We start from the raw sequence: 61,708 nt of genomic DNA, 5'->3' as shown, positions 1-61,708 counted from the left end.
ACCATGCCTTACCAGCCCCACCCACTACAGCCCTCACCACCAGCTCCGCCACCTCCGACGTCTTGTGGCACCGCCGCCTTGGTCACCTCGGCCACGACGCCCTCAGTCGCCTTCGCACCATTCTACCGATGATGAAGCACACATCCCCCGGCCTCTGTCATGCTTGCCAGCTTGGCCGCCACACTCGCCTCCCTTTTACCACTTCTTTTACTAGAGCTTCCTCAAACTTTGAGTTATTGCATTGTGATTTGTGGACATCTCCGGTTGTTAGCGCCTCTGGCTTTAAATATTACCTTGTTATTCTAGATGATTGCTCTCACTTTGTCTGGACATTTCCTTTACGCCTCAAGTCAGAGACCTTTCCCACTTTGTCCCATTTTTTTACGTTTGTTCAAACTCAATTTTCTACTAGCATCCGCAGCATTTAGTGTGATAATGGACGCGAGTTCGACAACTCCAGCTCCCGCATCTTCTTCTTTACCCACGGCGTCACCCTACGGATGTCCTGCCCCCACACCTCCCCTCAGAACGGCAAGGCCGAACGAATCCTCCGCTCCATCAACAACATAGTCCATTCCCTCCTGTTCCAAGCCAGCCTCCCAAATACTTTTTGGGTCGAAGCCCTTCATACAGCAACCCACCTCATCAACCGACACCCCACCAAGACCCTCAAACACCACACACCTTACTTTGCCTTGTATGGTAGCCATCCCTCCTATGACCACCTGCGTGTCTTTGGTTGTAAGTGTTACCCCAATCTTTCTGCCACCGCACCACACAAGCTCTCCCCACGCTCCACCATGTGTGTCTTCCTTGGCTATCCCATACACCACAAAGGGTATCGGTGTTACGATCCGGTCACTAACCGCGTGATTATTTCACGTCATGTTGTGTTTGATGAGCATTCCTTTCCATTTGCTGACATTTCGTCTAATAACAGTGCTTCTGATCTGGAATTTTTGGAGGATTTTACTGCTCCTGTGCAGCTACCAATCGGCCGGCGACCCCCTGGCATGTCTCCTGTGCAACGGCCGGTTGCTCCCATTGGGTCGGCCCCCCAACCGTCTCCTGACGCATCCACCTCCACTGGGCCGGCCTCCCCACCGCGGTCAAGCTTCCCCACCGGGCCGCCTCCCACGCCACCATCGGCCCACTCGACTGGGCCGACGCACTGGACCGCGCCAACCTCCGCGACTTCGACCGGGCCGACGTCCCCTTCACCAGCCCGCTCGCCTGTACAAGTCCAGCCGACGTCCCCGACAGTGCACCTGCCACTCCTGCCGCCAGTCCCCACAAGGCCCCACTCCGCCAGGCAACGTGCTGCGCCGCCTCCCCAGCATCGTCCTGGTCAAGACTCCGTCGTCAACGATCATGTCATGACCACACGAGGCAAACTCGGTGTGCGCAAGCCAATTCAACGGCTCAACCTTCATGCGGCTGCCCTTTCGCCAGTACCTCGCACCTACCGTGCGGCCCTCGCCGATCCAAATTGGCGGGCTTCAATGGAAGACGAGTACTCAACCCTCCTCGCCAACCGCACCTGGGATCTTGTTCCTCGTCCAAGAGGCGCCAACATCGTCACTGGCAAGTGGCTCTTCAAGCACAAGTTCCAGGCCGACGGCTCCCTCGACCGGTACAAGGCCCGCTGGGTGCTTCGCGGCTTTACCCAGCGTCCCGGCATCGACTTCGACGAAACTTTCAGCCCCGTCGTCAAGCCGGCTACCGTCCACACTGTTCTCAGCCTCGCTGTCTCCCGCGACTGGCCCATTCATCAGTTGGACGTCAAGAACGCATTTCTCCATGGCACACTTCAAGAGACAGTCTATTGCACTCAGCCTCCTGGCTTTGTCGACCCTGCACATCCTGACACGGTCTGTCATCTCAACAAGTCCCTGTATGGCCTCAAGCAAGCCCCGCGAGCATGGTACAGTCGGTTCGCCACCTTCTTGCTCTCCATTGGTTTCGTCGAGGCCAAATCTGACACTTCCCTGTTCGTCTATCATCGGGGCATGGACACAGCCTATCTCCTGCTATATGTGGATGACATTGTCCTCACAGCTTCCTCAGCTCAGCTGCTTTAGTAGACCATCTCATTTCTGCAGTCAGAGTTTGCCATGAAGGATCTTGGTACCCTACATCACTTCCTCGGCGTCACTGTTGTCCATCAGCCCTCGGGACTTCTCCTTCACCAGCGGCAGTACAGTATAGAGATCCTTGAGCATGCTGGCATGGCGGATTGCAAACCGTGCAGCACTCTGGTTGATGCTTCTACCAAACTGTCAGCAACAGCAGGAGATCCAGTCTCAGATCCAACGGACTTCCGCAGCCTTGCCGGAGCACTTCAGTATCTCACTTTCACTCGACCTGACATATCATATGCTGTTCAGCAGGTGTGCCTCCATATGCATAACCCTCGCGAGCCTCATCTTACTGCCCTCAAGAGGATATTGCGCTATGTCCGCGGGACTCTCGACTTCGGCATACACATCCAGCGAGCTCCCTGCACTGACCTGGTTGTATACTCTGACGCTGATTGGGCAGGCTGTCCTGACACTCGGAAATCTACCTCTGGATATGCTGTTTTCCTCGGTGAGAGCCTAGTGTCTTGGTCTTCCAAATGGCAGAACACTGTCTCTCGTTCCAGTGCAGAGGCCGAATATAGGGCTATTGCAAATGCTGTTGCCGAAGCTAGCTGGATACGGCAACTTCTTCTCGAGCTTCACACACCACTTCCCAAAGCTACACTGGTGTACTATAACAATGTCAGTGCTGTTTATCTCTCTTCAAACCCGGTGCAACATCAGCATACCAAACATGTGGAGATTTGATGCGAACCCGCTAGGGTTTGTGGCCCGATCTTTCGATGAGAGGTAAGGGATAACTCGATTGGATGAAGACGACGTTCACGGCCCGACTACAACCGTCCAAAGACGCTGTGCCTTAGCAACCGATACACCGTCTCCAATGGTCGCCGCGAACTTGTGGTGCGCGTCAACCCGGCCACGAGGGCACTCGTCCTGCAAGCAATCGAAGAACAAGCAAGAACAAGTAGGACAAGCACTGAAATTGCTAGATAAAGATGAAAGTTTCGCTATCAAACACAATATGGTGGGGTTCCGATTACAGGCAGACGGGCAGTTTAGCCAACACGCGCGCTGCGAGCCGGTAGCAAGTAGCTATCTCTATCATCAAAACCCGCCTGTTCTTGGCGGCGACTAGAGGTATAAGAAGAGGGGAAGAACGACCATAGGGTCGTGCTCCAACCCTAGGACGCGCCCCTAATGGGCCCAACTTGGATACACAGCCCATTGGGCCAAAAGAGGTGACGCAGCACAATGGACAGAAAACAGTCGGGAGTAAAATGACAATTGCGGCCGCTCCAGAACAGATATGGACATGTGGCTGGATCCATTTGAAAGTAGACTTGATAAGCTTTCCATAAAGTACTTGCACGCCCAAATCGGAGTTCGCATGAAGTCGTGGCGGCCATCAGAAGTTGGCGCTGCCCTGCAGTCCGAATCCACCCCGCGCGAATCCTCTTCCCTTTGGATCCTCTCCATCGTTCCTGAGTAAAACACGAGTGCACGCGTCTCCGGGGTATAAAGACGAGGAATATGAACTCAAGAAAGAACTCACCTGATAATTTAGTTGACGTGCACGAGCACGGGTAATAGGACCATCATGCTGTACATGGGGGGACGTGGATGTATCGACGGTGTTGATGTCCTCATCATCCTCCCCTTCTTGCATTTGAGTCGTCCTCGACTCAAGCTCATCTTCTTCTCCCAAATACGGCTTCAAATCTGCAACATTAAATGTGGGACTAACCCCGAAATCTGCAGGCAAATCAAGCTTATATGCATTCTCATTAATCTTTGCTAACACTTTAAATGGTCCATCAGCTCTAGGCATCAATTTAGACTTTCTCAAATCAGGAAATCGTTCTTTTCGCAAATGCAACCAAACCAAATCTCCAGGTTCAAAATTCAATTCCCTTCTACCTTTGTCACCAGCAAACTTATACTTAGCATTCATGCGCTCTATGTTTTCTTTAGTTGTCTCATGCAGTTTTAACATCAACTCAGCACGTTGCTTAGCATCAAAATTCAGTTTTTCAGAAGATGGTAAAGGCATCAAATCAATTGGAGCACGAGGCAACAAACCATACACAATCTGAAATGGGCACATTTTTGTAGTAGAATGCAAGGAACGATTATAAGCAAATTCAATATGAGGCAAGCATTCTTCCCACATCTTGATATTTTTCTTCAAAACAGCCCTAAGCATAGTAGACAAGGTTCTATTCACCACTTCAGTTTGTCCATCCGTTTGGGGATGACAAGTAGTAGAGAACAAAAGTTTAGTCCCCAATTTAGCCCACAAAGTTCTCCAAAAATGGCTAAGAAATTTTGTGTCACGATCAGAAACAATTGTGTTTGGCACACCATGCAAGCGAACAATTTCTCGAAAGAACAAATCAGCGATATGAGAAGCATCATCAGTTTTATGACATGGTATGAAATGTGCCATTTTAGAAAATCTATCCACAACCACAAAAATGCTATCACGCCCCCTCTTGGTCCTAGGCAATCCTAACACAAAATCCATTGAAATATCTTCCCAAGGAATAGTAGGAACAGGAAGAGGCATATACAAACCATGTGGATGTAAGCGTGACTTAGCCTTTTGACATGTAGCGCAGCGAGCAACGAACCTGCCAACATCTCTTCGCATCTGTGGCCAAAAGAAATGACTAGCAAGGATGTCATGTGTCTTCTTGGCACCAAAATGGCCCATCAAACCGCCTCCATGCGCTTCCTGCAACAACAACAAGCGAACGGAGCTAGCTGGAATGCATAGCTTGTTAGCTCTGAAAACAAACCCATCATTGATGACGAATTTGTTCCATGTTCTTCCATCCTTACAATGCAGCAACACATCATTAAAATCAGCATCATGCGCATATTGGTCTTTGATTGTTTCCAGGCCAAAAATCTTGTAGTCAAGTTGTGTCAACAAAGTGTATCTCCGAGACAAAGCATCAGCAATGATGTTCTCCTTCCCTTTCTTGTGTTTGATAATATAAGGAAAAGATTCAATAAATTCAACCCACTTAGCATGTCTACGGTTCAGTTTCCCTTGACTACGAATATGCTTCAAAGACTCATGATCAGAATGTATGACAAATTCCTTGGGCCACAAATAATGCTGCCATGTTTCTAAAGTTCGCACAAGAGCATACAATTCCTTATCATAAGTAGAATAATTCAGAACAGGCCCACTCAACTTTTCACTAAAATATGCAACAGGTTTTCCTTCTTGTAGCAAAACACCACCCAATCCAATCCCACTAGCATCACATTCAAGTTCAAAAGTCTTATTAAAATCGGGAAGTTGGAGAAGAGGTGCATGGGTCAACTTATCTTTCAACATGTGGAAGGCGTTCTCTTGTGATGTGCCCCAAGTGAAAGGCACTCCCTTCTTTGTAAGCGCATTCAATGGTGCAGCAATGGTGCTGAAATCCTGCACGAAGCGACGATAGAACCCCGCGAGTCCTAGAAAGCTCCGCACTTGTGAGACCGTTTTAGGAGTCGGCCAACTCTGAATTGCCTCAACCTTGGCTTGATCAACCTCAATCCCCTGCGGAGTTACAACATAGCCAAGAAAAGAAACTCGATCTGTGCAAAAGGTGCACTTCTCAAGGTTACCAAATAAACGTGCATCACGAAGAGCATTAAAAACAGCACGTAAATGATGAAAATGTTCACCCATAGACTTGCTGTAAATCAAGATATCATCAAAGTAGACCACCACAAATTTTCCAATGAAAGGACGCAAAACCTCATTCATCAACCTCATGAAAGTGCTGGGTGCATTAGTTAAACCAAAAGGCATCACTAACCACTCATACAACCAAACTTCGTTTTAAATGCTGTTTTCCATTCATCACCCAACTTCATACGAATCTGGTGGTAACCACTACGCAAATCAACTTTGGAGAACACAATAGAGCCACTCAATTCATCAAGCATATCATCTAACCTAGGAATAGGATGACGATATCGAATGGTAATGTTATTAATAGCTCTACAATCAACACACATACGCCATGAACCATCTTTCTTTGGTACCAAAATTACCGGAACCGCACATGGACTAAGAGACTCGCGTACATACCCTTTATCAAGTAACTCATGAACTTGACGCTGAATCTCCTTGGTTTCCTCAGGGTTGGTTCGGTATGGCGCACGGTTCGGTAGGGAAGCACCTGGGATCAAGTCGATTTGATGCTCAATGCCGCGCACCGGTGGCAGCCCCGGTGGCACTTCCTTGGGAAACACATCAGAGTACTCCTGCAAAATGTTAGCAACAGCAGGGGGCAAAGAATGCTGCATATCGTGAAGTGAAAGCAAAGCATCTTTGCATACCAAAGCATAGGCAACTGAAGGTGATGCAATCAACTCATTAATATCAGATTTAGTAGCAAGTAAGCATTTGGGTTTCAAATTGATTGTCTCAGGTTTCTTGCCATCAGATTGGGCTTTTTTATCACTCTCACATTTGGATTTGGCAGCCTTAGCAACATCATCACGCAAAATATCTTCAGGAGACATGGGATGCAACACAATTTTCTTATCATGGTACAGAAAAGAGTACTGGTTTGACCTACCATGATGCATAGAATCCCTATCAAATTGCCATGGTCTACCTAGCAGAATATTACATGCTTGCATGGGCACAACATCACATTCAACAACATCATGGTAATTTCCAATTGCAAAATTAATGTGCACTAGTTTTGTTACCTTCGCCTTACCACTGTTGTTCAGCCATTGGATGTAGTATGGATGTGGGTGCGGTTTGGTGCTAAGTGCGAGCTTCTCCACCATCTCGCTGCTAGCCAAGTTGTTGCAGCTACCTCCATCAATGATCATGCGGCAACAACGCTCTTTGACGACACACTTTGTTTGGAACAACGTGTGTCGCTGATTTTGCTCCGCCTTCTCCATTTGTGCGCTAAGGACACGCTGCACAATGAGGCTCTCATAGTGATCCGCAAATGCAGCTCCAATGTGCTCTTCCGGTGGCTCATTATCTGCATGGTCAGCCGCAAGCAAAGCAAGTGTATCATCATCGAAATCACTAGCAGAGGAGTACTCACCATCGTTTTTGACTACCAAAACTCGCTTGCTAGGGCAGTCACGCTGCACATGCCCAAAGCCCTTGCAACGGTGGCACTGAACATCTCTCATTCGGCCTGAGGATGCCATTGAAGAAGCACTCGGTGCTGGTTGAGCAGCCTTTGTCGCTGACTTGTCACTAGATGGAGGAGGTGCTGCTCGACTGGTTGTGGGTGTGGAAGATGGAGAAGCAGTACGGCCGGCCGGAGGAGTGGTGCGTGTCTGCCATGATGAAGTTTTACCTGCAGAAAAATTAACCTTGGCACTAGCACGTCGTCCCTGCACTTCCCTTTCAGCCTTACAAGCAAGATGAAACAATCAGGTCATATTAGTGTAATCTTTATAGTCTACGATGTCATAGATCTCGCGGTTTAACCCACCCAAAAATCTAGCCATGGCAGCGTCCTCAGTTTCCTCTAAATTACAACGAAGCAAGCCCATTTGTAACTCCTGATAATATTCCTCTACACTTTTTGCACCCTGTCTCAATTGTTGCAACCTATTCAGCAAGTCACGTGCATAGTAAGAAGGAACAAATCTAGCCCGCATGACCCGTTTCAAAGCATCCCAAGTTTGTGGCATGTTATTAGGATTTTTCTTGCCATGTTCTATCCACCAAACCGAAGCAAAATCGGTGAACTCACTCGTAGCAGCTCTAACTCTAGTGTTCTCAGGAAACTCATGGCATGCAAATTTTTGGTCAACAGCAATCTCCCAAGAGAGGTACGCATCAGGATCATATTTTCCATCAAAAGGAGGAATCTTAAATTTAATTTTAGAAAAAGCATCATCATTGTTGCGTACCTCGCGTCGGCGGCGACCACCCATACCTCGTCGATTGTTGTGTAGCCGTCGATGATCTCGAGCATCTCGATCATCTTGTTCAGTGTCAGCAATATATTCATCCTCCAAATTATCCTCGACGTACTCTCCGTCAACGTCATCGTCATTACCCCCACCATTGCCTCCAGCATTGAGAGCATCAAAATGCCTCACAAGAGCAGAAAGGCTAGTGTCAATGCGGGCGACCGCTGTCTCCAGCCCTGTAAGCTTAGTGTTGGTGGAGATCTGCGTGGACTCCAATTGTCCAATCTTCTCATTTGTCACCTGCAAATCTGTATCAAGTCCTTCTGTGTGCTGCTTCACTTGCCTTGTAAAGTATTGGATGATGCCTTTGGTGCGTGGGGAATGAGATGCACCCTCCTCATCTTTATCCTCTGGACCTGCCATGGGTTAGAAATGAAGGACAACAAAACAATGGAGGATGTAATGTAAGCCCTACACAACTATTGGGATGTAGCTTTTGCAAGACGCTCACTCTCACTTCACTCGCAGCTTGTCTCACAAGCTCTTACCAGTTCTTACCTTGCCCACAGGAGGGGGACAGCAACCCACAAGTTAGCAACCGTGGAACGAGGTGTATCGGTGCTGTAGCAACAAGACCTGTCAAGCTGTAGTCGGGTTTGTGGTGGAGCTGGTGGTGGGCTGAAAGCAATGCTCAAGAGAAAACTAGAAACCACGTTAGCCAAAGCAAATTGAATAATCGCTCAAGGGTATAGTGTACAGTGCTGGTCCTAGGCTGGTCGAAGTAGAGACGCGAGCCTAACCACAAAGGACGCCACAAAACACAAACCCAAACAGCAACGAAAACAAGAAACGGTGGTGGAAGGTGGTGACAAAGGGGAATGGTGGGGTGTGCTCGCTGGATCCTCTTTTTTTTTTTTTGCTTGCTCTCTCAGTGCTGAGGAGAGAGACTCAACTTTTTTTTTTATTTTTTTTTTGATATTTTTTTCACAATCAGGAGCACACTGGAACCAACCACAGAAAATCTTATCTCAAACGGACAAAGTATGAAGCTTGTAGAATTTTTTTCAAAGTGCTATGCGAATAGGTCCCGAAGCTTCTCGCCACAAAAACAGAATTTTGCAAGAGGAATTTGGCGATTTTAAATTTGCCGAACCCGGCAAAGCCGGGGAGAAACGGATGTAACTTTTTTTGTAGATGTCCGTGGATATATTATAAGCCTAATTTCGAGTCCGTATGAAAAAGATATGATTGTTTTAAGGAAGGTCACTCGAATCAGGGTTCTATTTCCTTTCTAGTGGCGGCAGGATACAAGGCAACTCACAAAAGCTATCGGCAACAGATCAAACACAAATAGAAAGTGATTTGGTGGGTGACTGCGACGGTGGTGACGGTGGTGATGACGGCAAAATTGATGAAGGTGGCGATGTGCGGTGGTGGCAAGAACTCGAAACTCTAATCGCCTAACACTAAGACCAGCAAATTAACACAACCGATGCAATCGAAAACTCAACAAGCCTTAACTAAGAAGTACTAGTAAAAAGGCACAATGGTCTATAGGATCACGGGAAAACTAATCTACTATTTTTTTTGTTGGTCTTTTCTGGACTATAGGAAAAAAAAATTAATGACGAAGGGAAGGGTAAATTCTCTCACCGATGAACCACGCTCTGATACCACCTGATGCGAACCCGCTAGGGTTTGTGGCCCGATCTTTCGATGAGAGGTAAGGGATAACTCGATTGGATGAAGACGACGTTCACGGCCCGACTACAACCGTCCAAAGACGCTGTGCCTTAGCAACCGATACACCGTCTCCAATGGTCGCCGCGAACTTGTGGTGCGCGTCAACCTGGCCACGAGGGCACTCGTCCTGCAAGCAATCGAAGAACAAGCAAGAACAAGTAGGACAAGCACTGAAATTGCTAGATAAAGATGAAAGTTTCGCTATCAAACACAATATGGTGGGGTTCCGATTACAGGCAGACGGGCGGTTTAGCCAACACGCGCGCTGCGAGCCGGTAGCAAGTAGCTATCTCTATCATCAAAACCCGCCTGTTCTTGGCGGCGACTAGAGGTATAAGAAGAGGGGAAGAACGACCATAGGGTCGTGCTCCAACCCTAGGACGCGCCCCTAATGGGCCCAACTTGGATACACAGCCCATTGGGCCAAAAGAGGTGACGCAGCACAATGGACAGAAAACAGTCGGGAGTAAAATGACAATTGCGGCCGCTCCAGAACAGATATGGACATGTGGCTGGATCCATTTGAAAGTAGACTTGATAAGCTTTCCATAAAGTACTTGCACGCCCAAATCGGAGTTCGCATGAAGTCGTGGCGGCCATCAGAAGTTGGCGCTGCCCTGCAGTCCGAATCCACCCCGCGCGAATCCTCTTCCCTTTGGATCCTCTCCATCGTTCCTGAGTAAAACACGAGTGCACGCGTCTCCGGGGTATAAAGACAAGGAATATGAACTCAAGAAAAAACTCACCTGATAATTTAGTTGACGTGCACGAGCACGGGTAATAGGACCATCATGCTGTACATGGGGGGACGTGGATGTATCGACGGTGTTGATGTCCTCATCAAGATTGATCTACACTTTGTACGGGAAAAGGTTGCTCTCGGTGCTATTCGTGTTCTACACGTTCCTACGTCATGCCAGTACGCTGACATCTTCACCAAGGGATTGCCTACACCGGTCTTCATTGAATTTCGCTCCAGTCTCACCGTCCGTCCTCCGTACGACGCTGTGACTGCGCGGGGGGGGGGGGGTGTTAGCATGTAATATGTCATACATATCCTCTCACGGCGCTCCTCCCTATTCTCCCGATTCTGTTTCTATAAGTCGGTTGAGTGGATAGAGGAGGGTGCAGCCTATATATGTAATTGCTCCGTGATCAATCCAATCTATCACGTTGAGTCATATCCTGCCACAAATTTTGTGAACCGGGAGCATGGGTGCATGGTTTGCTGTGTGGGAGGGACCCGTGGTATTGAATGGCCGCATACTTTGGTGCAAAATCCTGTTGTGAACCGGCAAGAGTTGGTGATAAACCTTGTGGCGGCTTGTGGGCAATTCATCGAACAGCTTCTGTGCAAGCAGCTGGTTCGGCTGGGGAGGGAAAACAGGCTTTGGCTGAGAAGGTTGCTTGGTTGGCTGTAGTTCTGAGCTTAGGGAGGAAAAGCAGTCTTATGGTGGTTTGGCTGAGAGGGAGAGAGGGAGTGGGCTGGCAGTGGGCTTAGGCTGAGGAAGGTGCTCCCTGTAATAGAGTGTTTTAGTATTTTTCTGGGGTTTGCAACTTGCTAAGCAATTTGCAATTGGGAATCTGTACGAGGAGCTTGTAAATTGGACTGTATATGTGGACGATTGAAATTGGAAAATGATATTGAGTCTTCCTGCATTTTGTTTGGATGGGTACACTGTGTTATCGAATAGAAATTTGAGATTAATGCCCGATAAACGAATTCATCAGTCGTTGTAGGATTTCTTTGCGAGCGCTATGCACGAACGGACGACGGAAACGAAGGAGTGATTTTAGGGACGATGCATGGCATACAAATCCAATCGTCGTGGTAGGAATAGAATCGGATATATTTGAATTGACGCACGATACATAGACACCGATCAATTGTAGATGTTTGTAGATGTTTGAGGGAAATATCGATCCATTGTAGATGTTTCTAGATGTTTGAGGGAAATATTGAGTCTGAAACGACAGAGCGGTTTAAAATAACCGTAGGATAAGAGTCGAGAAAGATACGTTGCATTGCAATGTAAGGAAAGATTTTCGGGTTATATATTTGGGTATGTGATTTGTTTAGTACCGAAGCACTTAATAAATCAGGCCATGAAAATGAGGGAATGAAAGGACGTTGGACAGAGGGTGTCCCTTTAGGAGATAAAATTTAATCGAGATCTTTAGCACACAATCTAAACATACACAAATAAACAATAAATCCCAGCTTGCAATAAGGTTTAAAAAGGTTTTTTATTATTCTGAACTTTTAATTTTGTATTTTAGAATCAAAATTTTCAGGATGTTACAAAATCTACATAGAGGTGTCAGCAATTTAACAAACAAGATGACGTGTAATCTTAATGGATCTTTGGTCTTGCAACTTTGTCTGTGATCATGGTACAAGTAGGACCAAGTTGAATTCACCCTAACGTGATGGACGATGATCCTAGAGAGTAGGGAGCACTTCATCGTCTTCCCAACTCTTTAAAAAAAACCATGTTTGATGGGAGGATCACCCAGTCACAAACAAGTGATCAGCGATGATTGAGCCTCATCTACGAAAATGCTTACCATCAGTCGTCTAGCCAGGAAGGAAAAATCGGATGCCTCAATTCAAGGGAGCAACCATGTTGGTGTATGGCAAGGCTGTTAATTGGTCAGGTGCACTTACAAGCTAAGAGTGTGTGTGCATGTAAGGCATGACATTCCAAATTAAAATGTTTTTTCCTCTTAAACTATATATCCGAATTTCGTAGTAACTAGTATATGAAGTCGCGCATTTGCGCGACTCTAACCACCACCCCGTTACATATCATGATATGAAAAATATACGAGTAATATTTTGAGAGTGAAGTACTCGCTGTCAATATAGTTGCATGTTGAGGAAAGAATTTATTGTCAATATAGTTGTGAGCCCGTGTGATTGTAACCTCACTGTGCATCTATTTATCTTCTAGCTTAGATTATATTTGGAATGTCATAGGGAATGAAATTAACAGGAAATCTAGTTTAAATACAAACATATTTATTTTTACATGCTCAAAACAATATTATCAGGATAACAAAGTTTTACCGCAACTTAATGCAAACTAAGGAATATTAATACAAACATTTTAAATTAATTATATATCTGTGCATATTATTATGAAATCATCTTTGAAATTTAGCTCTTTTTCATGAATATTTTGTTGGATAAGTGTTATAATGTATAAAATTTACAATATTACGCCTCACAAAAATAATTATGAAGTGCCGTTCATAACTATAAAAAAGCATAGGGGTAGCATTAGAAGTTTCTTTGAAATTGTTTTAAAACTTGAGCCAAAGCCTTTCTTTATTTTCTTTCCGAATATCCACTGCTGGAAAAAGGCTCTTCACTACTGGTTTACAACCCCTTTAATCCCGCGTTGTAAACAGGTACGCCCAATCTAGGATTGTACATCTTTAGTCCATCCATAATCCACAATATTTAGTCCCGGTTTATAATACCAACCAGGACTACAATATTTAGTCCCGGTTAGAGTTACAAACCGGGATTAAAGTTTTTTTTTTCATTGTTAGTTTTTTTCTTTATTTTCCTGCTTGCGGCTATTGATTTCAGTGCCATCACCCCAAATCCCCACAGATCATGCACAATGAAATCATCCACAATACACGCCCATCCACAAATCTAAAACAATTTACAACAACACCTACAAATCATCATTCACAAAATCAAAAAAAAAATCCACAGATCCGATAGCCGCCGGCCGTGCGCGGCCTCCCGGACTCCTGTCTTCCGCCGGGCCGCCGCCCAGCAGGCGCCCAGCCGCCGCCTGCGCGGGCGCGGCTGTGGCCTTAGCTCGTGTGCCGCCCGCCTGCGTCGGAGGGGAGGGGGAGGGAGCTGCCCCCAGCAGGTGAGGAGAAGGTGGGGAGGGGGAGGAGAGGGGAGGGGGATGAGAGAAAATGGGGAGGGGAAGGGGGAGGAGAGAGGAGGGGAGGAGATAAGATCGAGACGGAGGCGCGCGGCTCGGGGCAGCCACGATTTTTATAATTTTGGTCCCGATTGTTATTACCAACCGAGACTAAATATGACACTAAAAATAATGGAATACTGACATGTCTGTGAACTGAGACTAAAAATGATATTGATATTTAGTCCCGATAGGTGTGGTCATCTAAGTCCCGTGGTAGTTTTAATCTGGGACAAAAAAAAATATGTTTAGTCCTGGTTAGAATAGAAACCGGGTCTAATGTAGTTTTTGGCCAACCCAGTCAAGATCGGTTCTCCAATAATGATCACGACAGAGGTGTCCTATGTGCCGTGTGTCTTGTGATTTGGGAAGATGATTGTGGCCTTGAAATATCCCGTACATTATGTGCAGACGTTCAGGTCAGCCTAGAAAATTTGAAATACAATGTTTGATTAGTCCGAAGCTATATATATAGTATGCAACTGAAGAATAGTGGGCATACCAACGATAAACACATCTAGGAGTATACTTTCCTGTCCACCTTCGATGCAGCTGAATATATTTACTAAAAGTTATATTTCGCTATTGCATTCCAGTACTTCTTGTCCAGAGCATGCTGAAAGCCTTTGGTTGCAATTTCAGATCCATTCGGCAATTTGCCCTGGAAATACTTAAATTGTCAGTGAGTGCACAATTATTATTTGCTACAAGCTGTTCCATTCTACAGTAAGAGGACAAATTAAATTAATCTCTAAACTGAACATACAGGTTACACCTTTCTGCACACAATCAAACTTCGGACTATATTAGTACCTTATAAACGGCGTTAAAATCACCTTGTCCCGCTTATATTTAGTTGTACAGTTATCTATGGCAAAACTCCTGGAAGGCTGGAAGTAAAGCATTAGGTGAGTTTTTTCAGTTCCAAATGGAAAAGATCTAGAAATTGAATAGATATTTGAAGATGATATGTACATCTCTTATGTTTTTCCACTTCTTTTTATAATTGTAATGCACAGGTAATGACTTCTCATGCACAGGTAATGCCCATATTGAACCATATTGTAGAAAAGAGCTTCTTATCAGTATTCATATCTCACTGAAACCTCACTATACAAAATGAACTCTAGGCTTTTTACTCTGTCAGGTTAATTTTGTAAGAAAGATTAGGGAGCATTAGTGCTTTGAGATCCTTGATATTATTTACAGCAGTATCAGTGATTAACTCTTCACAGAACAAAATGACAAAGATTCTTAAAAACTGCGATATACAAAATTGCAAGTTTGATCTGAAACTGTGGTGAATAATCCATTTTGCATTAACATTAGTGCAGTACATGTTATCATAGCTATGTAGTGGAATTTGGTACTTGTAGAAGATCTTAAACTGGCTGACAATTACAACATCAACAATGTATAGACTGGATAAAAAAATGGATTCAATTATGCAGTTCAGTATATTCAACTCTACAATTAAAATTCACTGAAAGTATCCCCTTATCTTTCTATATGAACAAAAATCAACTGCAAGGGTGAGAATAGAATGCAGGCTTGCGCGGGAGGGTGGCATTAATGAAGACAACTTGTTGCTCAGCATTGCTGTGCCTGTGCGAGTGCTGTGGGCGCAGGGGAGCTGCAAGCCAGCGGCATGGCTGGAGAGGAGGATCAGGAGGATGTATCGATGGATGGTGTCAATTTCATAGGGCTCGCAGCATCGCTGAACCTGATGAGCGATGCAGCGCGGCCTGGACGTACGGGGAGGCGGCGATGACGGGGGCATGGACGGTGGAAGGAGCCGAGCAGGCAGCTCGACGGTGAGGGAATGCGAGGCGGCGGCGGCGCGGCGATGGAAGAGGACGGCGAAGTAGGCCGTGCGAGGGGAGAGTCGTGGAACCGTGGTCCGTGGATGGGAGAGGAGGGGGGAAAACAAAAAATGTTCAGTTGTAGACATATATTGGGATGTGGAAGGATCTAGTTTTTATTGAAGTTTCATGAAGGATCTTCAGGGTGTTTTGCCATTTGAGCCATCCGACGGTTCATATTGGCTGGTGATAACATCGGACGAATCAAGTTTTCTTGATGACGTGGATACGTATTTTTTTGCGAGAAGAGTCTCCCCTTTCACTTATTTAGATTATATCGTTGGATTCGTTACAATTAAATCTTCATAACAAGATATCACATGACTATATTCCGATAATTTTTTTCACCTTTTAAACATTGCACACATTTTTAGTGAAATATGCAATGTTCCAACAAGTATCTATTGATGTTTCACTAATGTATTTGCAATTGTTATCTTTTTATATGTCTCAGCAATTACAATTCGAAGTTTCAGAATCAAATATTTGCAAATGTATTGTATTGTATGAATTTTTTAATGTTTCACTAGTTGAGACATAATATTTCATGTAATAAGAATTATTGCTTTTTATATGTTGCATCTCTCTGAAACATCTGCATAAGTGATGAAACAATTTATTTTTAAATGCTGCAACAAAAGTTTGATTTTTCTAGAACACACATATACTTTTATAAAAATATATTTGTATGAGATCTTGTTATAAAGATTTAAGTATGACAAATAAAATGGTATAATTAAATTATAGATTGCATATATATTTTTGAAGAAAATTTTGTTTAGTGTTTGATTAAAAATGGAGAGAGAAAGTAACGATGCATCAGTGCACCTTGGCAACCAGCCTTGCTCACCAGAGATTGACCCGCTCTGATCGTCGGTTCACCGGTCGAACCGTCGGGTAACACAACTAGCCTCGCTCCTCCCTACATGCATGCTACACACGTGGCCCTGCATGCGACAAATGCGTAGCAGCATTCAATTTGTAGCTTTCTCCCCACATCCATGCTGTGGGTGCCCACCCGTTACTGATGTACACAGTTGTAACGATTGAACTCTTTTGAACCATCAGTGATGTGAAAAAGAAAATCCCAGCCGTTTATCGACCTAGACGTGGCCGTCCTTCCACTCTCGGTCCTCACTCATTGTCAGTGCCTCCACCAGGCCATCGCTTGATGCGTCATGCCCACAGGCAACATTGTGGAAGAGACCAGGCGCTGTGAAGAGGACATGGCCAGATTTGTTGCTGTCATCATGCCGGCCCTGTGTCCCGTCATCAAAGTGTAGGATCGTGCAGCAAGATCTATACCAACTAGAGATAGGTGAATGGTTAAAATACTCAAAAACTAAAACTTTTAGCAAAATTAAAAGTTACCATCAAATCGATGTAGACCGGCCTGACCGTCGATCATGCGCCGCTCCACTAATGGAGAACTGATATGGACTAAAGATCATTTGTAGTCCCGGTAATAAAGTGCATCCGGACCATATGATCTTTAGTCCCGATTGGTAACACCTACCGAAATTAAAGATGATATTTAGTACTAGATCACTTTATGTTAAGGGGCTATCAGGGGACATGGCATCTTTAGTCAACCGGGGCTAAAGATCATGACTTTAGATCTTTAGTTCGGTTGTTAGCATCAACCGGGGCTAAAGATAAAAACATTTATAACATTCTTCTTCCTATTCCAACCCGAGCAATTGCTGCAAAGATTTGTAGGAGGAAGGGAGGTGCTGCCAAAATTTGTTGTGTAAGTGTTTTGGTGATAATATACAAACTAGGGGATCTAGAAGGTTAGCAACTCTCTAATGATGTATGCTTAGCATATTACATTTATAGCTATGTTTTTATGTATTATTGTGTCTAAAAAGGTTTATGGAAAATGATGAGAGAGAAAATTTGTTTAGGGATAATTAGGCTACTTTTAAAATTATAAACATGTGGATAAAAATGTTGTAAAAGAGATAACAAAGGAAAAATGTAGAAAATTAAGAAAAAAGAATAGAAAACTAAGTTAATTTAATAAAATAGTTAGAAAAAGTACAATGTATTAAAGATATGCTTAGAACTTTAAAAATAGTTAAAACATGAATAATATGTGGGAGTATTGTATAATTATTGTACGATTATTTATATATAATTATTGTATGATTATTTAATTAGTTTGACTTTCGTGGACTTTATTTTTACGATTTTTGTGCATTTCAGGTAGGTGGATTGGCAATGGATGTATACCGTGGACCGATGGTCGAAAGAGTTTATAGAAGGCGTGCATTATTTTTTTAGTGTGGCCAATATTAACGAGCATAAGGGTTTTATGTGTTGTCCACGCAAAAAGTGCAAAAACTAGAAGGAATATTCTACATCAAGAACTTTTCACGCCCACTTGTTTCAGTCAGGGTTCATGCCTAGCTATAATTGTTGGACCTCACACGGAAAGCTAGGGGTTGCAATGGAATAAGGTGAAGTAGAAGATGAGAACATTTCGGACTGTGCTCAATACGGTGGATTTGAAAAAAATACAACAGACGAGGCGAATGGGGCTTTTGAAGATAACGACAGTGTGGATGATCTTGGTCAGATGTTGCGCGACGTAAAGGAGGACTGCGAAAGTGAAAATGTGGTCCAAAAATTGGAGCGTATGTTAGCGGACCACAAAACGTCGTTGTATCTTGGTTACGAATAGGGGCACAAAACGTTGGGCACCATGCTAGAATTCTTGCAATGAAAAGTCAAAAATGTTGTGAGTGACAAGGCGTGTAGCGAGTTATTGAAACTCGTAAAGAACATTATTCCGGAGGGAAACAGATTGCCCTAAATAACATACGAAGCTAAGAAGGTAGTCTGCCCTCTAGAATTGGAAGTACAGAAGATACAGGCATGTCCGAATGATTGTATCCTCTTTCGCCGTAAGGAGTACGAGAACCTAGAAGAAGAGAGTTCCTCCTAAGGTGATGTGGTATTTCCCTATAATACCACAGCTCAGGCGCTTGTTCAAGAACAAAACGCATGCTAGAATGATGCGCGGGCACGCAGAAGAACGTCAACAAGACGGGATGCTGAGACACCCCATCGATGGGTCGCAGTGTCGAAACATCGAATGAACATTTCAATACTTCGGAGAGGATGCAAGAAACGTAAGGTTCGGTTTAAGTACTGATGGCATGAATCCATTTAGAGAGATGAGCAGCAGCCATAGCGCTTGGCCTATGTCCATGTGTATCTACAACCTCCCCCTTGGCTATGCATGAAGCAGAAGTACATCATGATGCCGATTATTATTCAATGCCAAGAGCAACCTGGTAACGACATTGATGTGTACCTAAGATCATTGGTTGAACATCTGAAACTGCTGGGGAAGTAAGAAGGTGTCCCCGTGTAGGATGAGAACAAACATGAGCAATTTAACCTACAAGAGTTGCTGTTCGTTAGCATTAACGATTGGCCTGCAACTAGCAACTTATCCGGACAGTCAAACAAGGGGTACAAAGCTTGCACCCACTGTATGGATAAAACTGAAAGTACATATCTAAAATATTGTAGGCAGGTTGTGTACATGGGCCATCATTGATTCCTTGTTGCAAGCCAGACCGTCGTACTAACCCTAAACATCGCAACGGAAAAATCGTGTTTGCTCTGGTGAAAGATCTAAAAGCCATGTATGAAATGTCTATATATAGCTCTTATGAAGAGATGTAACAATGAATAGAATTAATCAAATATGTTGATTTCTAGCTTGGAGGATTCCTCCAAAGTTAGATGACTGCAACCATCTGTTATTATACCTACATGTATGGCTAATGTTGGGTTTTTCTATGTTTTCTATAAATTTTATATTATTATTATTTTTATTTTAGATACTAACCCCAGGCATATCTACTGAGGCTAATGTTTTGATATATCTGATCTTGTTTATTTTCTTCCACTTCTTGTGTTGCTCCATCCAAAATACTCATCCCAGGCGTATCTACTGTGGCATGTAATTTTAGACATTGCAAATATGCATATTTCTCTACCGAATATGGCTTTAGATGACTCCAGTTAGAGCATGCCCAACAGCTACCGAATACTACTACCATTCTCAGATTTTTTAATTCCTATGGAAAAAAGTAGTTCCAGCATTTCCCCTATATACCAAAAAATTGGAAACCCCATCTCCATATATCTCGCTCTCCACAAGTTGGGTGTCCTCCTCATTCCCTATCCCTGGATCTGAGGGCAAGTGTGAGGGAACGTCGGTAGGATTGAAAAAATAGATCTATTCGTTACATGGCCCATTTTCCAGTTTTAGGCATCTGTTGGAAAGACAAATATTTTCACCCTCAAATTCCATTTAGGGTTCTCCAAAATAAAATTTGGGGATAGATTTTTGAACATCTCTTGGTGATGCTCTTGGTTTACGCTGATTTCAAGTAATACATGCAAATTAACATTGATGTTCATTTGTCAGACACAGTAATCTCCATCATTTCTGTATGATCTGATATTGGAGCAAATCCGCAGGTTTGATAATTTTCAGTAATCTCAACCATTCATCTTTTCTAATCTAATAAATCATGTTTATCTATACTAATTACTATCTCAACTACTGGTAGAAGAATAGTTTTCTGTGCTAGCAATAGAACTCATAAATGAATGTTTGAGATCACTTCTACTTATGATAATACTGGCAGTACAAGGAGAGACCAACATAAAGTTACTCTTTCACGTAATTGTGCGAAAAAAAGGCTGATCATTTGGTTTAACAAAATTCTTTCAAGGGCAATTCTAGTTGGGATGTATTCTGTACAATCCTGTGAAAGGTAGCTGACATTACAACCGCAGCCTTTTCATTCACAACAAAATTGAAATTTATAAAATCAAAGGTGTTTTTGATTATTATTCTGTGATGAACAATTGGCATTAGAGATTATTGATTTTGATATTTGGAATTTATTTGCGAAGTGGTTTTGGAGATGATTGGATTTTATAGGTAATTGATAGGGACTGCTGTTTGTCGGGACTGGTCAGACCGGGCAGGTGCTGCCGGTCAGACCAGAGCTATGTGAGCGGTCAGACCGGTCAGCTTGCGGTCTAACCTGCCGACGCTGTGTCGGTTTCGGTTTCGGGTTGTTTATTTGGATATCTGTGATTGTTTCATATTTATGGCTTCTAGATGGATATTATGCGTATGTAATACAGTTGTTTGCTACTAATGAGTCAAGTTGGGGATAGCTTGGTCTCGGAATATGATTTCTTTGTTTGTTTCATGTGTAGGTAACTTGATGCCTCGGGAGAGTATTTGCGGTGATGGACCGGGAGTTGACTTGGTGGTAAGGCGATGTCCGTGATGGTCAGATATCACGCGGGTTACTTAGGCTAGAGTTCAATGCACGTGGTAGGTGAAGATTCCATATGGCATACGATGGAGGTATTGTGTGCGTATGGGATGCGGAGTCTAATTTGGAAGGAGTCCAAATTTGGTATGATTGGTTATGTAAAGTTTGTTTCCAGTACGAGAAGGTTTCCTAGCTAAGGGGATTATGACTTCTAGTATGAGTTTGGTTCGTGGTTTTAGGCTGCCTACCTCATGTATAAATAGAGACGGAGCGTGAGGGTTCTCGGTATCACTTTTGACAGCAATTGAGTTGCTAGTTTAGTGAGGGTTTCGAGTTTAGTCGAGATTTTTGTAAGTAGCGCTATTGATGTACTTTGTAAACACAGAGAGAAGCAATAAAGTTGTCATCCACTTTAAGAGTTTTTTGATTTGTGTTTCATCGGGTTCGGCGGTCTAACCGGCCACACATCGGCGGTCAGACCGGCGGCATCGCGGCGGTCAGATCGGCGGCAGACCTGAGGTCAGACTGGCAACGGTGAAAGGAGCTGGTGATTGGTCTCGGCGGTTCGACCGGTGTTATAACCTCGGTCAAACCGACGTGTTTTAGGCGGTCAAACCGGCGCATCTACTTCGGTCAGACCGCGATCCGTCGAATTTGCGGGTAACTTTTTATTCCGCAAAAATATTGGGTTTTTGGTCACACCAACCATTCACCCTCCCTCTGGTTGGCTTAGTTCTTGTGTTACGATCCTACAAAATTGAAACCCAAAACAATTCTATTTAAGCCCATCAATTATTCATATGTAGTTTGGGCTGTGCAGGTGCAAATTACAAATGTACCAACAACTTGAATTTCACTTATATGAAACAAATAAATAACTCATCTCGAGATGTCCGGTGTGAAGCCTTCACAAGAATTATAGTTATAATCATTGCTTTGCACGGAATTTTGCAAGATGCAACAACAAAATTTGTATTTCAGTTCACTGGTGTGTTGCTGATAAAAGAGGGTGCCAACTAGGGCAGACCTGTGGCGGATCTAGAAAATCGATTAGTTGATGTCATAACATGTCTGTTGGTATCATAGTATGCTAATTATGCTTAGATCATATTGTTATAACATATAGACAAGCAGTTTCGTTATAAGTTTTGCCGAAATTCATCGGTGTCGCCTAACACGGGACTTTCTACTGTAGATCTGCCCGTGGCACAGGCAAAATCTGCAATTCCATTGAACTAGTAATATGCCCGTGCTAACGCTACGATGATATTTGATGATGCAAATCCCTTCTCTACTATTATAAAAAAATTAAAGATGTTTTTGTCAGAATTTTGGTACATCATCTGTATTGGAATAGGTTTTAATTTTATGTTTCTATCAAATCATTTCCTTTTTTTCTTACGTCAGAGTGTCCCTCTTATCCGATACGCGTACGAATTAATTAGGCCTGCACCTTTTTACGTGCCCCTTGCAAACGTGCGCCTAAGTCCGTTTTCCACATGCGCCTTTGTATGCCGCTGCGATTAGGCCCGCACGCCCTCGCACGTGATTTTTTCGCATGCCCGATTGAGCCCGTGACGTCTTCTTAAATCTACCCTATTAGCATATAAGCACTTTAAGTGGAAAAAATCGAGATCCCCACTTGATTTAATCTTTGGTAAAAAAAATACAGATTCCTACTTGATTTGATCTTATCATGCCTCTATTTACGTGCATGTTATTATCAGGCTTCCATTTACCTATATCTTCTTCAACTTTATTGGACAACCTGATTGCAATTAAACAGCATATATTTTAGTTGTGATAATTAAGAATTAATATTTAGTTACCAGACATCCATCATTGATATAATTTGGATGCAAATCGACGCACATACCTCATGAGCACATGGGAATGAGGATATGAAGAGGAGCGCTGCTACAGACCTAGGGATAAAATGCTCCAACAATAAATGGCATAAGCACAGCAGAGCCATAATATATAGAAGTGGCCATCGTTCCATCTTACTACCTAACGATAGGTTGAAGGCTAGCAAGCTAAGGAAGGGTTATATACCTCTCAGTTCTTACAACTACCTTTTCATGAACCCGTGGGCTTTTTTTAAGCTAAACCTCAGGAAACAATAGGGTACGCTTGTTTAAGAATAAAATACTTGGCCTATTATTTTAGGAAAAATTGGACAAAAAACTCACAAACACTTGCCCATGAACCTGTGGGCTAAATATTGTAGTGTAAACTTATCTGCTGCAAGCAGCATTGGAGTAAATCCACCCTATCATAAACCTTTCTTACATGCATATTGTTAGTTTGTACCAAGCACAAGAAAATAAATCACTCACTTTAAAACCATCTAAAAAATACATATATGCCCACTTTCATCCATTAAAGGCATAGCTGCAACTTATAAATCTGAACTGTACATATATGTGTCAACCATGAGTGTACAATCGAAAGGGGAAAGAATGGAAAAACAGTTAGAAGAAATTATGCCCTAGCCTTGCTTCCATTTGCTCTGGCACTGATCGAATAATCGCATCCTACCATGCCATTCTGCACTGATTTCTCATGACAACTGCACTTCATTTAGCAAAACCATGAAATGGAGCATGTTCCTGTCAACCCGCTAAATAGAAACAACCAGCATCTTTTGTTAATGAGTGGCTTCCAAGCTTAACTTGTTTTGCTGAACTTTTGAAGCAAATCATGCTAACTTATGGTACACCACAAATTGATGTATCAGATCAGTGATGATCAATAATGCTATTTGCTATTTAAACAGATAAATATGACCATAAGTAACAGACAAATGCAGTTGTTTTATCTTTCTTTTTTCCCCACAAATTTGGACCACAATAATCTCAGCTCTCACATCACCAAACAATATTGAAGCGATGAATTCTGACAGTCTGCCATTCATGTGATCGTGCAAATCAGTTAGCGTACTGCTTAAATTAATTACAGGAAACACAGGGTAATTCAAAAGCACATGCATATAAAATCACAGGATATTTTAATCAAGTAGCTAAAATGCATAACACAATAATATGTACCCATCGGCAAACGAAAGTACATGCCTGTTTGAATGGTCAGGAGCAGTGGAGGACAATTGTCATCATCTCCAACAATGGTGTTTTCTTGAGCAGAAGATTAGCCTGTTCCAATCTATTGTGATACCATGAAAAACAAGTGGTTCCTCGTGAGCAGCAAAACAGTGGTGCATGATGCGAATGCAATAGAATTAATGAGCAAAAGGAAGCAAACAGGGCAACGTGTTCATTTTGTCCAAAATGCAGCTCCATTTTTATTGATGTGTAGTAGATATATCGTCACTGCTTATTACTGATATATAAACCACCATCCTAAGGTACAACAGCAGAGGTGATCCATATGTAATTATGAACATCAATATGCCAGAAATACCTGAAATACCCTGTTAAAATTCATTAGTCAAACCAGAATGCGATGAGGACAAAAGGCAGTTAACTAAGCCTTTGTTAAACCTACAATGAAAGCTCCAGCAACATCAATGATGGTGAAGTTATTGGTGTTTCCAAGACCAAAATGTCCAGACAAACCCAATAACTGCATTAGTTCATCAACAATGATTAGCATTAGTAAACCACTAAAAAGGAAAGCGCGGCGCCACGTCGTGCAACAGGGCAGATAGAGGAATTTAGTTGAGAAAATTCTAAACATTATAAAACCTTTAGCTGTTGCTCAGATGATTTTGATAGGATAATATACATGCATGCAGTGTTCAATAGCATTAACCTTAACCTTATGTACCTTACATCTTCTTTGAAAGTTGCAGTGCTTGCAAATTTTTTTAAAAAAAAAATCTCATGATGGCAGAAGGCTATTTACAGTCTTCTTTTGCGGCATTTGCAGTCCTTTCAGGCAGAGCATTTCCCTATTTTCTATTTTGCACAGGAGATAGAGAACCACTATCAGGCTTGAGGTGAAGGGAACACACTTACATTACTTGGACGCTTCTCAAGTTTCCAACCTCAGCAGGAACTGATCCATCAAGATGGTTTTACTCAAATTTCTGCAGTCAAAGCATAAAAAATAGGTATCAATTAATAATGGCCATATGAAATAAATTATGGCTTTTCATTAAAATTAAAAATAACATGGTTTCTAGGAGGTTGGTCCGCAACATACAGTTCAAGAAGGTGCTCCAGATCACCAATAGTAGCAGGAACTGATCCATAGAATTCATTCCTGGAAAGATCCCTGTTCAGAAAATAAAGGAACATCATTTAGTGCAGCCCACAGGTCATTTAATTCATTCTTTTGGTTGAAAGAAAAAAAAAAGAATGATAGAACAAGTTCCCAACTCCTCTAAGAAGATGATCACCAGAATTAAAATCTAAAGACAAATCATGAATTCTAGCAAGTAAATCTGTAGGTGTCCACGGGTCTTGTAGCAGCAGGTAAATAATTATAGCAAAAACATCTACTTATAGTGTGTCCAAGTTGATGATGTGACCAAGCTCAAAAGGATTATTTATTACCTTGGAATTGTTTGAACATAGGTTCATGCATTTTTTAAATATATTTTTAAGCAAGGAAAACATTAGTTCAAATACAATAACTTCCCTAAGTGAATTGAGTAATAACTGTAAGCATAATGTAACAGATACAATTACTCACAAGTAAGTCAAGACTCTCCAACTTCTGGAAACCAGCAGGAATAGAACCATTTAGCTCTTTGCCATAAACATTGCTGAGAGGCAAAAGAAACATGATTAATCAACGGGAGTAAAAATAAATGTGTTAAATTATAGGGTTAATTTGATCCATGCCACTTCAAATTTGGCTATTCAGAAAAATGCCAATACAAATCCCCTTCTTTTCCGTCTTCTCCGTCGCAGCTCCGACAACTCCTGCATCCACTGCTTCTGCTCGGCGGTGAACTTGGTGCGGAACTGCTTCCTCGGCATCCCGCCGCCGTCAGGGGGAGGCGCGGTCGCCGCCGGTGACATCACCTACGGCGGGAGCCTCTGCGCCTGCCCGCTCGAGCCCAGCGAGAGCAGCATGTGCGGCACCGAAGGGTAGTACGGCTAACTTAGTACTGCCTAACTTACAATTTGTTTAGAGCAGTGCAAGAACTGATGTTTGCAGGAATAGGACCTTGAAGATTGTTGTTGGCAAGATTCCTATATGCAAAATTTGGTCAATAATTGCACATAATAAAAATAAAGCATACAACGTAATTCGTAGACACGATAAAATTTCTTACAGTTCAAAAAGCTCAAGTTTGCCAAGTTCAGCTGGAATTCAAGCTTTGCACAGGCACAGCTTTTTCATGATTGCTACAGGGAGGAGGGTTGTCAGTTGATGACAAGAGGTCAGGATTAGTTGGTTTTGGAGGTGACAGGCTAATGGTCGCATTTGCTTTAGCACATCTACATCTTTGAGTTTCTATTGAAAATTAGACTTGTGATGGTGATGACAAATTCAATTTACCTTAAAGTTATTTTGAGACTCCTTCAGTGCTTCCACTATTCATTCATAAAAAACATTAAAGATTGGCATGTGGCAATCCATGGCAAAAGATTACAAAACTACAGAACACATCAACCATGAAACTCAAAAGTACCTACAGACCTAGTCAATAACCTCCATCAATTTCTTGTTCGAAGAAAAGCAGATGTAGAGATATATTTAGCAAATGAGAGAATTATAAATAATATCCCAAAATTCAAAAGAGATGCAGAACATAAAAGCTTCAATTCCAGAGCAACCGAAGGAAGAATTAACCTCATACCATAAATTTACTTTGTGCGGCTGAGGTTACTCTGACTACAATGCCTGACCGAGCTTGTTCTTCGGTTATAGTTACACCATAAAAACGAGCGCATTGCTTGTCAGCCTATAAATAGAAAAATATATGTGGTAGCCATCCCACTATAAACAAGATCATAAAACTGGTGGCGGAACTTTTCCTGTTGTTGATGATCCAACTGGGAGTGGTCTCACTATAACTGTTCCACTCATAGCTTCTTCAAGAACATTCAAGACAGAAGGAAAACTGGAAGGATAAAAACTGACCTTTCTTGATTAACTGAGCGAAATATTTTTGTTGACCAGAACCATTGCTGAAAGAATAGAACAGGAAGGAGAGAACTGAATCCTTTCTAACTCTTCATTATACCAAGCTGTCACAGAACGGCTACCGGGGCGTATCGGCCACCACGGAGGCGGACTGGTCGGCAGCTACCGGCGGCGGTCGCCGCTTCGAAGGGGTGGGGGTGTCGTCAAGCACGATGGTTGACGCCGCGAGCTGCCGCCGCTTCAGGTCTGGAGGGGGAGGCGTGGGGGGGAGCTGCGGTTTCCGCGTCCTCGGTGGCGGCGGGGCTGGGCGGTGCGGATGCGGCGGCGGAGACCGATGTGATGGGAGGAGGAGCGGCGGGCAGTGGGGGGTGGCGGCGGCGAGATGGAGGGCGGCGAAAGGCCAGGCGGATGGGCAGAAGCGATAGAAAGAGGAGGGAAGGCGCGGTGATTTTGCCAGGGGAGGGGAGGCGATCCAATCTGGATCGGATCGGGAGGGATGCGGAGAGCCGTTGGATCAATGTCATCTGATGAGATTTTTGATCGTTGGATATGTCACAAGATGAATGAGTAAAACCATTTGTTTAACTATAGGGTAGATGTAGAGCGATCGACATGAGGCTATTAAGGGCAGACGAAGTTGGTAAGTTAATTTGAGAGGTTGCACACCTAAAATCGTGAAAGCTAAACTGGTCAGGAAATCAAATGTGTAGCGGTGAATGTGCATGGACTTGAACAAGCTTGTCCAAATGATGGCAAGCATGGTAAAAAAAAACAATTTGGAGCTGAGGGAATTATGGTAGATGAAGAACCAAGAATTGCAATACCTTATTTCCCAATTACTCTCATTCCTATCACTTCCAAAGAAAATGGAAAACACTAAACAGGAAATAGCATGAGTTATATATGGAGGTCTACTACCAACAAGATGTAGTAGCATGTACACTTGGAAACTATTCTTGTATGAGGAATATATAGCAACGTGCAGTAGGAGGGTGAATCAAGACAGTAATGATTAAACCATGGGGGCCGGAGAATAAATCAAGACAGTATAGGACTGTACAGGGACACAGAAATATTGTGAAGATTCAATCAATGTTTTCATATTTTGTTTGAGTTATTATCACCAATAGTCTGTGGATAATCTGTGGATATCAACAAGTGGTCGGTGGGATCACTTATTAATGTGACCTTAGAGCGTCATACTTAAAATCTATCTATCTATATATCTTCTATCTATTATATACTAAAAAGTCCATTAAACTCCCTACAAACGCTCTTAAGCCGCCACGTGGCGCTTCTAGAAACACTCCTAGATCACCATATGGCACTGTTTAATCCCACCATCGATTTTCATTTAAATTGGTGAACCCTGTATTTTAGACCATTAGATTGAATGTATTATTTAAAAAAGGTAATGGTTTCCTCCTGTGGGCCGGAAAAGGAAAAAAAAAGTATTCAGTACGTTACGTACATTTGAAAGAAAAATGAAGCTTAATTACCTACTGTTCATCGGACGAGAAGAAAAACATAAGCACAGACTTATGTGATAAAAGCGATAAAGTAAAGGAAAAAAAAGCATACCTACGTAGTATCATTGAAAAAAAATCTATCTATTATATACTAAAAGTCGATTAAACTTCTTACAAACGCTCCTAAACCGCTACGTGGTACTCCTACAAATGCTCTAAAGCCGTCATGTGACGCTCTAATAAATTATAGAAATTATGAGAAAAAATATCAAACTGTTGATTTTCATTTAGAATAGTCACCAGTAATTTAAAACATCATATCAAAATAAAATCCCTCTTACCAATGTACATGCGCCTATCCTCCTCTCATTTTCTCTTTATTTTTTCTTCTTTTTCTAGTTAAGGTAGTTATTATGAGATATGCACAGCATCACCAAGAGATGCCCATTAAACCCATTCTCTAAATGATGTTTTAGAGATTTCTAATCATGATTTGAGCTTCTAAAATATACTCCCCTCCAACAGATTATATAAACATGACTTCCTATAAAAAAAAAAAGTGGGACCATATGATAAACTACTAACTGCTCTCCTCCCTTCTATATAATTACCTGACAGGTAGAACCCATAAATCAGTCCCTCTACTCCTTCTCTCTCTAGCTCAATTCCTGTCTCTCCCGTGCACATCAAGCATATGTCCGAGGACTCGCTCATGATGAACCGGACGGCATGAATCAGCTTCGCCGGGGAGGACGGGACGAGCTTGTGACGGCCGACGGCGGCACGAAGCAGTTCAGCAGCGGTGCGAATCGAGGACTGTGCGCGGACGAGCTCGCCATGGCCGACTACGGCGTGAATCGTGTAGGAATTTAATCCAATTAATTAATTGAGTCTTAGCTTAAACATGATCACCTTCTGCTTATGCGGAAATTAATTGATCACTGACCTGAGATGAAGCCATTGCTTTTCTTCTTTCTTCTTCTTTGTTTCTTCTGTTGCGAGATACCTCACGAACCCCTTTCAGTGTCTAATCGATCGGGCGATTGATTTAGGGTTTAGGGTTGGAGAGAGTTGAGTCGTCACTCAGCCTCCCTCCTTCTCTTTCTTTATATAAGCGACACTGGTGGGGCTCGGGGGTTTATCTCAATCTAAAATTCGAATCTATTTTGTACCGATCACACAAAACATATTTATCTCTTAGTTTCTTTCTTGTTAGGATAGGAAAACTGGTGGGATTTTAACCTTATCCTAACTAACCGGCATTAGCCGATAAAATCAACCAATATTCTCCCCTTGTTTTTGAGACTAACTGACAAGTTTATCAAATAAAATAGTTCCCCAAGGCAATATGTCTTCGACAACATTATGCGTCACCGAGACAATAGGACCTATAGTTCACTATAGTACCCAAATAAACTCAAGCTTAACTTAGTGGGTGTTGATTGAAAAATTAAGTCCCCCTCATCCAGGATCTTAGTGAGGCTCTTATTTATGCATGTACTGGCCAGAACATATCTTAATTAATCTTAACTTTATGAGTCTTTAGAGTATGGATCCATGAGCAAAAGCTTAGCTTAATAATAATTCGATCCTGGGACATATCTTTCACAACTATATTAATGTGTTAGGCAGAAAACACATAACATGTTGCTACTAGAATAGAAAACTGTGTTCAATTAGTGCACAACTTATAACACAGTATAATTGAGTGGTTTACACCTTTTAAGTGGTTTATAAGTGCTATTTACCACTCTTATTCTGGGAAATATGATTAATCATAACATGCTTTAAAATTTAACTGCATCGTCGACTATGCAGTAAGAAATTATTTTGGAGCTTTTCCATGGTTATTGCTCCCCTATGTGTGGACATAGCTTAATCTGAATAAACTTTATAAATATCCACACATCTCACAAAATGAGTGTCCAAATGTCTCTAAATTTCTAAGATCATTGGACTTTAGAATATGAGCATGTTACTTCAGATTGTCTTGCAAATAATGTAAAACATTCTTAATACTAGTGGTCTAGTCTGGATTTAATTAAATACTGCCAAAATTCCCAGTAAAAATGTATGCCAAATCTGTATGCATCCAGATTTGAGCTAATCTCAAGCTTCTGTCAGCTAAATCATAAATGATTATCTTTATAACTTAACTTCAGCTTGACTGAATTCTCTCAAATTATTCCATTATGTCAATGTATGACTTACTGATGTAAGCCCAGTACCCCTTCAGACCAAAATAATTTATGGAAAATTTTCCTTAGTTTCTAACAGCAATGTGCATTGCTTGACAATAAAATGTCATTAGTATGCAATACCGGTGAATGAAATTCCCACCTTTAATTTTCATGCAGCTGTCCACCTCACTTGGATTGTTCGAAATTTCCATCAGAGTCGGGCTTAATTTCATTAACCCACTTAAATGACCCACTATTTTGACTCATTTAGAAACTTCTACTAAATTCTTTATTTTATTCATCAATCTCAATTATCCTTATATGGTTCGAAAACCATTTAGATGAACACTTTAATGTCTTATTTTGTTCATCCATCTCAATTTACTCTTACATGGTTCGAAAACCATTTGGATGAACGCTTACTTTTAATGTCTTATAAGGTGAACAAGCTTTATATAGTGTTTACCACCATAATTCGATCTCATAACTTCATTTGATTTTAGCATTAGTGTCTTAAATTTCTTAAAGGAAATCGGAGGTCTCTTATGGGTAAACATAGCCATAAAAATCATTTGTTGGCTAATATCTTAACTTCATGAAATTTTCACTTAAAGCTAAACAACGCCATTAAAATCTAAGGGAAAGAATATCTCTATCTCATGAAACGTTGCAAACTCCCCTAGGTATGTGACATAAGCGACAATGACACAATTTCAATGATGTCTTACTTCCATCATTATAGAATAATTATTCTCCTCATTCTTATTTAAGCTTAGTTCACTAATGACGCAGCGGAATTTAAAACATCATCAATGTTTGATTAAGTCCACAAATGGATTTCTTAGGTCTGCACCCTATATGTGACTTGTCTTTCCATAACAAAACCCTCAAGTCATGTTATGTATATTTAATTGAGCAAGTCACAAATTAAGAGATACAAAATTCTAGCATCCACATAATGGAGCTATGAGTCATAAATGAGGTAGAATAATCTTCTCTTATTAGAGCTCTTGATGAGCTCCCACTGATTGTATTATTTATTTAATGGAAGCATAATATCTCATTTTTCATAAACTTGAATCACTTAATTTTACTTAGTGAATTATCATCTAAGTAATAATAGATGTCAGAAATTTCTAAGGGTGAAGTGTCTCGATCTCAATGAGACGTCCATTCTCCCCTAGAAATGTGGCCGAATAATACGGCCATAATTTCGACAACGTCTCATAATAATTCAACCCAAAATAATGCCATTAATCTTCTTATTTAACTACTTTCTTAAATCAGGACATAAAGCATGTCCCTATTTCTTGCAAAGAACTTACACGAGAAAATTTCAAGAGTAGCATACATAGGACATAGAGGCAATTTGATTTCCCCTTGCGAGGAATATGAGCTTTATTATCAGTAAATTTGGAAGTTGCAACACTCCCCCTTAGTGAAGCTTCATCTTTGCCATCAAATGACAAGATTAACAGGATCTTACTTAGTTTGCTTCTTAGTCTTATATATTTCTTATTGATTTGCGGAGTGATGAACCAAGTCAATTATGGTCCACTTGGTCTTAGTATTACAACTCCGAAAATGACCGTAGTCTAATGGGAGAAGAATCATATGAAATGGACAAGTGGCGCACATGAAATGTGCGATGTCCATCTCACTAAGTTTGCACGCCATGTGATTTATTTCTTGTGCTACCTTTTAAATTATGGCGGCAAATGTGCATAGGCACTAAAATTGTATTAAGCATTAGTTTTGACAAACTTCTAAAGTTCATCTGCACGTTTGCTAGATACAGTTTCGCAATGTCATGCTCAAAATTCTCCCCTAACACTAACAGGGATGATAATCTTAATATTTATGAGTGACATGCGAAACATAGCATTATATTGGCCTTCTCCCAGGCTAAAGATGCCTCTTGAGTTTAGGAAAAAATTAGTGACATTAGATACGGGAGCCACAAGGAATCCTCTGTTAATGCTAAGTCATACTCAAATAGGCCTTAAGCTCAGTTAAGTCAATGAGGAATAATAATAATAATTCCATAGACTTTAACTGATAAATAAAATTAAGTGGCACTATTATTGTGGTTGCTTATGCAAATTACGTACAATAGTACATTAACTTACACAATAATAACTAAATCTTTATTTCGCTTTGTATCACCATTGGGCAGAGACAAAATGAAGGAATCAATAAATGAAATTACTTGTAACCCAAAATCAAGTCATCGTTGGGCAGAAACGATTAGGGAATAAACATTAATGTCTTAAGTCACATAACCAAAAGGTAGAAGTGATAAAGTAAATAATTTAAAATCCCAAATCAAATCACCATACGGTATAAATGATATAGGAAATGGCGCCATTAGTGATGCCATAGAATTAAAATTAAAATCATTAGCCATATCACCGTTGGGCAGAAATGGTAAAGGAATTAAGCTTACTTACAGATTAGATCCTTGATCACATCACCGTAAGTAGAAGTGATAAAAGGAATTAATGCACTAATGGCATAAATAAAATTCTAAGTCATATCAGCATTAAGGCCAAAATGACATAGAAAATTAAAATAATGATTGACAATACTTAGATTTCTTCCCTTAATTACATCACCGTTGGGCAGAAAATAATTAAGGAAATAACAATCTTAATGAAATCATCTTTCTTTCTAGATAAACTTCCCATTGGTTCCATTTATCTAGAAATAATTTACTCAGTATTGCAACTGATCTTAAATAATAAGAATTGCTAATTGAATATAATTAATTTACCATGGCTTAATCAATCATATGCAAAATAAATTTAGAATTTCATATTCAAAGCACCATTGGTCATAAATAATTATGAATAATCTTAAAATTAATTCCTTAATTATATCTAGAAAATAACTAAGGAATAAAAAATTATAATTGTCACGCAATTATAATAACGTGGGTTAAATATAACTTCATATCTTAATACTTTCTAGTCGAATCTCTCGTTGGTTCCATTCGGCTATAAATAATTAATATACTAAGGAAATGACCATCATAATGATGTTGACATGAAATCATAAATACTTTCTAGTTAAATTTCCATTCAACTAGAAATAAATTAAGTGGCTTAAGGAAATAATAATCTTAATAAATATTAACATGAAATCATATTAACGTTGGTCAAATATAATATCATATCATTTATTTCTTTCTAGCTAAACTTCCCGTTGGTTCCATTTAACTAGAAATAATTTTCTGAGTGATCAAATAATTGACCATAATTTTCCAACAATTTAAATGGCTAAGAAAGCTCAAAAATGAATTTCTAGAAATAATAATAATAAAAAATGCCGGGCCTAAAATTAATAATGCGGCCCACCACTTCCTAAGCAGGCCCATAAAAATGGGCTAAATAAATTCTTAGAAATTAAATTCGCGGGCTTAATAAATAAAAATAAAGGCCCACTCTTATCGAAAAGCCGGCCCAAAACGGACTGGCCCATTTATGTGCGCGCGCGGCGCTTAGGCGGACGCGGCCCATGAAGGCGATGGCCCGACACGGGAGCGAGGACGGCCGACCGATCAAACGGACGGCCAAGATTTCGCCTTCGCCGCTGAAATCGCTGAACGGGTCAAACCCTAACCCTAATCCCCATTTCTCCCCTTCTCTCCCCCGATCCAATCTCCCGGCGATCATGGCGGCGACGGCGTTCCGGCGAGGTGGAGCATGTGTGCGACGACGAGCGCCGAGCGGCTTCCATTTGCGCCGGCTGGGGGGCGCACCCGAGAAGGGCGCCAAGCTGTGCCATGGCGTTAGCAGTCTGGCGAGGCGGCGAGCTAGCGACGGTGAGCGTCGATGCGGCCAGACCTCGTCGGCGGGAGGGGGACGGAGCCCGACGGCAGCTGCCAAGCCAGTGCTTCCCGTCCCCGGCGAGGGACGGTGAGGAGGGGACTCCAAGGCGGCGCGCGCATGGAGGTCAACCAGCGCGACCGTGATGGAGAGACGGCGAGGGTGCGCCGAGGCACACGCGGGCGAAGGAGTTGCCCATGCGGCGACGACGGCGATGCCTTCTTCCCGACGAAGCCCGTACGGTGGTGTTAATGTCGTGCGGCATCTCTGGTGGCTTAGGGCTTCAACGATCCGGTAAATTCCCGAACTCAAAACCCTAATCTTGAGTTTAATTTGGATTTAATTCGAGCTTTGGTCTTAGGGTTCTTAGAACCAAAATTAGGGTTCTTCGAATTTTGGGGATTTTAGGCCGATTTGCTCCAGCTTATTGGGGAAATTTCAATCTTGTTTATTCCCTTTTGCTTAATAGTGGGGAATTTCAATCTAGTTTATCCCCTTTCTTGTTTGCTGAGTGCTAGCCGAAACCCGCATAGGTCTAGGAATTCTTAGTGTGTGAATTGGGAATTTCAATCTCGTTTATCCCAATCCTCTTCTTCTCATAAAAATCAACGAAATTAAACTCTTCAATGATTTTGCTTCTTCTACTGTTGGCCGAAACCACCAGTATAACAGGCCTTAATACTTAAAGATATTAATCTAATCTAATTCAAAATTGTTCATGCTGAATCAATCTTGAACTTTTTTTTAAGGGTGGCTTCTAATCACAGGGATGATGTGATTATGAGGGAACATGAAGGCTAAGCTATGCTCTGATACCACAATGTAGGAATTTAATCCAATTAATTAATTGAGTCTTAGCCTAAACATGATCACCTTCTGCTTATGCGGAAATTAATAGATCACTGACCTGAGATGAAGCCATTGCTTTTCTTCTTTCTTCTTCTTTGTTTCTTCTGTTGTGAGATACCTCATGAACCCCTTTCAGTGTCTGTTGGCGGATGGCATGAGGCCCTTCGACCGAATCTGCCGAAACCCATGGCGAAGACTATGGAGCAAGAACGGCGTGAGGCGAAGAGTCGTTCGAGTGCCTTGCCAAGCCAGAGGCGTCTCAGGAGAAGGGTATAAGGCGAAGACTATCTGCCGAAGGGAGACGAGTTTGCCTTGGCAAGTTCGCCCCCCCGAGGGCCGAAGAAGCCTTTCCGGCCCATCAAGCCTTTGGGCAATAGGGCGGCCCGTCAGGGGCCCATGAGCCCCTATATCATCATGTACCCCTGTAAATGTCCCTTTCATAAGGGTAATCATGTAAATTTCCCTGTATAACCTAAACCCTAGTAGCAAGAACCTGTAATGGGGCTATAAATAGTGCCCTAGGGACATGTAATGGGGGGATCCAAAAAAAAATTCTATTAATCAATACATTTATTGCTTTTCCAACACAGAGTAGTAACCACGTCCTTCGACGTATGCGGTTGTCGTTTCGACAACAGCTGGCGCCGACCGTGGGGACCTCGGAGCGAAACCACTGAGAGCGAATGCCACCGAAAAGGGTCGTGAAGGAGAAGGCTGCTAAGCGAAGGGAGACCGAAGCAGGAGAGGCGATGGCCACCAAGGAAGGAGCAGAGCCTTCGGCGTCCATCGCCGAAGCCGGGAATGCACCATCGGTTTCGGCACCCGCGCCGCAACCGCCACCTTCGGCTCTCGCCGCTCCGTCAGGGCAGGTGCCGAACCCAGTTGACACGGCGAAGGCGGCCGCTGCGGCAAGGGCGCTCCAGACCAGGGTGGAGATCCTTTCGACAGGTCAGCCTCTGGTGCCCCAAGCCGCTTTTTCACAGCCGGCAACGGCTTCGACCATGCTCGCCGCTCCACAAGTCAACCCCAACCTCGAAGCACAGGCCGAAGCCGACATGGAGGCCATGCGCCAGAACATGACCCGACTCCAAGACATGCTCCGCCAGATGCAGGAGCAGCAGCAGGCATACGAGGCGGCACGGCAAGCTAGGGTCGCAGCGGCCCCAATCCTCCAGTATTCGGCGGGCTACATTCCGCCTCAAGTCTACCCGCAAGCGTCGATTCAGCCCCTTCCGCCACAAATCACGCAAGCGCCAGCGTATTTTGTCAGGCAGCCTTCGGCCACTGCAGTACACCCGGCCCCTCACGGGCAGCCGCAGGCTCGGCTAGTTGCTGCCCAGGCACACACCTCATCACCTGGCCAAATGTCGCAAGTAATGGCGGAATTAGCATCGGCTTTACAAGCGCAGCTTCATGCTTTCCTTCAGCAACTCAGCCAACCCCACAACGTTTGGAACACAGCCCCTTCGGCTCGACCGGAGGGGAACACAAGCCAAGGTGCTCCCAGTTGGCTGCCGTCGAACCAGCCAGGTCCGGGGCCTTCGCCTTGGAGTCAAGGACAGCAGTTCGACTTTAGCAACGCTGCTCAAGCACCAACCAACCACAGGCACCGACACCAGGCTTCGGAGCGAATCAGGTGCCGAGCCAGGCCGCCATGACTTGGGCCCAGCTTCCGTTCGACCAGCCCATGGTGGCGCCCCAAGCGCCAGCACTTGGAGCCGGGCAGCCGAACACTGTGGCCCAACCTTGTGTGCAAGCCATGACTTCGCCCTTCGCCACGCCATATCCGCAACAAGGTGCTGCGAACAAAGCAGGGGGCGAAAAGGGGCTAGCACTAAGCGGGTGAATCAAGATCTGTCCAATCCCACCCCAATTCAAGTTCCCACCCGTTCCGCGATACTCGGGCGAAACAGACTCAAAAGAGTTACTGTCCATCTATGAGTCTACAATCGAAGCCACTCATGGCGATGAAAACACCAAGGCAAAGGTAATCCGTCTCGCTCTAGATGGCATCGCCCGGCCCGTTCTTGGTACTTCAACCTACCTACTAATAGCATTTACTCATGGGAGCAATTGCGCGATGTCTTTGTTCTTAACTTTCGAGGTACCTATGAGGAGCCGAAGACACAGCAACACCTACTCGGCATTCGCCAGAGGCCGGGAGAGTCGATAAGGGAGTACATGCGTCGCTTCTCACAAGCACGGTGCCAAGTTCAAGACATAACCGAAGCATCTGTTATAAACGCCGCTTCGGCTGGCCTACTTGAGGGCGAACTCACAGGAAAAATCGCCAACAAGGAGCCATAAACACTTGAGCACTTACTGTCACGACCGGAAATAACCCAACGGGCGTTCCTTACGTGCGTGTGTTATTCCTTGTCCCAGGAGGCAAGGTACACCACCAGGATTTTCACTGGTCTCTCCACGTAGGTCAAGTCTTCGCGAACTTCAATCTGCTCGGTCGGCACTCGAAGACATTTCTTGAGTTGCGACACATGGAACACATCATGCACGTTGCCCAAGGAAGCGGGCAGCTCCAATTGGTAAGCAACTTCTCCGCGTCGAGCAATGATGCGGAAAGGACCCACGAACCGAGGAGCGAGCTTCCCTTTCGCTTGAAACCTGTGTACACCCCGCAACGGCGTTACCCGGAGATACACAAAGTCATCCACTGCGAATTCCAGGTCACGGCGTCGGTTGTCTGCATAACTCTTCTGCCGAGACTGTGCCACCTTTAGGTTTTCCCGAATGGTCCTGACCTTCGCTTCAGCTTCTCTCAAGATATCGGTCCCGAATACTTGGCTTTCCCCGACTTGGTCCCACAATAGTGGTGTCCTGCATTTGCGGCCATACAACGCTTCGTATGGTGCCATCTGTATGCTGGCTTGGTAGCTGTTATTATAGGAGAACTCGGCATAGGGGAGACTCTTATCCCATGTCTTCCCAAAATCTAGAACACATGCGCGAAGCATATCTTCGAGGATCTGGTTCAGACGCTCGGTCTGCCCATCTGTCTGCGGGTGGTACGCGGTGCTGAAATTTAATCGGGTTCCCAACTCTTCTTGGAGTTTCTTCCAGAAATGAGAGGTGAACTGGCTTCCCCGATCAGATACAATTTTCTTGGGGACGCCATGCAGACTTACGATCCTAGCGAAGTAGAGTTCAGCTAGTTTGTTCCCTCCATAGGTGGTCTTTACGGGAATGAACCGTGCTACCTTGGTTAGTCGATCCACGACTACCCATATAGAATCATATCCGCCTTGGGTTTTTGGAAGTCCGGTGATAAAATCCATCCCAATTTCATCCCATTTCCATTCTGGCACTTGTAGAGGTTGGAGAAGTCCGGCCGGTCGTTGGTGCTCGGCTTTGACACGCTGGCACACATCACAAAGTGCCACGAACTCTGCGATTTCCCGCTTCATACTAACCCACCAATATATCTCTTTCAAGTCCAAGTACATCTTTGTGCTGCCAGGATGGATGGAATAGGGACTTTCGTGAGCTTCCTAAAGTATCATCTGTTTAAGTTCCCTGACGTCTGGAACGCATACCCGATTTCCATTCCATAGGGTTCCGTGTTCATCCTCTGTGAAACCAGCGGCTTTACCCTGTTTCATATTCTTGAGGAGCCCATGCATATCCGGATCATTCTTCTGAGCCTCGCGGATTTGATCGAGCAAGGTAGGATTGGCTTCCAATGTGGCCAAGAATCCACGACCAACTATGCTTAGGTTCAGGGCTTCCAACTGTTGATTAAGTTCCGGTGGAATGCCACGGACGCCAAGAGTGTTGCAATGGCTTTTTCGACTTAGAGCATCGGCGACTACGTTGGCCTTGCCAGGATGATAGTGGATCCCCACATCATAATCCTTGATGAGTTCTAACCATCTCCTCTGCCGAAGATTCAGATCCGACTGAGTGAAGATGTATTTCAAACTCTTATGGTCAGTATATATTTCACAGCGATTTCCAATGAGGTAGTGCCGCCAGATCTTTAGAGCATGAACCACAGCGGCCAATTCCAAATCATGGGTAGGGTAGTTGCCTTCATGAGGCCGCAGCTGGCGTGAGGCATAGGCTACCACATGACCTTCCTGCATTAATACGCACCCCAAACCTTGGCGCGAAGCGTCACAGTACACCAGGAAGTCCTTACGAGTATCCGGTAGAGTTAATACTGGCGAGGAAACCAGCTTCTCTTTGAGAGTTTGGAATGCTTTCTCACACTGCGGACTCCACACAAATTTTTCTTCTTTCTTCAACAATTGTGTCATGGGTCGAGCGATTTTAGAGAAGTTCTCGATGAACCTCCGGTAGTACCCGGCCAAACCCAAAAAACTGCGGACTTGAGTGACCGTCTTGGGTTGCTTCCAATCGGTGACGGCGGTCACCGTTTCGGGGTCCACAGCAACTCCTTTAGCAGATATCACGTGCCCTAAGAACTTGACTTCGGACAACCAGAACTCACACTTGCTAAGCTTGGCATACAATTGATGTTCCCGCAGTTTTCCCAACACCAGACGGAGATGCTTCTGATGGTCTTCCTCTGATTGTGAGTACACCAGGATGTCGTCAATGAAGACCACAACGAACTTATCCAAGTATTCCATGAACACTTTGTTCATTAAGTTCATGAAGAAGGCAGGAGCATTGGTTAGACCGAACGACATCACCGTGAATTCATACAGCCCATATCGCGTGGTGAATGCGGTCTTCGGGATATCTTCTTCACGAATACGCAATTGGTGATATCCGGAGCGAAGATCGATTTTAGAAAAGACGGTGGCACCTTTGAGCTGGTCGAACAGATCATCGATCCGAGGAAGAGGGTACTTGTTTTTGATAGTGACTTCATTGAGAGCTCTGTAGTCAACACACATCCTCTTTGTCTTGTCCTTCTTTTCCACAAAAATCACGGGAGCACCCCAGGGGGAAGTGCTCGGCCGAATATACCCCTTTTCCTTCAGCTCTTCCACTTGCCTCTTGACTTCGGCAAGTTCATTCACGGCCATACGGTAGGGCCGCTTGTACAGAGGAGTTGTTCCTGGAGCAAGATCTATCCGGAACTCGATCTCCCGCTTGGGCGGCATACCGGGTAGTTCTTCCGGAAACACGTCACCGAATTCACTGACGATGGGGATTTCTGACAGTCCTATCTGATGAAGTTCCGAACTGCCCACAGAGGTTGGGGGTGCAAAGAACACAACTGGTTGTTCCGGCCCTCGGTACAGAGTGACAGTGCGCCTTGCGCAATCCACTACACCTTGGAATCGAGCCAACCAATTCATCCCAAGGATCACATCCAAGTTCTTGGTGTCCAGAAGAATCAAATCCGAGGGAAAAGGGATTCCCTGGATTTCTATAGGGACGGCTGGGCTATAATACTTTGCTGTCATATCCCCTCCAGGGGTGGTGATGAGCAGAGGGTTTCTAAGCCGTTCTACCCCCAGTTGATTTCTTCCCACGAAAGGCACAGATATAAACGAGTGGGAAGCTCCAGAGTCGAACAAAATGGTAGCAGGAATGGAATGAATGAGGAACGTACCAACGATGACGTCCGGAGTCGTCAGCATATCCTCGGCAGTCACGTGGTTCACACGACCCCGAGCGACGTCCTTACCACCGTTGTTGGGGCGGGGAGGCGCTTGGCCTTGCTGGCGCCGCGGCTTCGGGCATTTGTCCGCAAAGTGCCCGGGCTCGAAGCAGTTGAAGCACAGACGCTGCTGACCTTGAACGTCTCTGCGGCCTTGACCAGGTTGCACAACGGGCGCAGGAGGACGGGGTGCACGGGTACCTTGCTGACTCTGCTGTTGCTGCAGCTGTGGGACGCGCACCACGAATTGAGGTCGGGGCGCGGAGCGAGGTTGCTGCTGCTGCTGCGAGGAGGATCCCCCTGGATAGGGATTGGTGTAGCGGACCCTTTGGTTAGCCCCCTGTTGATTGCGGAAATTCGCCAGACGGCGCTTGTGCGACTCCAGTTCCTTGTGCTTGGCTTCCAAGCGGATGCTCTTGTCCACCAGACGCTGGAAATCCGGATAATCCCCGGAGACCAGACGCACAGATAGCTCAGGGTCCATTCCTGCCAAGAACTTCTCCTGCTTTTCCTCATCTTCCCGAACATCCTCCGGAGCGTACCGGGCCAGGTTGTTAAACTCATGCAAATACTCCATCACAGAGCGGTTGCCTTGCTTCAACTCCCGGAATTCCCTTTTCTTAAGGGCCATGACTCCGGCGGGCACATGGGTCCTCCGGAAAGCGGCGGTGAAGCGGGCCCAGGTAATAGGCTGCCCCTCGGGCTGCGTAGCCTGGAAGTGGTCCCACCATAGAGATGCGGGCCCCTGCAGTTGGTGAGCGGCAAAGATGACTTTCTCCTCATCGTTGCACTGCACGGTGTCTAACTTCTTCCCCACGGCATGCAACCAATCCAAAGCATCCACGGGGTTATTGGAGCTAGAGAAGGTAGGCGGACGGATGCGGAGGAACTCGGCGAGTTTAGTGTGTTGCGGGGGTGGGGGTGGAGGTGGAGGTGAAGCATTATGCTGTGGTGGATTTTGGATGTGGTGGAGGAAAGCAGCCATCATGTTGGCCTGCTGGGCGAGGATTTGAGTGAGGATGGGGTTGGTGTCTGGTGGTGGTGGTGGTGGCGGGGGAGGAGGTGGAGGTGGGCCGCCTTGGATGTTGGTGTTGCTACCTTCGGGTTGGTTGCCATCACCGGTAGCAGCACTTCTCCTGGTTGTTACCATCTGAAATATCCCATACAGAACCAGCCAAGAGAGAGAACAGACTATTAAAACTAATCACCCACGACTACCATAATTCTTGAATTTATTACTGCTATTGAAATGGGTTCATTAAGGTTCAAGTTGCTTAAGCAAATAAAATGAAGACAGGCTCCGACACAGTCATACCACACACCGGTACAACCATGCCCCACACGACTCCAACAGGAAGACAAACGAGAAAAAAAAACACACACGCAAGCCTACTAACTGCTCGTCTACTTCTGCGACGGGCCAGGGCGGAAGGTGAGCAGCAGCGCATCCTCCGTGCTTCCAACGCCGGAGGCTTCCCCCTCCTGAGGAACCACTGGCGCGGGCTCGGCACGAGGGGTCTCCACGAAGCAGGTCCACGCCAGGGACTGACGAACAAGCTCAGGCCTGGAGGTGCTCTTGCGGGCGGTGATCTTCTGGCTGCGGCAGACGCGGCGGCGCTTGGGACGGCAGACCTCTCCCTGGGCGACCTTGAGCTGACACAGCTGCGCCTCCAGCGCGTCTAGGTCCTTCTTCAGCTGCAGATTCTCCTGACGCAGCTCCAGGATCTTCAGGTTGTTCTCGACCATCCCACGGCGCACCATATGATGGAAGTCGATACGAGCCGCGTCGTACGCCTCCACCATGCGCGCCAGGTGCATGATGGTAGCGTCATCCTCCGAGCTAGCATCCCGGAAGGTGGCGTAGTCGCGGGCTCCTCCGCGACGAGGGTGGTAGCGGTAGGGCGAGTGCTGCAACTCGTCCGGGTAGCGCTGGTGAAGAGTGCCGATGGCGAGGAGTGCGGCGTTCTGGCAAGCGGCGGAGAAGGAATCTCCACCCGCGGTGACTGCCAACGAAGTCCTCTCGGGAGAGCCAGTGAGGATCACTGCAGTGACCTCCCAAGCAGCGTGGGGCTCTGCATCGTCACCCTCCTGCTCCGGGAGCTGCTTGCCCTGGTAGTCCACTCCATGCGGATATCCCAGGACAACGCACATGCCCCGTAGCTCCAGAACAAAGCCGGTCAGGTCCAGGCCACGACGGTTGATGCTGCCGGCCATCTACAAGCAAGGACAAAAGAGATAAAAATATTTTAGAGATCAGCTTTTGAAACAGCAAGACAGAGAGAGACTAAAGGATTTTCACAAATAAGAGAGGATTTTTATTTCGAAAATATTGCTAAGGCTTGGGATCTAAGGCTCGTCCTAGGGTCAACCTGGCTCTGATACCAACTTGTCACGACCGGAAATAACCCAACGGGCGTTCCTTACGTGCGTGTGTTATTCCTTGTCCCAGGAGGCAAGGTACACCAAAAGTTGATACAATTCATAGTTTAACAAGCGGAAGCGTAAATAGTTAATTATTACATGGGCAGCGACGGCCCAGCACACTCAAAGACAACGAAAAACAGCGGAAGACTAAGGCGACGACCACAGGCGCTTGACGGCAGGCACGAGCTAGACACCAAAGCCTTCATCATCCAAGGGCTCCTCTTCTGGGTTTGGGAAAAATTAAGCAAGACTGAGTACAACCACCGTACTCAACAAGACACACCCACAAGTGCAGCATAAATGCAAAGGAGTACAATGGAGTTATAATATAGGGGTTCGGTTTTGCAATAAACAGCATTTAAAAGACCCTTAGTTGCTCAAAGCTATTTTGTAAACACGATTCTAGAGCTGTACAATATTATTAACCAAGGCCGTGAACCCACACGAACCTGCCTTAACCCAAGGCCTACGATGATTCAGACCGAACTGGCAACCCGACCCTGGGTCCCAGCTCGTCCCAAGCCAACCCAGGCCAACCATTCCACATTTTAGTTGTTAAGCAGGTTTTAAGAATTAAAACACTAACTTGGGTACATTGCTCGGCTTGCCCATAACCGAGGGCGCGGCTATTCGAATAGATTATACTCTGATCAGAGGTGTACATCTTTGCCCACAAGACACATCTTCCTCACGCGTAACCACGTGCCACATACCACCACGGTATACGGACGGAAGACGTGACATAGTTTCCAACCCATCCTAGCCATAGACAAGAGTACCGACCCAACCCCACCTACGGCCGGAACCCCCGGGACAGGTAGGCAGGACTGAGCCCCTAGCAGCAGGACACCGGTCCTGTGCCATGACATCTCGACTACCGGGCCGCAGCTCGTGTAGCCTTCATTTGCCCTAGAGATGTCCATCGACCCCCGACTTCGTCCATCTCCATCCGTGTACTTTTGTTTATAGCCAGACTGAGCCACAAACTAAGCCTTACCCATTAGACATGTGGAAGTACGGTAGTGCTTGGCAACAGAGGCCCGAAGACCGGTCCTTATATGGCCGAGGTGCTACCATCAAAACCATGCACCCCGAGCCCAGCCCTAAACCATTTTGAGGGTTTTGAATAGAGGGAGAGGTGTGAATCTAATTCCACAATAATCCAACCATTCCATGGTGTCCAAGTGATATGAATATTCCCAAAGTCTAGAGTTATAAAACCACCTAATGTTGCCTAATTAATCAGCGAAGCATCTACCTAAATTCATACTAGTGGAACCATGAATAGAGTGCCCACTAGTTGGGGTTTTGTTTATTCTAGGGTGAACCAGGTAATAATAACAATAACAATAATAATAAGGTCATAACAAAGGTAAATAGGCATGGCTAAATAAAACAGTGATAACGCGGGAATTTAAATAAAGCGATAATGCAATAATTTAAATCAAAGTAATTTCACAAAGTGGGATCCAATATGTTCAAAGAATGATGTGACTTGCCTTGCTCGCTTTCCCAAACGTCGGCTTCGACCTCCACGAAGAGCGGATCCTCCGAAGCTGCAGCGTCTACACGACCAACGGAAAAATAAAAGGGCTTTTACTCTAATAAACTCCATATAACAAGCAGGAACAAAGCACAAAAATGGGTTCTTGACTTCTTAAGGAAAAATTAGAGACTTGAACGGTCCAATTCCGAGTTCAAATGGCCAAGTTATGGCCATTTGAAGTTTATATGCTCTTTAAATGAATATTTACGAATTTCTTCCTTTAAAATTTAATTAAAAAGAGATTTATTGCGTCAGCCGGGGGAGAGGGCGCGCGGACCGGGTCCACGGGAGTGGGCCCCACGCGGCAGCCTCACGGTCCACGGTGGACCGGGTGAACCCGGCTTACACCGGCCGGCGCCGTGGGCCCCACGCGTCAGCCGCACCCGAGGGCGCGGGCGGCTGACGGCCGGGCCCCACGCGGCAGCCGCTAGGCGCGCCCGGAGGCGGCCACGTCGGCGCGGCCGGCGGGAGGCAGCGCCCGCGCCCCGATGGTCGCCGCCGGCGACCACCGGCACGGCGGAGCAGCGGCCGAGAGAGGGGAGGGAAGGGGGAAAGGAGGCGGCGGTCCACGGCTCACCCCGGGTCGACGGCGACGACGGAAACGGCAACCGGAGCGGAGGAAGGCGGCGGCGCGGCTCGGGTCGACGGGGTCGGCGGTGCTCCGGCGGTCGGCGACCGAAACGGAGAGGTGGACGAGGTCGGCGAGGTTGCGGCGAAGCCGAAGGAGGCGGCCCCGAGGTGGGAGGTGGTCCGGGGCGACGACGGCGGCGGACCGGAGCTCGGCGGCGACGGCGGAGAGAGAGAGCGACGGTGCGAGCTCGATTCCGGCGAGGAGAGAGGGCGGTGAGTGGCGGAAACGGAGGTGGGGAGCTCGGGGAGGGTTTATATAGGGTTGGGAGTGAGAGAGGGCGGCCGGAGGGGAAGGAAACCGGCGCGGGAGGTCCGGCCGCCATCAACGGCGCCGGCGAGATTTGCGGGGGCAAATCCGCCCGTTTGAACGCGAGAGAGAGAGGGAAAAATGGGGGGAAAGGGAGAGGGGATCACGGGGAGTGATTCCCCCCACTTTATTGCTTGCGGGGACGGCGGGAGGCGGCGGGATTCGCGGCGGCGGCGGCGCTAGGGCGCGGGGAGGCGGCGGGAGCGGCGGGAGGAAGGGGATGACGGGTGGGCCCCACCCGTCAGCGAGGGTGGCGGGCGGGCCCGCCCGTCAGCGGCGCGCGCGCGGGGAGGCGGCGAGTGGGCCGCGGGGAGGAGGAGAGAGGGGGAGGGAGATGGGCCGAATCCGGCCCATTAGAGAGAAGGAGGGATTTTAGGGTTTTTCTTTTTATAAAATCATTTTAACTTTGTTTATTTCTTAATAATTATTATTTGTGCTCTGAAAATTCCACTAAAATTTATTTACACATTTTAGGCTTTTAGGAAATATACAAAAATCCTCCAAGCCCTATTTGACTTTTAACTTTGCACATTTTAATTTTTGAAGGCTTTCACAAGCATTTTAATTATTCTAGGCATAATTTAGAGGATGTATTTTAGGGTTGATTTGGGACGTGACACTTACTTCGCATCATTGACGGGTTCGCAAGGGGCGAAGAGGATTCCAAGCGACAGCGAGCTATACAAGCTGAGTATGATAAGGCTTCCGTCGCTGCTGCTCAAGCCCAAGCACAGATTCAAATTGCCGAACTACCTCCTCCCACGGTTCGCCAGCCCCTGCCGACGACCCAAGGTCAGCAGCCAAGACAAGGCCAAGCCCACATGACATGGAGGAAGTTCAGAACCGACCGCGCGGGCAAGGCTGTGATGGCTGTCAAAGAGGTGCAGGCCCTCCGCAAGGAGTTCGATGCACAGCAAGCAGGCAACCATCAGCAGCCTGTCCGCAAGAAGGTATAGAAATACCTCCACTGTGCATTCCATGGACGTTCTTCGCACACCACGGAGCAGTGTCGAAACATTCGGCAACGTGGCAACGTGCAAGATCAAAGGCCGCAGCAGGGAACAGCCCTCGAAGCAACTCATGAAGCAGCCCAAGAGCAACCACCCCCGGCCGAACAGCGCCAAGACGTCCAGCGCAGAGTAATCCAAGTGATTACAAGAGCCGATTCACCACCTCAGCAGCCGAAGAGGCAAAAGAAGATGCAGCTGCGAACGGTGCATAGCATCACAGCGGCAGGTGAAGGGGCTCCGAGGTACCTCAACCAACAAATCTCATTCGGTCCGGAAGACGCTGAAGGGGTCCTGTTCCCACATCAAGATCCCTTGGTGATCTCGGCTGAGGTAGCTAGCTTCGAAGTCCGGCGAATCCTGGTCGACGGGGAAAGTTCAGCCGACGTCATTTTCGCTGACGCATATACCAAGATGGGGTTGCCAACCAGAGCCCTCACCCCGGCACAGCCTCGCTTCGTGGTTTCGGCGGTGAAGCAGTGCAAGTCGTGGGCCAAGTACAGTTGGCAGTAGCGTTCGGTATAGGCGAGAACAGGCGCGAAGAGCAAATACTGTTCGACGTCGTCGACATCCCATACAACTACAATGCCATCTTCGGCCACGCAACCCTAAACAAGTTCGAAGCCATCTCCCACCACAACTACCTCAAGCTCAAGATGCCGGGTCCAACAGACGTGATCGTCGTCAAGGGGCTTCAACCTTCGGCTTCATCAAGGGGCGAGATGGCCGAAATCAACAGAGCAGTGCACAATGTTGAGGCCGAACCACTTGACCATGCTAAACGCATGCCAAAGCCCACCCCTCATGGCAAGTCGTCAAGAAGCAGATCGACGACTCCGATCCCACAAAGCTTGTTCTGCTCGGAGGTGATTAGGTGAAGAGGAAGCCGGAAACATCCTTGAGGTCCTCAAGAAGAACATTGACATCTTCGCCTGGAGCCCCGACGAAATGGGAGGTGTTTCGACGGACCTCATCATGCACCATCTGGCAGTCAAGCCGGATGCCAAGCCAAGGAAACAGAAACTGCGCAAGATGTCGGCCGATTGCCAAGACGCAGCAAAAGCCGAAGTGCAAAAGCTACTCAAGGCGGGGGTGATCCAGGAGATCGACCACCGAGAGTGGTTGGCGAACCCAGTTCTGGTGAAAAAGTCGAACGGCAAGTGGCGCATGTGCGTCGATTTCACAGACCTCAACAAGGTGTGCCCGGAAGACGACTTTCCCTTACCGCGGATCGACCAACTTGTTGATTCGACATCCGGCTGTGAGCTCATGAGCTTTTTGGACGCTTATTCCGGCTATCATCAGATTCACATGAATCCGGCAGGCATCCCAAAAACGGCCTTCATCACGCCGTTCGGCACCTTTTGCCACCTCAGGATGCCTTTCGGCCTGAGGAACGCAGGAGCAACACTCGCCAGGCTGGTGTGCAAGGTCCTTTACGAGTAGTTCGGGCGAAATGTTGAAGCCTATATCGATGATATCGTCGTAAAAAGCCGCAAGGCTTCCGACCATGCGACCGACCTACAGGAGATCTTCGACAACCTGCGTGCAGCCAGCATAAAACTAAACCCTAAGAAGTGCGTTTTTGGTGTTCGCGCGGGCAAATTGCTAGGTTTTCTTGTCTCTGAAAGGGGCATCGAGGCGAACCCCGAGAAGATCAATGCCATTCAGCAAATGAAGCCTCCGTCAAGCATACGCGAAGTACAGAAGCTCGCAGGCCGAATTGCGGCACTAAGTCGATTCCTTTCAAAAGCAGCCGAAAGAGATTTACCCTTCTTCAAGACCCTCTGAGGCGCAGGCAAGTTTAGCTGGACACCCGAATGCCAAGTAGCGTTCGAAGTGCTAAAGTAGTATCTGCAAAGCCCACCCGCCTTGGTCAGCCCGGCACCGGGAAGTGAGCTGCTGCTCTATCTAGCAGCTTCGCCGGTGGCGGTCAGTGCAGCTCTTGTCCAAGAGACAGAGTCGGGCCAGAAACCGGTATATTTTGTCTCCGAAGCTTTGCAAGGAGCGAAGACAAGATACATCGAAATGGAAAAGCTCGTTTACGCCCTAGTGATGGCTTTGCGCAAGCTTAAGCACTACTTTCAGGCCCACAAAGTCATCGTGCTGTCGCAGTATCCTTTGGGCGAAGTGCTACGAGGCAAGGAGATCACCGGCCGACTCAACAAGTGGGCAGCAGAGTTATCACCTTTCGACCTGCATTTTGTAGCCCACACGGCCATCAAGTCCCAAGTCCTAGCCGACTTCGTGGCTGAGTGGACACCGGCGTTCGCCCCCGAGCCCGAGCCCATCGAGCAACCCTGGATAATGCACTCTGATGGCTCGTGGTCGCACAAGGGGGCGGGCGCCGCGGCAGTACTCACTTCGCCAAAAGGCGTGCCCATTCGATATGCCGCAAGGTTGCAGTTCGACATGACCAACAATACGGCCGAATACGAAGCAATACTTTTGGGCCTAAGAAAGGCGAAAGCTTTGGGGGTTCGGCGCTTGCTCATCTGAACAGACTCCAAACTGGTGGCAAGTCAAGTTGACAAATCCTTTGAGGCAAAAGAGGAAGGCATGAAGAGATACCTAGAGGCTGTTCGATCTATGGAAAAGTGCTTCACCGGCATAACGGTCGAACACTTACCTAGAGGCCATAATGTGGAAGCAGACACCTTGGCGAAGTCTGCCGCATGCAGAGGTCCGCATTCCCCAAGCATCTTCTTTGAAGTCTTGTACGCACCAAGTGTGCAAACAGAAAGCTTAGACATCATGACAATCGACCAGGCAGAACTGGGCGAAGACCCAGATGACTGGCGAACACCGTTCGTCAAGTACCTTAAAAACGGCTGGCTCCCAAAGGAGGAAGCAGAAGCAAAGCGTTTACAGCTCAGAGCCACAAAATACAAGCTTATCTCCGACCAGCTGTATCGCTCCGGGGTGCTCCAACCTTTACTTCGCTGCATCTCCTTCACCGAAGGAGAAGAAATGGCGAAAGAAATACACCAGGGGCTGCGTGGAGCACATCAAGCCGTAAGAACAGTCGCCTCCAAAGTATTTCGCCAGGGGGTCTATTGGCCCACCGTGCTGAAAGTTTGTGTCGAGCAAGCCAGGAAGTGCGAAAGCTGCCAGCGGCATGGCCGAAGCCAAACCGCACCTCAGTACGACCTGCAGCCTATTGCACCAGTATGGCCTTTCGCCAGATGGGGAATAGACATTATCGGCCCGTTCCCTGTGGCAAGAAATGGGTACAAGTTTGCAATTGTAGCCATCGAGTACTTCTCCCGCTGGATCGAGGCTGAACCACTCGGTGCGATCACTTCAGCAGCTGTACAGAAGTTCATGTGGAAGAACATCATTTGCCGCTTCGGAGTGCCGAAAGAGTTCATCACTGATAACGGCAAGCAATTCGACTCCAACAAATTCAGAGAAATGTGCAAGGGGCTAAACCTGGAGATCAGGTTCGCCTCAGTCGCGCACCCACAGCAGACCGACCGTCCTTCTGCCAGAACTGTTTTCGCCACGCGTGAAGCGCGGGCGAAATGTCCTGCGCACTAATCTCCCAGTCCCCCTTCGCATAGTTAGGGAACTCGGCGATGTGCTCGCAGCCGGATTGTTGCAAAAGGCCTAAGGTGAAGGCCGCCGACACGCGCGCACAGCAATCGCTGTACACGGTGTCGTAGTCCGAAACCGAACGGCCAGCCTGCTGGGTCCACTCGGAGAAGTCGAAGGCCGAGGCGTCTTCGGCAGGGACCCCTCGCACCTTCGCGCCCATGTCAGTAAGGGCGAGGCGGAGCGTTTGGCAAGCTGTTCTCGCGGATTCGGCGGTTTTCGCCTTCTCCCGCGAGAACCGCTGTGACTCCTCCTCAGCACTCGTTTCGGCCTTGCTAGCCTTCAGGCGAAGAGCCTCCATCTTCGGCTCGGTGAGGTTGTAGTAGTCGGTTAGCACGGTGGAGTGGGCTTCTCCTTCTCCAGTTCGGCCCGCAGGCGATCGACCTCCACCATGGCCTCTCCCCTTTTCCAGCTCGGCCTTGAGGCGATCGACCTCGGCCCTGGCCTCTCTCCTTCTCTCCAGCTCAGATTGAAGGCGCTTGGCCTCAGCTTTTGCCTCTTTGAGGGTGTTGGTGAGGGCCTCCACTTCTAGGTTCTTGCGGCTTATCTCGTCGTCTTTGGCCCGAAGACGGTTCTTAAAACCGTCAAAACAGACCCACGCGGTTCGCTCTGTCGAACAATGAGCCGCAAGGATCTGGATGCAAGATAGGAGCGGGCGAAGAGAGCAAAATGTTAATTATGAGACATGCAGAAAATGGGGGAAGAAAATGAAGGGAGAGAAAGCATACCCGAACCACCAAGCTTTTAATAGCAGAACACCCCTCGTCGAACTCATTCAGCTCGGTGAACAGACTTGGGGTGCCGGCGGGTAGAACAAGATTGCTTACTCCCTCCACAAAGGGAATAAGGTCCGCCCGGGTCTTGAAATCGCCAGGGGCGAAATGGGGCGCCGCAAGAGAATACTCCGAGGCAGATGCTTCGGCGGCCGCACCCTTTCCCTTCACCTTGGCCAACGGCGAAACAGCCGGTTCGCGCAGTGGGCTCCCAAAGACCCTCGCCGCGGCTGTCACGATCCGTTCAGCGGAGGTTGAACCTCCGGCGGCGGCGCTACCGCCTACCCCAGCAACGCTGAGTGGAAGAAGGGGAGAGGTCAAAAGGTCTGGACTGCGGCTAGCGGGCGAAGCTGGAGTCTCGTCGGAAGACTCGTCACTGAAAGCGCAAGCGATGTCGACGAGTCCTCTCTTTTTAGAGGTCTTCTTGACTGGACCTCCCTTTGCCGCCTTGCCCGACGAGAACGCAACCAGGGCCTTCGCCCCTTCCAAATCCTTCCGTCGAAGGGGGGAGCTGTTCGACTCCACCCCAGTCTCGTTGTGACCAGGACTTGGAGTAGGAGTGTAGCCGGGGGTGTCGACGCGATCTCCGACCGCCTCGCTCACAGCCTTTTCGGCCACGACCGCCGCCTCTTCCTCCTCTCCCTCCTCCTCGACGTCATGCTCTTCGGCATCGTCCTCGTCGTCAGCGTCGGAGTCCGACGAAATAGGAACCCTTCGTTTCCTGGGCGCAAGCTTTGCTTGTCTGCGCGTTCGCTTTCGCGAAGGTCCTGCATCATCGTCGGCCTTGTGGGGGTTCGCCCGGGGAGGCAGCTCGCAGTCGTAAACCCGGTTCGCCCAGCCAGCCGCTTGTCGTGTTAGCAGCTGGCTATATTCGACGACCGACACGTTGCCGATCATCCTACGGGCTTCGGCGTCAGCCTGGTCGAGGGTCAGCACTACAAAAATAAAGGGAGTAGCCACATTAAGTGTCGAATAAAGCAAAATGACAAAACTCAGAAGTGCATTGCAAAAGGGCAGTGTTACCGTTCGTCCCTTCAAGGAGAACCAACTTCGGCAAACCATCAACCTCTTCGCCTTGCTCAACTGCGATTTGCCACGACTGGGAGAGGGGAAAGATGCGAAGCATACAGAATTCCTCCACCAAGTTGCGGCAGCTAAGACGGGAGCAAACCTGGTGCAGAAGAGCAAACCGTGCCTCCATAGCGCCGTCCACAGCAATCTTGGGCTTCCGGTTCGGCGCAATCGCTCTATGCCGGCACCGGAGGGCTTTTGCCGAGTCGGAACCAGCCTCGAAGGGGATGGTGTGATAGAACCACCTCGCCATCCAATGGTGGTCCCACTTCGACATGGCGGCGTTCACCGGCCAGAGATCGGCCCGCTCGGGGCGAACGTTAAAGTTCACGCTCCCGAAAACTGTCTTCTTGGTTCCAGCCGGGGTAATCACCATCTTCGAGTTCATGGTGGCGGAGAATATGGCGCCGAAGAGCTCGGCGCTAGGCTCAAAGCCAGAAGTCCGACATGCCCAGTCGAAGATGGAGATCCGAACTAGCGCCGAGGGGCTTAGCTGGGGAAGCTCCACTTCAAAAAGGCGAAGGATATCCGGCAACAACATGTTGCACGGAAACCGTAGCCCTGCCTCAAAAAAGACGGCGAACACCACCGTCTGATTGTCGCCAGGCCTCGGCACCACGGCTTTCCCTGGGGCGAAAGCCTGACCCTCGGCTAACCCTCCAGTGCTAACCAACTTCGCCAGCTCGACGTCGTCCACCAGAGAGACCCCCAGAAAGGCGGTGCTGTCGTCATCGACTCGGCCGGGATCCGGCCCTTTCGCCGAAGCAGGGTTTGGCTTGCGAGGGGCCATGGCGAACGGTGCATTTGCGGTGGCGAAGAAAGAGAATGGGCGAAACGCTTGAAGGGTCGAGAGATGCTGTGAAGAAAGAGACGGAGGAAGAGAGCGCGCGGTAAAATGGCAAGTGTCGTGGTGAAAAGGAAAGGTCGGTGGGAATATATAGCTCGCCCGGGCGACCGTTCCCCTACCCACCAGTAATAAAGCGCCACGTGTCGCAAGGGTAGGCGAAACGGTAACTTCCCACCGTCCGAGTAGCACTGTAAAAAGCCCACGAGGGGAAAGCCTAATACTGTTCCTTCTTGGCCCGGGTAAAGGAAATACATAAAAAATGTATATAATAGATATACGAATATGCAACCAAACGCAGAAGGCGAAGTGCGGCAAAATAATACCAGCCGCACAAATAACAAACTTCATTCGCAGGGATAATGTAGGTTTCGGCAGGAGCATCGGTCGAAAGGGGGCGCCGCATACCATACCACATGGTTTGCACGGTCTCGGCCGAAGCTCCAGTCTCACCCTTGCCCGTGAGGGGCTTGTTGGCGGATGGCATGAGGCCCTTCGACCGAATCTGCCGAAACCCATGGCGAAGACTATGGAGCAAGAACGGCGTGAGGCGAAGAGTCGTGCGAGTGCCTTGCCAAGCCAGAGGCGTCTCAGGAGAAGGGTATAAGGCGAAGACTATCTGCCGAAGGGAGACGACTACGCCTTGGCAAGTTCGCCCCCGCAAGGGCCGAAGAAGCCTTTCCGGCCCATCAAGCCTAGGGGCAATAGGGCGGCCCGTCAGCGGCCCATGAGCCCCTATATCATCATGTATCCCTATAAATGTCCCTTTCATAAGGGTAATCATGTAAATTCCCCTGTATAACCTAAACCCTAGTAGCAAGAACCTGTAATGGGGCTATAAATAGTGCCCTAGGGACATGTAATGGGGGGATCCCAAAAAAAATTCTATTAATCAATACATTTATTGCTTTTCCAACACAAGTTGAGTAACCACGTCCTTCGACGTATGCGGTTGTCGTTTCGACAACAGTGTCTAATCGATCGGGCGATTGATTTAGGGTTTAGGGTTGGAGAGAGTTGAGTCGTCACTCAGCCTCCCTCCTTCTCTTTCTTTATATAAGCGACACTGGTGGGGCTCGGGGGTTTATCTCAATCTAAAATTCAAATCTATTTTGTACCGATCACACAAAATAGATTTATCTCTTAGTTTCTTTCTTGTTAGGATAGAAAAACCGGTGGGATTTTAACCTTATCCTAACTAACCGGCATTAGCCGATAAAATCAACCAACAAATCGAGGGCCACCTAAACGTCCTCGCGAGGGGCCGAGATGGCGCGAATCAATTTGACGGCGGCAAGAATCAAGGGACGCGCGCGGACGAGCTCGCCATGTCCAGCAGCAGCGTGAATCGAGGGCTGCCCGGACGTGCTCGCGATGGACTGAGATGGCACGAATCAGTTCGATGGCGGCACGAATCCAGTGGCGCAAATCAGTTCGATGGTGGACCGATGATGAGAGAATCGAGTTCATGACATTGTCGGTGTGAATCGAGCAGACGACGGAAGAGCTTGCGACGGGCTGGTGGTGCATGAGCTCGCGATGGGCTGCCGGATGAGCTCCGGAGGTGGCAGAGGATGAGTTCGGGAGCCGACGACGGCGCAAATTAACTAAGGCTGCAGCGAACGAGCTCGCGACGGCTGTGGGACATTTCAGCCGTGCGCGGGAGTTGCCTGTGACTGGTAGATTGGGAGCCAGGGTCTTCCCTACAAGTGGAGAACGAGAATTATGGAGTTGGGATTTCTAGTTTTTTGGGATGCTGATTGGAAGTCTGTTGGATTCCATTCTTTTTGTGTAAAACTCCAAAATTTTAGGATTGGGAGTAGTATTGGGCATCTCTTGGTGATGCTCTAACTTAGAGCATCACCAACAGTCTACCAATAATCTATCCCTAAAATTTAATTTTTTGGTTTCCTAAACTGAAAATAGGTGGTGAAAAAAATCCTCCCTCCAAGAGATAGCCTAAATTCAATCTCCAAAAACTAAAAGTGGACCCTTCTGTTAAACTACCAACAGAAATTCTAGTTTTTTTTCCTTTCCCGTGCGCAGAAGGAGATCGCCCCGACCCGCGGGAAGGAGAGGAGAAACGCGGAAGGAGGGGATTGGGAGTCGTTCTCTCGCCCTCAAATACACGTACCGAGAAAAATAGAGATGGGAACTCCAAAACGTCCCGAGCTCTTTTAGGAATCTGTTGGACCAGTTTTTTTAACAAAAATCCCAAAAAAATAGGATTGGGGATGAAATAGATAGACTGTTGGTGATGCTCTTATTATTGTAAATGGTTATATCTTTCCTTGCATGGAGCATCGAGCTGTCTGTGCAACGTTCAAGCACTAATATTTTTTTTACGGACAATATATACATTGATTTTACGATACGCTTGAATGATTGTATTTTTTTAATTAAATTAATCAATGAGCTAAGTCCTATATTCACTCTATTTACTATGTTTTTATATAGAAATAGGCATCCGATAGGTCATCTGCAATGATCTCATATCTAATGGAAAAAAAAAGGCGTTTGAGATATAGTTACGGGATGTGAGTTCCTTTGTTATAGGCATAGCTGGTGGCCAATCGTCAGATAGTCTAAATGATTATATATAAATAATAGATAGCTAAATATATTCAGTTTTTAGTTTGATCCATACAGGCCTTTCTTGATAAATATATTTTTAGACATGAATCCATATCCTTTCCATGATAACTAAACAGCAATGAAACGTTATATAAAAATTGACAACATATATCGTATCATCATCTATGAGATGTCCATTACAACACCTCTATGTCTTCACATTTCACATCTAATAATTTTTTTTAAAATAAAACTATTTTTGAGGGAAAAAAATGCATATAATCATCGGTTTTATTTAAATCGATCGACCCTTCCCTCTCCGAAAAGCTCAGGGTTCTCCTCTCCTCTTTCCTATTATTTAGCTAAAGTCCATTAAACTTCCTATAAACACTCCTAACTTGTCACATGACGCTTTAATAAATTAGAGAAATCAAAAAAATTATGAGGAAAGAAAACATTTAACCCTCAATTTTCACTTAATACGATGGACCCAATATTATACACCATTAGATCCATCTTAAAAAAAATCCAAAACTCATCTCCACTGCCCCCTTCCTCCCGGGCCTCCTCTCACGGTACGTACATCCCTCCTTCTTTCCTTCCTTCCTTCTTTTAATTTTCTAGCTAATAGATTAATAAAAAATCATAAAAATTCTAATAAATGTTTAACGATTATTCTTTTAAATATTGATGGACCCATTAATCTTAACCATTATATCTTCATCTAAAAAGAAAATCTAATATCTGCATCCTCACCGCCACCTCCATACGTGCAGACCTATGTAGTTGAGTTCTCCCTCCACCCTCCTAACTCTCCCCTTTTCTCCTATTTCTTAAGCTAATTGCTATTTTTAAGTTAACACTCAATCTATCAAAAACTAATAATCAGATTTCTAAATGATCCTAAATATCAAGTTACATTTTTTCTCAATTTTTCAAATTATTGTGTCATTTATAATTAAATACATAATTCGAGATCCATATACATAGCTCAAACTTCTAATATAAATGTTTAAGATCAAAATTTTAAGCCCCATATTAAACAAATATTAAATTTAGATCCTATAAATGCCCCTAAAATCATCACGTGGCAATCCTACCAATGCCCCTAAACCGACATGTGATTATAATCACGTATCACGTGTAAAATTCACAGAAATTATATTAAAAAAAATCTAATCACTGCTTTTTCAATATTTTCAATCATTAGATCTAATCTTAATCTTAACCTACTTAAAACTTCAAGATGATTCCGTCCACCATTGCTTGATGATGCTATCTATGATTCAGCCGCACATACTCCACGTATATGTTCTGTTCATGAGAGAGAGCACGCGCGATTCTAATACAAATTGAAAAAAAAAACACCACATCTTTTGACTTGGCTCACTTAAAGAAAAAGTCGAATGATAAACATCTTACTTTTAATTTGAAGTTAATTTGTTAGACCGATTTTTAACAAACTAATACATATGTCCGCGCATCGCGCGGGCTACCTTCCTAGTTGCATATAATGACTGACGAAGCAATTCAATAGAGGCTATGGAGCAAGATATTTAAATAAAAGTTGGGCTTTGGCCCATATTGTCGAGCAAAGCTGAAGCTCCAATTATGTGACTTATAATTAGATCACTTTCAATTTGCCGCACTTGTGAGTATGGGCAGAATTTTGAGCGTTGATGAATTCCTGGAAGTGATGACCACTTGTTTCCTACCAAAACTGGATCCGCAATTTTGAGGCAAAATTCACTTCACTACAAACATGAACCTAGTCTGATTGATACACCCAACCTATTCTCCATTTGTTTTCTCCACCATACCGGAAACAATGGACAAGTAGCTTAATAAGCACAAACATAACAAAATTTATAGCATAACGTATTCCTCCATTTCAAGCAGCAGGCACCTTGTTTACATGGTCGCTTGAACTTTGCCTGATGTGGCTATACGATTGAGCTGTTGAAGATGGCAATGGTGTACTCGCCCTCAGGCAGAGGCTCTGAGCGTCCTTAATTATATATTGATGAATAGATTACTTGATTACAAACGGCTCTGACCATCTCAAGCCATAAAGTAACTTACCTCTGACAAACTCCAAATTATCTCAAGCCTGATTTATCTTTGGGAGCGTATCCTATGCACACAGGCCCTCGCGTGTACACACCGTGTACACCAACTAAAAATTATCACAAAAAATTCTAGAAAAATTCATACATGTACTTTCAACAGTATTACATCTACGTGGAAAGTCGCATCTTAAAATTCATTCTACATAGAGAATAACAAAAAAGATAAAATTCTGACAAAATTGCAACCTTAAAACTGTCAGATTTTTTGTTTTTTTCGTTACGGCTAAAATATAATGAATTTGACGTTAAGATTTTAACCCTAGGTGTAATACAATTAAAAGTATGTGTATGATTTTTTCTAGATTTTTTGGTGACATTTTTTAGTTGGTGTGCACGTGTGTACACGTGAGGGCCTGTGTGCATATGATATGTTGCCTTTATCTTTAGCCAAACAAACTCTTACACAACTTTATCTTCACCACTTGTAGACGCCTGATTCATCTTCTGGCGCCTATGATACATCCCGCCGATTAGCGTGTCTGCAACACTGCCATACTCTTGACAGCATAACAAAGGGGATGTGCAACACTCCACAAAGCTACTAGTAATGTGAATACTTTTGTGTCTCATTACTGTAGTTAGAAGAATTGTGCCCCATTTCTGTAATGCTGTACTTTTGATTCTGATGCCTCCCATCTCCTGGTGAACTTTCTTAGCTGGTCTATTTCCAATACTGGAAATTTGTCTGATCGAGTAGAAGAGGAAGCGAGAAAATAAGGTTCTGTTGTTCTTCTACTAGCCAGATCTTTCGGATTAACGTGGGAGCTCATAGAAAGTGCTCGATTAGTATAACTATAGATATAGATACTGAAATATCAAAGCTTTACGTCTAACTACAGCACTGCCATTTCCTATATATACATGCCACCATGCATGTATTTTCCCTTGATATACATACCACAATACCAGAGATTATACGTTATTTTTTCATTCGTCCATTTTATGCTAGAGAAAATGTGATAATAATGAGAGGTCTCAGGAAATAGCAAAACCCTCATACCTATGAGCCTAACCGGCTGGTTGAGCCCCCCTGCTGCACTGATGATGGAAGAAGCCATCCAGCTGACTAGTCGAGATCTTTCGTTCCAAGAACAAGTGGTTAAAGTTGTTTGATTCCTGTAAGGTACTGCTATACAACAAGTATAAGGATATGTAAATGAAAAGCTACGACCATATGTAAGCCAAAAGAGTTCAATTAGCTTAATAATTATCATTGTGGACTATTACTGCTGAAGTGATCTAAAGACAAATTTTGCTATAGGACATCGGTGACTTCGTGTTTTTAGTTATAGGATATTGTGGAAGTGACTTTTGGTGGGAGACACTATCAAAAGTTAGATGTTTTCTGGTGGACACGTGTACCCATTAAAATTATAATTTTTGGTTAAAGAGAAGAAAAAAGGTCATGTGAAAGTTCCGAAAAGCTCTTGGGCCCACATGTTAGATCTGTAATCTCTCAATCTCTATCCCTTTCTCAAGCACATGGGGCCCGCATTTAAGCCTCTATCATTGTTTTCCCCTTCTTTCTCTGCTTGCACCAGGAACAGGTGAGGTGAGGCGTGGCAAGCTTGATGGCGGCTGGCCGTGGACGGCGGCAACAGGGGAAGGAGATGCAGAGGCCAGCCGTGGGTGAACGGGAAGCGGTGAGCACGGAGCAGCGTTCTTGGCCAGCAGAAGAGCGGTGGGTCGGCGAGCTCGGGCCCACCAGTGAGGCGACACAGGAGATAGGCCGGTGAGGTCGATGGAGGCGGAGGGGTCACCAGGTAGTGGGGTTCATGGGGAAGAGCCGGCTGGCGGCGTAGTCGCAGGAAAAGCCATCGGTAGCAAAGCCGGTGTCAACGAGGTCCGCGGGGAAGGCGGTGGATCCAAGAGGAGAAGGTGGGGGAAGAGGTGAGCGATGCCACACGGAGGTGGTGGCTGCCGCTGATGCAGCTAGCGGAGATTGGATGAGGTTATTATGAAAGTTAGTCGATATAGCGGAACGACGACTAACCTTCCCGATCGCTTTAGACATTTATCACCTAAGACACGCCAGAAGACGACGTAGGAACACACGATATTTGTTAACGAGATTCAGCCGAAGCCTACATCCCCGGGGCTTTGATTATGAACCTCCTCCCCAAGCAACATAGCACCTAGCAGCTACGAGTCCATGGCCACACCGCCATCTTCTCCCTGCGTGTCTACGCTACATTGTAGTCGTGATGGTTATATTGTGGTGCCCCCCTCTCTACATAAGAGAGATGCCGGGTTACAGAGTTCGACTCTAACTCTGCCCCCTAACACCTATCACAACTCCGAGTCCAACTGTAACCAAACAAGACTGGTATGTTCGACACCTATTCTGACAGAGGTTGAGGACAATGGGGCCAGCAGCACGACGACAGAGTGGAGGGCGTCCGACATTCCAGTCAGAGAAGCCGATGGGAACGAAGGGCGCTGGCCATGGCAGTGTGGAAGGAGGGGATAGAGAGATAAGAGAGTGTAGATCTGACATGTGGGCCCAATGGCATTTCAGAACTTTCACGCGATTTCTCTCGTCTTATTTAAACAAAATTATTATTTTAATAGGTGCGGTGTCCACCAGCAAAAATCCAACTTTTGAGAGTGTATTTCCTTATAAGTCGCTTCGCGCGGTATCCTACAGCTAAAATCATGATGTCACGATGTTATGTAGCAAAATTTGCTAATTTTAAATTACTGTCAGTTAGTTCTTAGAGAAACAGTCTACACTGACTTTATTATTCCCTTTATTATTCCCTTTTTGCAGTGAAACAGTCTACGCTAGCTAGCTTGTTCAAGGTTATCAACAGCGTCTTCTCTTTCATCTCCTGTACGGATATTTTATACAAGACTACTTCCATCTCCTTCTTCCCTTTCTGAAGTGTTGTTGCGGCACTTGTGATTGCTACATTGAGTCTTCAAGGGATCGTGGTAGGCTGCTGTTTATTGTTGATCTCTTCGATTCAATAAAAACAAACAAAGAAACTCCCCCTTCATGGCCATTATATTCACAACCATAGGTGTGTCCTCTTATTAGGCTTGTATTGTTTTCCACCTCTATATCACTGAAATAAGGCATAGTTTCATGGATATTTAGAATTCCTTTGTAGCCGTTCCGGTAGTTTTTTTTATCAAAAAATTTAATACTTGCAATGGCCAATGGGCTTGGGAGACATTGGCAAATAGTGTACCATATTCTGTTGTAGTTCTAGCACTAGTTGCAAACACGTCTCGCAATGCCAATTGTAGTTTCAGCACTAATTGCAAATAGGAGAATGCTCTCATGGTACACAAGTACACAACGTGTATGTTCTTTGCGGTGCAAGTCAATTGTTTTGTCCAATGGATGTTCAGATCAGGACAAGAATGGATCTCCCAGCAGCACCAAGAGAACAGGTTGGTTGTTAACATGAACGTCAGCTGCCGGTGATCAGCTTGCCAAAATTTCAGTGAAAATAACTGGTATTTTAAACCATGCATCCAGATCGATCACATGACCTACGCTGGGTCTACAACATATATTGATTCATCATCATCATAATACATCATAATATGAACGTAGAATGTTTATTCTCTCTATCATTGTGCCACGAATACAATATTATATTAACCATTGGATTAAGGAAGGATGGCTTGGATTGATCGAAATCTAAGAAGCACTAGAAGGATCTAGAAGAGTGTGATCGTTTCTCTGCTTCCCAACACATTTACAGCACACATAAAACGGAGCGGTACATTAGCACGTGATTAATTAAGTATTAGCTATTTTTTTGAAAAAATGGATCAATATGATTTTTTTTAAATAACTTTCGTATATAAATTTTATGAAAAAAATTACCGTTTAGCAGTTTAAAAAGCGTGCGCGCGGAACACGAGGGAAACTAGGAAAAAGAGGTTAAAAACATAGAGCAACGAACACAGACACGTGGCAACAATGTGGCGGTGGGACTCACCTGATCGCCATCTC

At 45.6% G+C, this 61,708-nt stretch overlaps 1 long non-coding RNA gene across 10 annotated transcripts; it reads right to left on the bottom strand.

The window, feature by feature from the left end:
- Positions 1 to 23,420: 23,420 nt before the first annotated feature.
- On the bottom strand, positions 23,421 to 27,456 carry LOC127769339 (uncharacterized). 10 transcript variants are annotated; one of them, XR_008016768.1, is made up of 5 exons: positions 25,518 to 27,447; positions 25,026 to 25,097; positions 24,839 to 24,909; positions 24,366 to 24,443; positions 23,421 to 24,281 (listed from the first exon to the last, which is right to left on the bottom strand). It is a non-coding gene; the product is annotated as an uncharacterized LOC127769339 (long non-coding RNA). The 10 variants fall into 10 exon arrangements; XR_008016764.1 differs by having other exon boundaries at positions 23,421 to 24,291; positions 25,518 to 27,442; XR_008016767.1 differs by having other exon boundaries at positions 23,421 to 24,909; positions 25,518 to 26,023; positions 26,107 to 26,179; positions 26,334 to 27,440.
- Positions 27,457 to 61,708: the final 34,252 nt, after the last annotated feature.

This window comes from Oryza glaberrima, chromosome 4, assembly GCF_000147395.1.
Source record: "Oryza glaberrima chromosome 4, OglaRS2, whole genome shotgun sequence".
Taxonomy (NCBI): Eukaryota; Viridiplantae; Streptophyta; class Magnoliopsida; order Poales; family Poaceae; genus Oryza; species Oryza glaberrima.
The sequence above is the reverse complement of the archived record's forward strand: the minus strand, read 5'-3'. Positions and strand labels throughout refer to the sequence as shown.